We start from the raw sequence: 72,089 nt of genomic DNA on the forward strand, positions 1-72,089 counted from the left end.
CTGCTAAGCGTTCATTGGCTGAGAGAGGCCATCTCCCGTCTCTCTCAGCCAATGAACGGCTCCCTCCATTGTAGTCAATGCTGGGAGCCGCAAGGTTATTAAAGTTTACCCTGCGGTTCCCACCATTGACTACAATGGAGGGAGCCGTTCATTGGCTGAGAGACGGGAGATGACCTCTCTCAGCCAATGAACGCTTAGCAGCGGGGTTTCCATTGTGATACCCCACCGCTAAGCTCTCATTCGGGAAGTACCGTTCTATAGAACGGTACTAAGTTCGTGGATCGCGTTTTCGTTTTTTTTTTTGCCAAGTCCGGGGATGCCTACTTTGGAACGAAGAGGACAGAACCTCGCATAGGAGATGGTGAGTATGTTTTTTTTCACAGGTCCCCTAGGGATACTTTACCGGACAAGTGGACCGATGCTACAGGTTACATAGGTGAGTATGTGTACATGTGTGTGTGTGTATGTATGTTTAATAAACTTATACTGTCACGGTGTGTGTGTCCTGTGTTTTTTTAAACATTTTTTTTACAGGTGAACTACAGGTACTAGTGGGCCCTTAATGCCCTGCATGCTGGTACTTGTGGTTCTCCAAGTACCAGCATGCGGGGCAGGCTAGCTGGGACTTGCAGTTCTACCTGTAAAGACAATGTTTGATATTCTTTATTTACACCACACCACACAATCAACCCGCCACCCACCGCCACCAGGGGTGGCGGGGATAGCCCCGGGCTATCAGCCTGGGCCTGGGGTGCCCTGGAGAGGGTGACCCCTTTATTGGGGGGGTCCCCAGCTCTCCAGGGATCCCCGGCCTGGGCTGACTAGCGGTCAGGGTTGATGCTGCGGCTGGGGGGCCCGGTGAAAGGGCTCCCCTGGCTGTGGCATCAGCCCCCCGCTAGAAAAAGTCCAGTGCTGGTTCTGGAACATACAGGGGAACCCTACTCATTTTTTGTCCCCTATATTTCCAGAACCAGGACCGGATCAGAGCCCAGAGCTGGTTGCGCAGAATACAGGGGACCCCTACGTCGTTTGTCCCCCGTATTTTGGCAACCAGCGCTGGTTCTGACTAGCCCGGTGCTGGTTGTGCTTAAGTACAGGGGACCCCTACGTCGTTTGTCCCCTGTATTTAAGCACACCCAGCACTGGGTTACTAATGCCCGGGGCTGGTTGCTCTTTTTTGGGGGGGTGCACGCCATTTTTTTCTTTTTTTACACAGGTTTTTTTTTTTTTTTTTACCACAGCAGCACAGACGGGTCTCACGGACCTGTCATTGCTCTGTGCCAATCACACAGATGCATGTAGCACGGATCTCCCGGGTTCGTGCTACATGCAAATGGGCACCATAACGCTGATTGGCTTCCTGTCTGCCACTGCAGTGCCACTCCTAGATGGGCCACGTGTTTGTGCCGCCCCCTTGTGTCGCTTAGCATAGTCATCCAGCTTCCTCGGTACAACCTTTTGGCCTAAAAACAATATTGTGAGGTGTGAGGTGTTCAGAATAGAGTGGAAATGAGTGGAAATTAATGTTATTGGGGTTATTAATAGCGTAGGAACAAAAAAAGGCCCATTTATGTGATTTTAGCGTTTTTTTTTATTTTTTAAGAAAAAATCCAGATCCAAAACACAAAACCCAGAACCCAAAACACGGAAGGGTGGTTTTGGCAAAACCAATCCAGATCCAAAACACGAAGAAAGATCCAGATCCAAAACCAAAACACAAAACACGAAAAGTGTCCGGTGCACATTTACAAAACATGATATCCGAGGGGCCTACAATATGAACCATATTTGACAAGGAGACAAAATAAATACAGCTTTGAACACTCGGTACAGCATTACGAGTATCTTTAATGCTTCAGCAGTTTTTTAAAACTTTGTTAATGAAATTTTTCTTGAGATGCAATACAATAACGTGGTGGTGTATCTGAATGATATTCACATATTCTCCAGAGATCTATAGTCCCTGCATAGACAAGTAAAGGAAGTACTTACTCATCTATGCTTATATACAGTAATCTATTTTGTAAACTGGAGAAATGTGTCTTCAAAGTCAGCACCAGATTGTTCTTGAGGTACAGTATATCCTTTCAGGTACTGACCTTCAGATGAATTCTGGGAACTTTAAACCATCCTCCAGTGGCCTCAACCTACCGATCTCAAGACAGCAGTTCCTTGGAATTGCTAACTACAATCGTAAATGTATTCATGGTTATTCCACTGTTGTTTCACCCATTATGTCTCTCATCAAGAAAGGCACTAATCATGTGGACTGGACTGATGACACTAAAGATGCCTTTCAACTGTAAAAACAAGCATTTATTTCTGCTTCCATTCTAAAACAACTTGATATTTCACTTCCCTTCTACCTACAGGTGGAAGTATCCTGCGTGGGATTCAGAGCTGTACTTTCTCAAAGAGCTTCAGATGGCATAGTCTAAACAAATTCATACATGCTCTGACTCACCTAATTACACTCCAAACAGTATTTTAAAATTAGGGGATGTTGGTTCCAAAGTATTGCAATAAATTGTTAAGCATGCCAACTTCATCAAAGTCTTCCCTTCTTCCCCGTCACTACAATGATTACACTGCTCTGCATCTTTTGCCACTAGGAATTACACAGATTTTAAATACAAACTATGTTTTTTTTTTTTGGTTGAAGTCTCCTAGCTCATAAGCTTAAAGAGACAGAATCTGCCCCAACATATCAAATAACTGACAAGAATTGGCTTAAAGTACATGCAATGTCCTCATACACTTATCCTCAATATGACATATGACATGAGATGCCCTGCGCAAATGAGCTACTCCGAGAGGTGTAGCATACTGTCTTTAAGATAGGTACTGACCAAAAATAAATCAGAAAAAATTAAGATCCTGGTGTAATGTAGAGAGAATAAAAATAGACAGCACTGGTGTTTATTGTGCAAGTCAGCAATGGCCCTTTCTCAAGCTGTTACATGAAGAAGAAGCAGCTGGCAGCTTCACAGATAAAATACTGCTAATCCTCCATACTGGTGCTCAGTGTGATGGCTTCATGGGTAAATGCACTGAATAAATTACTTTATGTGTCGTTATCCCGAAGGCTGACATTAAGCATGAGGGACATTAAACCACAAAGGGTTTTGAGTGTTGCCACTTTAATATGGTGCTGGTAGTTGCCCCTTTAAGTTTAGTCTGTCTAGGTAGACAAGGATGGGTTATTGGGATGGGTTAGGGTGTATTTAGTGTGAGGGAGCATATGAAGCTGCCTCTTTGTTCCAGTTTTCAGGACAGAGAAATACACTTTGGCAAATGTTATTCTCACATTTACAGCTTTCCTTACTTCATCTCTTCCTTACTGCTTCTCTGCCCCATCTTTTTCCTTTCCTTCATCTTCATTCACTCCCTGTCCATTCTTTCCTCTTTTTCTTCCTTTTAACCTGCTCTCCTTCCCCCCCCTGTTTGTTAAATCTTTGCTGCGAGCATGTCCTGCCCCCAGTGTTTATGTGCTCCCCCTGCCCGGCTGGCAAGCTTTGTGTGCTGTGGGAGCCTGAGTCTTGTGGCATGCGCAGTCAGGTAGAGCCGTGGCTGAGGCTTTGGCTGGTGACTGCCTTGGATGCAGCCATGTTGGGATAGCCAGTGGTATACTGCCACGCCACGTCATACATTCCTCAGATGTAGCCACCGCCGTCAGGCTCCACAAGACTCCATTGTTAACTTATTTGTTTATGTGCTATGTAAGGCACTGCAGAACACTTGTGGCACCATATAAACAAAAGATAATAATAATTATAATAATAATAATAATAATAATAATAATAATAATATACTGTAGGCCACAGGTGTCAGCCTCTGATACTGACTGTGGTGGTGCAGCGGCAGCTGCTATGGCTGCTGGTCCCACTGCACTATTGGTGTACTTGAGGTGGGAACTGCCTGCTGCTGCCTCTGTGTTGGCAGTGGAAGGGTCCGGTCATGGACGGTCATGCGCCAGCATTCCAGTCCCAAGCAGGGGGTGTGGCTATGCGGCTAGTCGCGGCTGCCATTTTGCATGCCCTAGGCATGGTGTTCAGCCCTCCTGGGCCCAGGTGTATAACTCCACAGTGCCCCATGTTATCAGGGGCTGTAGGGGTGGTTCCCCTAATGATTGTTCCCTCACTCCCCAAGCTGCTGTTGCAACATTACTGGGGGGTGGGCCAGTGTCCCCCTCAGTCCCTGGTGCCCCTGGTTGATGCTGTCTCTGGGGTTGCAGGGGGCATTGACTATAATAGCTGGAATGGGAGTGTTTCCAGGTTTCTCTGGCTCAGACAGGTAAGGCGCTTGCTGGAAGATGCGTGATACCTGCTTGTGTGTTAAAAAAAAAATGACATAGCCCCACCCCCCAAAAAACAACCACCACCAGGCTTTGAAGACCCAGTACTGGTTGTGCTACATACAGGGGACAGATGTAGGGGTCCCCTGTACTTAAGCACAACCAGCACCAGGCTTTTTAGAACCAGTCCTGGTTACCAAAATACGGGGGACAGATGACATAGGCGTCCCCTGTATTCAGCACAACTAGCACTGGGCTCTGAGCTGGACCTGGTTCTGGAAATACAGGGGGATAAGATGTGTAGGGTCCCCCTGTATTTACCAGAACCAGCACCGGACTCTTTCTAGCAGGGGGGAGTGATGCCACAGCCAGGGGAGCCCTTTCACCAAGCCCCCCAGCCAAAGCATCACCCCTGACTGCTAGTCATCCCAGGCTGGGGATCCCTGGGGAGCTGGGGACCCCCCAAATAAAGGGGTCCCCTTCTCCAGGGCACCCCAGGCCCAAGCTGACAACCTGGAGCTATCCCCGGCACCCCTAGACCGGTGGGTGCCGGGTTGATTGTGTAAAGTGTGGTGCAAGTAAAGAGTTAAAATATTGGCTTTTGCTGTGGAACTACAGTTCCCAGCAAGCCTCCCCCACATGCTGGTACTTGGAGAACACAAGTATCAGCATGCGGGGCATTACGGGCCTGCTGGTACCTGTAGTTCCACAGCAAAAGCAATATTAAAAAAACACAGGACATACACACCATAGAAAAGTAAAATTTGATTATAACATACATGCACACACACATGTACTCACACATGCATACACACTATTTCACATACTCACCTAGTATCCTTTAAGCCAATCTGTCCTCTTCTCCAATAGACAATCCAATGGAGTACCTGTAATAAAAATTCCATACCCACCTCCTCCTATGCGTGGATCTGTCCCCGTTAGGCAATCCAGGGTCTTGGCAAAATAAAAAAAATGCAATTACGCGGACCCTCATTCATTAGTAGTGTCCTCTAAAGATACTACTACCCGAATGACAGTTCCGCCCGGGATTTCAGTTCAGAAATCCTGGTGTGGAGCGCTCAATAGCTGAGAGAGGTGAGCCTTCCTCCCGTAATGCCCTGCATGCCTCCCCCAGCATGTGGGGGAGGCTTGCTGGAACTGTAGTTCCACAGCAAAAGCCAATATTTTAACTCTTTACTTGCACCACACTTTACACAATCAACTCGGCACCCACTAGGGGTGCCGGGGATAGCTCCAGGCTGTCAGCCTGGGCCTGGGGTGCCCTGGAGAGAGGGACCCCTTGATTGGGTGGGTCCCCAGCTCCCCATGGATCCCTGGCCTGGGCTGACTAGTGGCCAGGAGTGATGCTTCGGCTGGGGGACCCAGTGAAAGGGCTCCCCTGGCTGTGGCATCACCCCCCCACTAGAAAGAGTCCAGTGCTGGTTCTCGTAAATATGGGGGGACCCTGTGCATTTTCCCCCCTGTATTTCCACAACCAGGGCCAGCTCAGAGCCCAGTGATGGTTGCACGGACTCCTACATCATTTGTCCCCATGTTTTGGCAACCAGGGGTGGTTCTGACTAGCCCAGTGCTGGTTGTGCTTAAGTACAGGGGACCTCTACGTCATTTGTTCCCTGTATTTAAACACAACTAGAACTTGCTGTTAAAAGCCCGGTGCTGGTTGTGTTTTTTTGGGGGGGAATCATTTTTATTTTACACATTCAATTTTTAACATAGATGCGTAGATGCATCTCACTGCTGTGTTTATGCATTTGTGACTTATTGATTTTATTTTCTCAGGTGCTTGCACACTACCAGTGAGCCCTCTGTCCCCCACTGATGCTCTCTTTGCACTGCACTGCTGCTACTGCTCTGCACCACTGCTGCTGCCGCTACCCCACAGTGTTTTTGTGCATATGTAATACATAGATAGATAGATAGACACAGTATATATTTTTCCTTTTTTTTAGGGGGGGCACCAAATTAAAACTTGCCTCCGGGCATCTGGGATGAACTTATGCCACTGTGGGGGAAGGAGACATAGCGGTGTGGATGGGGCACACAGAATGGCATGTAGAGGGGAAGATTAGGCAGTACAGATTGGGGCAAGCTAAAGTGATGCAGACTGGTGGAAAATGGTGCACATGGGGTGAAACAGAGTGGCACAGTTTGGGGGAACAGAGCAACATGAATATGGGGTACAGAGTGGCATGGATGTGGGAAGACAGAGCAGCACAGATGGGTAAAGCCAGATTGGTGTGGAAGAGGAATACAGACTAGCACAATGGGAGAACACACAACAGAAGAGATTGGGTAAGACAGATTGGTGCAAATGGGTGGGAAGACAGAGTGGTATGGGTGGGAGGGGAAAGACAGAGTGGCATGGTTGGGAGGGACAGAGTGGTGCAGATGGAGGAATGCAGAGTGGCAGAGATAAGGGGAAAACAGAGTGACTTGGCTGGGGGCAAGGCAGTGGTGCAGATGGAAGGAAACACAGTGGCACGGATGCAGGAAGACAGGGTGGTGCACATGGGGAAAGACAAATTGGTGTGGATCAGGGCATGCAGACTAGCACAGTTGGGAGAACACACAGCTGTAGGGATTGGGGACGTTATAGCAGCATGGAGGCAAAGATAGTGTACATGTATAGACAGTATGATAGTTTTAGCAATTGGGAATCTGAATGTGTATAATGAATGAGATGGATGTATAGAGTGAGAAGGATATTGGAACTCAGTGAAATTTTTGTGGTGACTGAATGGGAAGATTGTGGGCTCTGAGTGGGATGTGTGTGCCACATAACTGCTCAGACCTCAGTTGCATAGACTGCATGTGTATTCCAATGAGCACACAATTCTGTAAATGAGCAGCTCCACCATTTTGTGAGTGACAGCAATCTCACTCTGTGAGAGTGCTGAATCTGCAGTTAACCACATGGTGTCATGGCATACCATATCTGTATTACGCAAAGAACACGTCCGTTAAGGCTTCAGCCTTACTGATTGTAATTTCATTGCTTTTTGGAGTTTGAGTGGCAGAAATTCAATAGGTTTTGTGAATTTTCACATCATGTCTAAGCACCCTTAATGAGACATGTGTAACTGTAAGGTTTTTTTATCTATGGAATATATGTAGAATGTGGCTTTCCCTATATATTTAGTATGAATTCTGGTTTTCTGTTGGTGCGTGTGAATTTACAGCAGTTTTCTCTCATATATTTCTGTATTTAAGTATGTATAGTGTTAGGATCTGTGTTTGGTGTGTACCCGGGGTGGAAACGGGAACAGACACCGGAACAGATTTAAACTGAAAGGTGGGTTGTTTAATATAAATACTAGTAGACAAGCACAAGAATAATACTGATTAACATCTGTTACTGAAGGAACAATAGTGATGCAACAAATGAATGTCCAGATCAGAACTAAAATAAAGTCTTGAGGTAACTGTGGAGCTGAAGGAAAAGTCCAATAAGTCGGTGGTAATAGCAGGATAGGGAATCCAGGAATACTGTGATAATAGCTGAAAGGGAAATCAGGTAATGCTGAGACAATGGCTGAATAAGGTTATCCAGAAATACTGTAATAGTTGCTGAAAGGGAAAGCAGGTAATGCTGACATGATGGCTACATAGGGTAATCTGGAAATGCTGTGATAAAATGCTGAGAGTTGACTGTGCAGGGTATCTGGAAATGCTGTAATAGTTGCTGAAAACTCAGATGCAGGCTGTAGTAGGTAATTGGGAACAACAGGTTCAGGAAGGAATGGGTAGGTTTGGGAACTTCAGGTTCAGGGAGGAGTGGGTAGGTAGAAGGAGCAGGACTTGATCCACAGCAGGAAGCAAGGCAGGCTAGCATGGTGCAGGTTTGCAGGGAGCCACGGACCAACCAGGAGTTAGGGCAAGCACTGGAGCACAAGACTAAGGTCAGAAGCACAGGAACTCTCTCATAGCTGATGCTGAAATACACGGTTGCACTGGCAACTACAGGGAGCTCCAAACCCCCTTAAGTACCCAGCAACAGAGCGTGAGTGGCTGTAGAGATCACCTGACGCATCAGGATAGGCCCACTATTTCACATGACCTGAGGCAAGATGGCCGCACCCATATACCTGTGATGCTGTGACACTGCTAGACTTACCCTTGCCAGGATGGCCCAATGCTTGCAGACCCCTGCACACACATAATGCCAGTCTCCACGCGCCAGCTCCCTCATTGGAAGGACCACGCCACAGCGCCCCCACTGGCAAGGATAACAACCTCCACACCGCAAAACCCTGGTCGTGATATATAGCCAAGGCCAAAACTAGTATTTTGCCACCCGGGGCAAGGCAGTAATTTGGTGAAACCCCCCCATCATCAATATAGACTCTGTCCTTTCAGAACCACCCCTGGTGTCTCTACATCAGTCTGTGCCCCCCCTTCCATATCACTGCACTACAGGAGCTGTGTTTCTCTCCCTATTTCTCTGCAGCAGAAGCCTGTGTTTATGTTAGCCCCCCCATTCACCACTTACCTGGATCTTCTACTTGCTCCTCCTTAAGGCAGCGACAGCAGCAGACTCCTTACACACTGTTCTTCAGCGTGCATGATGCCATAACATCACACACGCAGCCGCAGATAGGGAATTATTGTACTGGGTGATTCCGGTCCCTCTATGCCTGGACCTTGCTGATTAGTCCAGCAGCACAGGCATGAAATCCTGTTACAATCATCTGACCACACATAAGCTAAAGATGGGCCAGGGGAGCTCCGGCCAAGGGGGGCACTGAGAGAGTGGAGCCTGGGGGTACCCTGGCCCACACTCTGAAGCCTACCCCCAGCACGGCATGCTTCTGATTCCTCACATGTTTCCCGCTTTTTGTCTGTGACCAATTATGTGCCCCCTCAAATTCGGCACCTGGGACACATTTCCCCCTAGCCCGCCCCTCTTTCCTAGTTGTTAGTTGTGGCCCTTGTATAGTTTTATATATTATATAAAAAATGTCAAGTTATAATAACACCCACTCCCACAGCCCAAATTTTTACATTGTTTTGGTTAAATACTCAATTGGTTTACACATCAATTGCTGCCTTTCCCTTGCTGTAGCTATGCTCACATCCCCCACAGCTCAACCCTACTGCCCGCAGACGTTCTTAAACATATTTTTCTAGTAAAATATTACTGATTATTATAGTTCAGGTGTGATGGTGGTGGGTGCTGCTCAGCGGCACGTTCTTACCCCACTCACTCCCCCCCAGAGCCATGGTAACGATCAGGAAACACTACCCACGCCCCTCCCCATTTTTAGTAGTTTACTAGTTTTGACTGATTTTGAATTTTAGCTGTAAGACACACATGCAAGAGAATTCATAGAAAACATTCCTACTGTCTATCTCCGCACAACTATTATGGGAGGTCTGCCTATACAACATTCATGCTTAGTGAGTCTTGGTGTTCATGGTAATACATTTGCAGTGAATTCCTTGCAGTTTGTTTTCATCAAAATTTTAAAGAAGGATGAGTACTTTGATGTAGAATTTCACCAATAAAATCTTATACTGTAGTTCTTCTTTTACATTGTCACTTCCCACTATAAGCCTGATGCTGAGTTGAACATTTTCTATATTTTCGTTCTGCACAAGCTCTGGAACCAAGTGCACATATGTACGGGGCAGTTTACTGTACCAAGTAATTCCAGTAATACCTATTTGTGGCAGGCTACAGTATGTACAATAATTTGGGGTGCTCATTTGTTTATCTGTACTTTGTAATAGAAATGTTTTACAAAATACATACTCTATTTGTAGGTAGGATGCTTGAGACAACAGATAAATAAATTGTACAGTGATGTGGAATATGTTGGAGCTATATAAATGTTATTAATAATAATAAATAATAATAATAATAATAATAATAATAATAATAAAATTACTACTACTACTACTTAATAATAATAATATGGCCCCAAAAATATTTTAATACAAGTATAATACAGGGTATTTAAAAAAAATTCTAGTTAGTGAAATGGCCCTTTAACGGTCACATTACATTTTGCATAATAAATTAATTGTTTTTGTTTGCCATGTATTAATTCAGATAACAGAAAGGCCTCTATTCAACTTTATTGCTTTATGCTCTAATTGCAAACATTTATGTGTGACAACACATCACTGTTACACTAGATGGCACAATATGCCTGCTATAGATATTGAATGGAATAAAGCAAATGGAAAATAGGCAATGAATAAATACATAATTGAAATGGATAAATCATGCATATTAATTATGTAACTGTTGAAGTTCAATAATGCAATGCGTACATTACATCTGATTTGGAAATCATTGCCTACGTATACATTCCCCAGTGTTCAGAAAAGGTTCTATAAATCTTTTTATTACCATTCTGCTGCATGATTGCAAAACAAGATCCAAATAATTATTTTGCCCATTAACTCATTTGAGCACATTAAAATGCAATGAGAATTAGTAGGGTTTGGTTAAATCATTAGAACGGTTTCATTTGTATATGTGGATTTATTACTTGCACTGACAAAAGCAGCAAAATACATTTTAAATATATATTTACTATATTCATCTTCAGTCTAGTCATGTAGAGTTTTTGTAGTTTTGTAACTTATTGTATATTGGTCACTTCATGAAGTTTTCTACAGGAATCACAAGTAGACATGAACTTTTATTCTACTTTTATGATGTGTGCATATAATGTATAAAAGGTAGTGTACCCCAACTATAAATTATAACGGTATCAAAAGTTCAGTGATATAGGAAAGCACAAAGCTAAAGCCAAATGCTTATATATACAGGTTGAGTCTCCCATATCCAAAATGCTTGGGACCAGCGGTATTTTGGAATAATTGCATACCATAATGAAATGTCTTGGGAATGGGACCCAAATCTAAACACAGAATACATTTATGTTCTATATATAGCTTATACACACAACCTACAGGTCATTTTATACAATATTTTTAATAATTTTGTGCATCAAAAAAAGTTTGTGTACATTCATGAAATGCATTTATGTTTCATATACACCTTATACACACAGCCTGAAGGTTATTTTGTACTGTATTTTAATAATTTTGTGCTTTAAACAAAGTTTGTGTACATTGAACCATTAGAAAGGCAAGGTTTCACTTTCTCAGTCATGCTAAAAATATTCCGTATTTCTGAATGTTCCGTATTTCGTAATATTTGGATACCGGAGACTCAACCTGTAGGTCATAAACTTTATGGAAACTCCTAATAAACAGTACAGGTATATGTTAAAGTAAGTACACTCAAGATTTAAGGTCATATCACTCACAAGTCCACATTGATGAGGACTGACATTCGCACTTATATTCACACTGGTTGCCTACGGCTGGGTACACACTAGACAATGTGTAAAAAGCCCGACCTTGGCAGCGACGGAACCCGGCGGGGAAGCTGCTATTGACAATGGGGAATGCGCATCGTCAGTGACATTTTTGATTACACACTAGACAATGTGCCTGATATGTTGCTCCGATCCGCCGGATTGGATGACATATCGTCTAGGGTGTATCCAGCATAACCCTAATTATATCCCTTAATCACAGTTCAATCAGTCAAACGCTTTTCCCCACATTTGTGCTTTGGCATTCAAAAAAAGAAAATACTTTATTGAATGTTTTATTAGTGAGTATTTACTATTCATTATGATTTTCTGAAGTACCAACATATGTTACAGCACTGCATGTTTATTAAGACAGGAAAGTTAGATGACAACTGAATTGTGTTTTTTTGTCTAGTTTTTAATTTGAAATATTCTGCATACTTCCCAATGTTTTTCTTATGGTAACTGGGACAAAAGTAGCAGGCAAAATTGCGTGTGGTCATGCTTCATTAGGGGCATGCTAAACCCTTCACGGTCTGCCCAATAAGCCGCTCCCAACATTCTTCCATACTTATGGAGGAGGGCAGCTAGTACAGTACAGCAGGGGAAAGTGAGGGGGTGTGGTGCAACATAGTTGGGTGGTAGGGGGGGCGTGCTGGCATGATCACGTCATTATGGCCATGACCCACGCTTTGGCGATACTAACGGCATTCATTAATTAATGCATACATTAACTGCATTTTAAAACAGGTGGCAGAGCTACGATGATGCAATTCAGCCCACATCACGTCTAGAGATGTGCGCCGACCCCTGTGTTTTGGTTTTGGATCTGGATCTACCCTGGTTTTGGATCTGGAATGGTTTTGCCAAAGCCTCACCTCCGTGTTTTGTTTTTCAGTTTTGGTTTTGGATCTGAACAGCTAAATCACATAAAATGGGCCTGTTTTTGTTCCTACAGTATTATTAACCTCAATAACATTTATTTCCACTCATTTCAAGTCAATTTTGACCACTTCTCAGGTCACTATATTGTTTTCATCCAGTTTAGGCCCAAAATTTGCACCAAGCTAGCTAGCTGACTAAGCTATGTGGCTGCAGTGGGCGGCACAAAAACTTGGCAGTTCAACTGCCAACATGGCACATCAGGAAACAACTGTTTTTATTATTCAAGAGAGGCCTGAGGGAGTTGGAGTATGTATGTAGTTGATAGCAGGGACAGGAAGGGTTTGGTAGTAAATTTGATTAAATGTTTTTATTCTGAAGTAAATTTATGAGGGAGAAGGGGAGGGAAGAAGGCATTTAAAAAAAATATTTTACTCATTCACATCAGTCCTTGCCCCCGAAGGGAGTGGATTTTCTCATCCCAGAAGGGGACCAAGAAGACTTCTAGTAGTGCTTTCCACATAAAAAAGCATTTCCCAACCTGTACAGGGACATTAAAAAAACATAGTTAGTGGCCTCCAAACTGCCACTTAACCAGCACAGATATGTGGACAAGTGTAAGATCTATGATTTAAGTAAGGGGTAGCCACCCCTGGTCCTTGAGAGCTACCAACAGTGCATGTTTTCCAGGTCTCCTTACAGAATCACAAGTGTAATAAATACTTAGCTGTGCACCAGCTAGGTGGTCTGGAAAACATAAACTCTTAGTAGCTCTCGAGGACTGAGGTTGGCTACCCCATGATTTAAGGAATTAGATTGTGTCTTTCTTGAAAATCCTGTACCTGCTTCTGTGGCTAGGAGTGGATTTTCATCCCAGAAGGGGACCAGGAAGAGTGCTTTCCAAAAACAAATGACTTAAATAATCCTTTGCAAACCTTCTGTAAAGGCATTTCCCAACCTGTACAGGGGTATTAAAAAATAGAGTTAGTTAGTGGCCTTCAAACTGCCGTTGTTGCCACTGTCCACTTAACTACTATATCAGATATGTGAACAAGCGGAACAGAGCATTAAATGCAACATTTCAGATTTAAGGTTTAAGTCTTACGTTGTGACTTTCTTGGGAATTCTTGAGCACCATGCCTGCTTGCTGGGAGTGGATTTTCATCCCAGAAAGGATGAAGACACTGTTTTTCCTTCCCAATGGATACAGATCTGAAGAGAAAGAGATACAAGTAACTGACAGGAAAAAGAGGCAATTTGGGGTAATTTTAGTTTTACTAAAGTTTCTAAAAATGAAGTGTTCATGTTGCCCATAGCAACCAATCAGATTGTAGTTATCATTTCTCTATTGCTTTCTAGAAAATGATAGATAGGATCCGATTGGCTGCTATGGGTAACATGAACATTTTTCATATTTAGAAACTTTAGTAAATAAATATACCCCTTGAGGCCCTTACACAAAAATACTGCCTTTGCTTTACTTGAGCTGCCCACCTTCCAGTGTGTACTCAAAAAGAGTTTTCAGCACAGCCAGGAACCTTGTCAGTGATCAGCCTGAGACTACTTCCCCAAAATGTGGAAAAGATGATGTCCATCAAAATGAAATACAAATTCTACGAGAAAGACCTTTACCGTCATTTACATGCAAAAATTACAGAGGCACCTGTAATGGTGGATTCCAGCGGGGACAAATTAATATTGCATGAAGAAGATGATGTATACATCACCCCAGATTATACCATCACCCAAGCCTATATCGTCATTCCATCCTGTGTTGTGTATAAATTACAGCTGCGCTCCCTGTTTGATTGTGGATTCATTGTCCACTTTAGTGGATGTGAGCTCCATTTTAGACCATATCATCACCACACTCCCTACATATCTTCTGACCTGGGCTACAGGAGAAGCAGCTGCACTCTGGAATACGGTTGCATGGAGTTGCAGCTCTGACTCACTGAAAGTCAGGTAGAGGGGCCATGGGTAGGGAGTAGGAACACTATAATCAGAGAACACAGTTCTAGTTGCTTTATTCCATTTTTTAAACCATATCCTCTATTTTCACCTTTGAAAATGTTTATGCAAACCTCAGCAGAGGCGTTTGTGATGCCATGGCTACACACAAAGAAAAAAAAACACATTGATTGATTAATTATTTTTTTTTGGCACTTGGGAGGGAGAGCACCCAAATGAGGCAGCAGCCTTGACACACACAAAAAGAAAAGATTGATTGATTGTTTGAATTAATTTTTTGGGGCACTTTGGAGAGCACCTGAACGAGGCAGCAGCCTCTTGATAAACGACACAGGCACCACAGCACCCCTGCGCACCAACATTGCTGATAAATGTGGCTAATACCCCTTTCAGACATACAACCCGGGAATTTCCTGCTCAGACCCGGGAATTTCTTCTGTGCAAATTCCCGGGTATTTGGTCGAGACCCCCCTTTCACACTACAGTGTCTACCCGGGAAATTCCCAGGCAGACCCCTTTCAGACAAGAGCAGGGTTTTCCTGCTTACCTGCCTCTTCTCTGCCGTCTGCTCCTCCCAGCCAAAAGCCGGCCAATCGTAATGCAGTTTTTTTTTTTTATTATAATTTTTTTTACATTTATTTTAATTCCCTGGTGGTCCAGCGGGAGTGCGGGCGGCCCGCTGTGGCACAGCCGGCCGGTGCTAGGGGTGGTGAGCAGCAGCGCTGAGCATCCTATAGGATGCTCTGCGCTGTCAGCTCAAACAAAGCAGCAGCGCTGAGCGTCCTATAGGACGCCCTGCGCTGTCAGCTCAAAGCAGCAGCGCTGATCGTCCTATAGGATGCCCTGCGCTGTCAGCTCAAAGCAGCAGCGCTGAGCATCCTATAGGACGCCCTGCGCTGTCAGCTCCATGCAAAAGCTGCTTGGTGCTGCCCGGGAGTAGTAAATTCACGGGTAGCACCATTCAGACAGAAGCAGGGTAATTTCCCGGGACTTAAGTCCCGGGAAAAACCCTGGTCGATTGCAGGCCAAATTCCCGGGATTCTCGAGATGTCTGAAAGGGGTATAACGCGCACACACAAAGATCATTATTTATTTTCTCACTGGTTGTGTAGCTAACACACAATTAGGCACACACAAAAATTTTTTTTTATTTTCTCACTGGTGTTGTGGCTAACATGCACACACAAAAATTGTTTTTATTTTCTCACTGGGGGTGTGGCTAACATGCAATTACACATACACAAAAAAATGTTTTTATTTTCACACTGGTGGTGCACACACAAAAAATAGTTTTTATCTTTTTCACTGGTGGTGTGGCAGGCTAACACGCACACACAAAAAAATTGTTTTCATTTTTATCACACTGGTAGTGTGTGGCAGGCTAACATGCACCCAAAAAAAATAATGTTTTTATTTGAACACTGGTAGTGTGTGGCAGGCTAACACGCACACAAAAAAATAGTTTTTATTTGAACACTGTTGGTGTGGCAGGCTAACACGCACATGCAAAAAAATTTGTTAATTGAACATTGTAGTGTGTGGCAAGCTTACATGCACACACAAAAAATTGTTTTAAATTGAACACTGATGGAGTGGCAGGCTAACACGCACACACAAGAAATTGTTTTAAATTGAACACTGGTGGTGTGGCAGGCTAACAAGCACACACAAAAAAATAGATTTTATTTTTTTCACACTGGGGGTGAAGAGCACCCTTGAGCGAGGCAGCAGCCCATGATAAATGAGGCACAGGCAGCACTGCACCCCTGTGCACCTACGTTGCTGATAAGAGTGGATAACAGGTGCGCACACACACACAGAAACAGAAATAAAAATAACAATACTTTAGTTTTTCACAATGGGGTTTAATAGCACCCCTGATGGCAGAGCACCCCCTAGACAGCACAGCAGCACAGCCAGCCCCTATAGACACCAGCCAGCCCCTATGGAGTGGACAGGATGCCAGCCAGCCCCAGTATATAATTATATATGGATATTATGGACAACAGACAGCCCCTATGGAGTGGACAGGACAACAGCAAGCCAGCCCCCAATATATAACTTACTATATATGGATTGGATATTATGGACAACAGCCAGCCCCTATGGAATGGACAGGACAACAGCAAGCCAGCCCCAGTATATGGACAACAGCCAGCCCCGCCCCCTATGGACATAAGCAGCCAGCCCCTGACACAACAGTAGCCTAGCCAGCCCCTATGCACATATGGACATAATAAGCAGTCAGCCCCTGACACAACAGTAGCCTAGCCAGCCCCTATGCACATATGGACATAATAAGCAGCAAGCCTCTGAAACAACAGTAGCCTAGCCAGCCCCTATGCATATATGGACATAATAAGCAGCCAGCCCCTGACACAACAGTAGCCAGCCACTATGCACAGCACAACAGCACAGCACAGCTCCCTCCCTCTTCAATCTCCAGAGCCAGAATTAAAAATGGTGGCGTGCGCAAGATCTTTTATAGAATCCGAAACCCGCGATAATCTGACAGCGGAATTATGACGTTTTGCAAAGTTTTCAGATCCGAGTCAGGTGGGAAAACCAGAGTCGACTCAGATCTGACTCAGATCCCCTAAGTTCGGGTGGGTTCGTATCTCTGAAATCCAAACCCGCTCTTCTCTAATCACTTCATCAGCTTCCCTGGGCCGTCCACTTGTGCTCGCTAAGTGGGTGGCTGTGGGGGGTGCAGGCAGGTGGTGGATGGCTCATTGATACTTTTCTACTCTTTCAGGTGGCTGGGAACGCTACCCGATTTTTCAGGAGCCTCCCGATTGTTCCGGGAGAGTAGGCAAGTATGCATTCAACCCTTGAAACACCTTTTAATTGCCATGAGCATCTGGTACACCTGCATCTGCTGCACACAGCACCTGCTCACCATGGTGAGGTAGTGATATATCTCCTAACTTCACAAAGGTGCCAACTCATAGGTCGGTGTCCACTACAATTAAGACTGTCTCACTAAACTTGGGAGAGTTGGGAGTTATATAAGGTCAAATTATGTTTTCAACAGTATAGGCCGAATGATTAGTTTGTACTCCAGTTTTCAGATAGTGATTAAAGTCTCATCTGAGCTACTGTAGTATTCCAATCATCACATTCTGTGCATAAACTTCATGTAACCATTCTATTAAATACATCCCTTCACAGTTTGAACACAGTAGTGACTAAAGTTGGCTCTAGTAACAAAAACAAAACCTATTTCAGCCATGCTTGAAGGCACTAAATCCTGCACAGAGTCACATAAGCATTTTGTCCCAAATGAGAAAAATAGGTTTTATAATTATCTTCATTTCTCCAGTGTGGATGATGCCATGTCTGTATAGATAAATGGTTAATTTAACCATATACTAAGATCATACTTGCCGACTCTCCCACAATGGCCAGGAAGCTCCTGAATATCGTGTGGTGCTCCTGGATCCCCCCCCATCCTGTAGGAGAGGTGAAGTCTCCCGGTTTGGCCACCACCCATCCCCCATTTCCCACCATGCACCCCCCCATACTTACCTATCAAAGTGGGTGGTCTAGAGGGGTCCGATGAGTCCAGGGTGGTCCGATGACATGTAAATGTCGATATTGTAAAGCAAGGGGTGGGGCCACGATGCTGCGATCGCACTGCCACGTACCCGTACCATACTCTATTACCACCGACATGCTCCCTGCAGTGCCAACATGGCTGCCCCGTCCCAGAGGGGGCAGCCAGAAAGTCGTCAAGCATGACTAAGATATGATGCATATAGACCAATACATTATAAACTGTAGTAAACCTATCACAAGTATTTTACTTGAAACTAATTATTTTCCATTGTTCCTTGTAGTAGAAAACAAATATGTTCTGCGCTTATTAATATATTGTTCAGCTGCCCAGTCAGATTTGATTGCTTGGATTTTGATAAGACGAGCACTATTAATTCAAAGTATGTGTTTAGGCACTGATACTGACTAAAGGAAAAAAAGATTTAAAAAAATGAGGAAAGGAAATTATGTAGTTAAAACCATATTGTAATGGTTAAGCTCCTTTTTATATTTTATTGTGGAGACCAGGGCATATATAGTTAATAAACAATGATTTTGATCGATTTAAAATAGATGAAAATCAATCAACACCGATGTTGTATTTCTGGGGCTAAATCACACATTTACTAATACTTAAAAAAATTATCAAAAAATGTTTGTTTGTAAATATGTGATTTAGCAGTACATATTTAGTAATATTTCTCAGGTGTTTGAAAGGGAGGGGTTATTTTGTACAAGAAACTGCAAAGGGTTTCCCCCAGCACTGTGAATGATATCAGCAATAAGATTTGAAAAACTACATGGTGGTAGATAATTCAGAGATCTCAGTTGCATATATTTGCAAAGATATGGCTGAGCCTCCAGACCACATCACGGCTTTACTGATTACTGGAGGTCCCTAATACTTATCCAAATCTTTGCAAATATATGCAACTGAGAATTCTGAATTATCTACCAGCATGTAGTTTTTCAAATCTTATTGCTGATATCATTCAGAGTGCTGGGAGAAACCCTTTGCTGTTTCTTAAATATGTGATTTAGACCCAGAAACACATCCATTTAGATCGATTTATATCTATTATTAAATTGACCACATTTGACTGATATTGACCTTTAGTAAATGAATTATGTAGGATTTTTTGCAACTTTTTTCGTCAGTATCAGTGCCTATACACATATTTGAATTTTCGCGTGCTCATCTTTTCCAAAATCCATTCTCCCTTACTATCGCATGTTAACTAACAACCTTAACTGATAATTTGTTGGATGTTCAATTTATGAAACAGAAAATTTAAATGGGGACATTGAAATACATTTTTTCTGCAGGTGGGCATACAAGACATTGACAAACACACAATATTATTTGCCATTGTAGAGTTGGTCTCAAAATAGGTTCCAAAAATAAGGCATGCAAAATGTGTGCATTTCCACAGATATACATAGCTGTTCACAACTTGACATGCATCTGGATGGAATCGATATGTAATGCCAGCGGATGTATTGCCAGCAGACTAAATACCGACGTTGGAAGCCCGAACTATCAGAGTCCCAATTGGGGCTAATGTCTGGCCTTAACCCCACCTTCCCGCACCCCAAACCTAACCCTCCTGGGGGATGCCAAACTCTAACTTCCCCCAGTGGCGCCTAACCCTAATTTTCCCCTTACCCTAGCCTAACCATAACCCTCCCCAGTGGGGCCTAAACCTAATTCCCCCCGGGGATGCCTAAAACTAACCCTCCCCCCCACGGCTAACAGTCCCAGTTTACCTTCGCTCTGGATGCTGGGTGTCTGGACTTCGGTGTCTGTCTAAAGATAGGTGTCGGGATTTAGATGCCTATCTTTAGTACAGAGTCGGGCTTCCAGTGTCAGGATTCCGACGTCTGGCATTCTGGATTCTGGTAAATAATCTGCATCCCATCTGGATCTACATGTGCAGCATTGTGAGAAGTAATCATCATCAGTTTAATATTTGCACCTGCCAAACACAGGTGCAAAAAATAGGGTGTGAATTAGAGATCTACATTATTTAAATAGGCAATCAAAAGATCAATACCAACTGGTAGACAAGCAATAGGTCAACAGGTACAAAAGGTTGACATGAATGATGATGAACAAGTACAAAGGTTGACATGGTCAAAAGGTTGACATTGGAATGGTCAACACATCAAATGGTTGTCATTTTTTGTTTTCTAAGCCTAATCTTCACTATACCCTAATCCTTCCTTGATGACTAATCTAATCCTCCCTCCTGGTGCCTCACCCTAACCATCAGGGTAAGTGCCTAACCCTAACTGTCCCTCCTAGTGCCAAACCCTAATCCTCCAGTAAGTGCCTAACCCTAACCTTCCCTCCTAGTACCTAACCCTAACTGTTGGGGCAAGTACCTAACCCTAACTGTCCCTTCTAGAACCTAACCCTAACCCTTTGGTAAGTGCCTAACCCTTAAAAAAATATAGTGAAGGCTTCTGTATAACTTGGACATTTTAATGCTAGTTGCATTAAAAGGTTAGAGTTTACATAGGAATAAATGACATAGACCCGCATTTCGTAATAGCATTGAACTCACAAGTTCGAAGCCTATTACATATGGCGAGCTATGGGACAAACTCAGACCCTTAAATGTGCAAGTTTTTCCTGGCAGACAAACTCAGCCTAGTATTAGACAGACCTAGTATTCAGCCTAGTTATAGACATAAGACTTTGTGTGTTTTCACCTTTGAATAATTCCCTGTTTATCCTCAACTTCCAGCCTCAAGTTATTGCCCACCGGTTCCAATCCATTTATTTACATATGAGACTACACATAGAATATTACTACCATTAAAATATAAAAAATTAGATTCTTGATAGATTCATGTACATACCCTTATACCTTAATACTCCCTTACCACGGAGCGCTTTTCTCTTTCTTTTTCCTGTAGTTATAGACAAGGCAGCAGTAGGTGGATTTCTGCTTGCCCATCTTAAAAACACTTTAGTTTTAAGGGGCTTGTACCCTTTAGATATCTTAGGATACATATTACTGCAGTCCAATGCTCTCTACCAGGATTGATTGCAAATTGGCTAACACAACGGAATGTATATGTGATGTCTGGACACTGCATACATAAAAGTTCCAATGGCACTTTAATAAGTAACTCCACTCATTATCACTATATATGCCTCTGTTGTTGATCACATACTGTAGCTTTTATTATTTTTTTACTTTTCTTAATTGATGTGCTGACATGTTTGGTGTCCTTCATTCCAAATTTGATGAGCATTTCTTCAATGTACCCTTGTTAGTCTATAGTAACAGTCCCAGCATTCAAATTCAGTCCAGTTGGTCCAGCAGCAAATTGTACACAGTAGATATAGCAATGATCATACATAATCTACTGCATAATCTACAGCATCTTGCAACAGGTGAGAATATCTGCCTGTAGTCAACACCTGATTTCTTGGTGTAACCCCTTGGCAACAAGTGAGGCTTTATAGCAAGTAATACTTCTAATGGTGTTTAGATTCTTGCAGAAGACCCACTTGTTTTGAACTGTTTTGCTGTTATTTGGCCTGTCCACAAGTCCATTTGTCATTGTCATTTAAAGCTGTATTGTCAGTCTATGGCTGTTTTTCATTTTTCCCAGTCGCTGTTTTACTTTGCTTCATGTATATTAGCAAATACCTTGCTGTATCTTTTAGGTGAGTTACCTTTGTTGCTCCTCATAGAGGTCCTTCTCTGTGATTAATTACTTATATATGTATTCTCAATCTGTATCTTTTGCTCTCTTCACAATTTCCAAGCATGATGCATGAGGTGGACTTGGGATCCAGCTAGTGTCTCTTTTCTTTAGGGAAATGGGTATACTTTACACTTGGCTTGTTTCTGGGCCATCCCTCCATTGGTTTTATATTTAACTGCCACTGTAGGTGATCAATTCTTGAGGTACACTGCAGCTAGAACTGCCTCTGCCCAGAATATTTTATTCTGCATTACTTAGCATATTATATGCTCTTTCAACAATTGTTCCGTTTGCCCTCTCACTCATACCATTTTGTTCAGGCAATCATTAGTTAGTTTTATATGTTTTTCTTCTTTAGGACGATAGTTAGATCTTTGTTCTCATATTCTTCACCATTGTCAGTTGTCAGCACTTTTATTTCTAGGCATGTTTAAGTTACATCTAGATTGTTGTATTCTGTAATTTTACTGGTTACTGCACTCTTGACTTTCATGAAGTACATGTGCATCATCCTTTTAGCACTATCTATAAGCTTCATAAAGTAATGGTTACCTATCATTGCCTACTCTTCCATTAGTCCATTCACATCTGTATGGAGTAGTTCCAATGGTGGTTTAGCTCTAGGATGCTGACTTTCAAAAGGAGCAATGTGTTCACTTACCATTCACGAAACTTTCACCTTCTGGTTTTTCTCGGTGGTTCACTGATAACCCATCACCATGCCATTTTGAAGTTTCTGTAAGTTGTGGTACCCTTGGTGACTCAGTCTCCTATGCCACAGCTCCAAGGACTAGTTGAAATCTAAAGATGCCATTGCGAAATCTCCTCACTTGATTGGATGTACAGTTGTTGGCACTGGATTGTTATTACAGTACCTCTCTTATTGTACACAACACACTGCTATTCCTCTGGCATTGGGCTGCAAGCTTGCAACTACCGGAAAGTATACCGATACTGCGGCTACCCCCCCCCCACGCGGCTCACACAGTGATCTGCTGAACTTTGCTATGAAGGCTGCTTTTTGGAAAGACACCTAGGGGGAGGGGGGATCTGTACTGTGTGACATAATGTAAGTAAGGGGAGTGGATTTGCACTATGTGGCATAATGTGTATGGGACATTCTACTGTGGGCATAATGTGTAAGGGTAAATAAAAATAATTACCACGCTGGTGAATAAGGATAAATATAAAAGTATACATTTTATAAAAATAGATCATACAATTCACATAACCAATTGAGTATCAGAACATATAAATACTGAAAAGAAAGAAAAAAAGGACATAATAAATATCAATAAATAAATAATAATAATAATAATAGGGCGGATGAAAAATAGGAATAATGTTAGTAATTGCCCAATATATTAGATACCACTGAATTCGTAGGCAATTAAAGTGCAATATTTGTTATCACTTGACACAGGTTCATGAATGGTATCCTGTGTATAGTAACAATGTGTCGACCATATTGTAGCAATTGTATCCGCATATAGTGTCCAAAACAGCGTGAGGCCCGGCAGGCGCCACAGTGCTTGTAGCAAGAAATTATATAGCTACTAACCAGCGTTGAGGTATCAAGCTGTTGCAGAACCTCCGGTGCAGTGTCTCCCTGTCTGGTTTAAAGGTGAGAAATGCCAGCTGGAGAGACAGAGTTGGGGGAAAGACTGGCAGTGGTTCCAATCATGAGGCTAAGCGCGGCCACGGCTTAGTGGAACTCCCCGCACCAGGACGGAAAAGCAGGCTCTAGGAGTAGCGTGCAGAAGCCGGTAACAGCACAAGTCAGCGTGGTTGGACAATGGGCAGCAACGCGTTTTGTCCCGTTCCTGGGACTTTTTCAAGCTGAATTGGAGTCCCTCTCTTAAATAGGGAACATGATGGATCCAATCAATCCTTGATTTGGAGCCATTAGTGGCAAATTTGTAAATCCTGCATAACATCATGTAAGTTGTCCAATAATTTAAATGGATCTCAAGAAAAAGACTAGACATGCACAGACATCTATATACATGTATAGGGAAAAAATGTATATGAAGATTACATAATAATGTGTAAGGGGCATTACTACTGAGGGCATAATGTGTAAAGGGCATTACTACTGTGTGGTCATAATGTGTACTGGACATTACTTCTGTGGGCATAATGTGTAATTGGCATTAATACTGTGTAGCGTAAGCTGTAAGGGGCATTACTAATGTGTGTTCATATTGTAAGGGGCATTTCTACTGTGTGGCGTAACCTGTAAGGGGCATTACTATTGTGTAGCATAACATGTATAAAGGACACTACTATGTAGTGTAATGTGAATAAGGGGCACTACTGTGTCTCGTAATGTGAATTGGGAGTACTATAGTGTGGCCACACCCTTTACCTTCGAGATCACGCCCCTTTTTGGCAGTACGCCTGTTGATGTTAAAATATCAGAGGGGAGGACTCCAATGCACTTTCTGGCACAGGGCACCAAAATGTTTAGTTACGGCTCTGGTCTGAATGTATCGAGTGGAATGTATCGAGTGCTGAACTGCTCATGAGCCTGTCAGAGTGTGAAAGTGTGTGTACAGCTCCAGAACCTGTGTAATTTAAGAGTGTCTCGGTTTTATTGGATTTTGCAACAGTGTGTGGCCCTGACAAAGTTTAAATCTAGTCAAAAACCTAATCCTGGCCAAACTACACCACCATACCAAACTTGGTGGAGCTAGATACAAAACTCTGGCAGTGCATAAAGGACAAACAAACAGACACATTCACACACACACGTTCTCACCTATTATATAGTTGTATATTTGTGTGTGTGCCACATACAGTACCCTTATTTTGTAGTAGTTTTCCCATTCCATTTCCAGTCAGTCTGTAAAACTTCAGTGCAGTAGAGTACTGTATATTGTTAAAGCTACAATATACAGTGCCGTGCTTGCACTATAAAACACTGGATATATTTGCACAAATAAGGACAAGTTTAATTTAATAAATGGATCTACTTTTTCATGGAATGTTCATTGGAACAGTTATTAAATCCATTCCTCATTTAACACGTTTACACCTGAGTTTTCATAGTGCCATTCAAATGCATACAATTGGGGTTCAACTTTAGTATAGTATACATCTGTGCTTGGATACATACATGTAAGAGAAGAATATATTTTTTGCATTTTCACATTATGCATCTTTATATGAATTGTATACTAGTCGATTTTGAGTTTCCATATACTGAATCTATGGGCCTGATTCAGCAAAGATCACTACTGCTAATAAACATGCAATCGGCCGATTGTTGCGATCTGCACACTTGCAAACTAGCCACTGTGATCAGGACTGCGATCGCAGAGACTATGCAGACCCATTGCAGAGTGTTTGACAGGAAATGCCATTTGTGGGTGGTGACGGGGATGGTTGATGAAAAACACAGGCGTGCCAGTGTGTTTGAAGGCCGTTGCATGGGTGTGCATAAATTATCCACTGCGATGTCATGTGCAGCTTGAGTACTTATAGAGTGCGATGAGGTTAGCAATTCCTGAGTGGGGTCAGAGCTTATGCAAGTGTGCATGAGGCTCTGATTGTACTCGATGTTACCGATGGCTTCGCAGTCTTGCTAAACATTACAGATGTGTGTAAGGTAAAGTGGGCATCCCTGTGTAGTGCTGCGATGGTATCGCAATGGATTAGCATACTATCACAGTTGAACTGCGTTCGTAATAGTTATTGCATTCGCAATTGCGATCCGTAGTGAATCAGGCCCTATGTCTGCTATATATGTTTACCTACGTGGTTTACAATAATAGTATGTGGATGCAATTAGTTACATATTCATAAAGCCTTTGCCTTGGGTGCTATAACAGTGCCCTAAGGCTTTGATGTGGCATGCATGTCTCCATCTTTTTTTCTGGCTGCTTAGGGCATAAAGGAATTAAATTTGAAATCACTGCAGTTATCTTTATTGCTTTTGCGAAATCATCAAAAATAGATCTTCAATACACCATCTTCAATCTTTGCTCCTGATATAATTATTGAAAACATCATTCAACACCACAAATAGCTGTTGAAACCCCAACTGTATAGTGCAAAGTGGACTAGGAAGCAGCAAGTCATGACTTGTAAGTTTTTGAAATGTAGTTTTGTTATATTCCAGGAAAGGACTGGTTGATCATTGGTTATTACTTAGTGTCCCAATTTCTTAACTCTTTTTACCAAAAGGTCTCACCCTTTACAATATATTGGCTTGTTGTTTTTTGTCTTATCAAAATTCTTTTTGAATTTACAAAGAAATGTATGCTGTTTTGTTTGTTTTGCCGTTTTCTTTAACAAAAAAAACCTAATCTTAAAGGCAGGAGCTTTACCAAGAACATTAATAGAGGTGTCCGGACTCCGTTCACCAGTGACCAGCTTTATTCATATGACATTGACACAGTAAACGTCTTAAAGCTTACTGCATTTACACAATTACTAAACTTTCATTCACACGCTCATTTTTTCTTGCCTTTCCATTTTATTTTATTTTCATATTTTGTTTTTACGTAAATAGATCAGATGTTCTACAGAGACATCTTTTACATGTTAAGTTAATAATTAATAAGTCAGTAATGGAATGTGTGAACAAAGTTCTTAATTCATCATAGAAAGGGAGATAGAAACTACACTAATTCCTATGAACCTTTAAGGAGACCTGTACAATTAAATAGACAACTCTGATATCTGGTATCTCCAATCATTTGGAAATGCCTAAAGTACACTTATGACAGAGTACATGTACTCAGTATCTGTTGGTAGGTATCCTGGATATTGCTTACAGATCCCCACATGGCTCAGGGATGAGTAATGATTTCACATTGCACATTGATATATAATCTGAATTTGTATTCAAATAAATGATTTATTTAGGCCAAGTGACATGTTTCATCATATTTTGTCAATGTTGTGTTTTCAGTATGAATTTGCCTTTCATGTCTGATAAGAGTTGTTTGTTGCTGTACAGGAAAGTTTCAACAGATGGAGGGTTTCAGTTGATAACTATGAATAAACTTGACCACTATGCTAAAAAGATTTCTTGAAAGCATTCACTCTTAAAATAGAGTTAAAAGGTGCTTTGACGGGTAGAATTGAGATAAATACATGTTACTGTTGAGCTCATGCCGCAACTGCTAAATTTAAGTGGATTGTAGACAGCATGCAATTCATCCTGGGAACATAATAAACCACTTGAAATGATATGTTTAGAGTAGTAGATGGTCTAGTATTTTTCATTTTCAGTTTTGATGTAAATCTGTGGAAAAACATTCAGCACGTTTCGAGGACTTTCCTTAAAAATAGGCACCATACTGAATTTGTATTCCCCTTAGTGCATGGTTATAATAATAATAATAATAATAATTATTATTATTATTATTATTATTATTATTATACATTTGACCTTGTAAAAATGGTATTGCTGCTGCCCTCCTACTAATATCCCTAGTCAGCCTGCTACATGCAGATGTTTTTTCTAGAACTCTGCCATTTCTATGGAATCAGAAAATCAATTAAATTAAGACCCTTTGAATCAAAATGGTAGGGGTGGGTCTAAGAGGACCAATCACAAACCGCAATAAAATAATTGAGTTTGTGGCTTGTGATTGGTCTTCCCATTCAATCAAACTCCACTCAGCTATCGGCCAGAGCTGTAAGAGGAATGGCCCCTGCACAATCACCTTTAAGTAGATGTAGAGCAGCTGTTTCAACCTTAACAGTATAACAAGAAAATACAATTTAGTTTGCTTATGTATGAGTTTGAAAACAGATTGAAATATTTGAACACTGAGATTATTAATATTCTCCCAATAAACAGTCATTTTTTAAAACTTTGTTATAAACAAATATTAATGGATACATACATTTTGGGGTCTATTTACTAATCAGTGTTAGGAGACAGAGTACAAAGTGATACGAAAGTGATAAGGTGCCAGCCAATCAGCTCCCAACTGTCATTTTTCAAAAACAGGCTGTGAGATGACAGTTGGGAGCTGATTGGCTGGCACCTTATCACTTTCTTATCACTTTTTACTCTGTCTCCTAACACTGGTTAGTAAATAGACGCCTTAGTAACTTATGTTTTCTTGCAAAATTGAGGGGAGTTGCAACATATATAAATTGAGTCCAAAAATGTTGTAAACATGCTTTAATATTATTTAAGATGTGTTGTTTGTGCACTAAAATATATGTTACAGTCATTTATATTTGTTATTTAAATTGCAAAACAGTGGTATTTATTTAGTTATAGAAAACCCTTCTACAGATTACAATTAGTTTTTTTTCTTTAAGGTTTAGTTACAATAACTGAAACAAAGCATTTGTATATTAAAAATTAAAAGTAAGGATTTGGTTTCTGAACAACATAGTTAGCCTACATAAATCATTACAAAACTAATTAAAACCCGAGCGACTGGGAGTCATCCTGAAGTAGTGTTCAGATGGAAACACATGTGAAATATATGAAAATGTGAAGAAAAAAAAAACAGAAGAGAGTCATGTACAATGGCCAGGAGCAAATATGTGTATCTTTTTAATGCCTAGTTCTGTAAAAAGTGCCCCATTTTTGTGTAATAGAATATTTACTGAATGCACTCTGCATGAACTGCAGTTTTCAGGTGGCATTGTAACATGAATGTATATCTGATGTTATAACACCAGCTCATCACTGTAACCTTAACAAAGACATTTTGTTGGCTATTCTTAAATTGAACAGGACAGGAGAGGGAGAACGTGAATGTGCTTTTCTATTGTGTCATATATTTGTATTGTAATCTTTTACTCCAGTTGATTTACACTGTCCACATCGGTAAACATCACACAGTACATGCACATCCGCACTCAGCCTGCTTCTCACAGAATGACAGGATGTCCAAAAAAGAAAGTCTTGTTTTTCTGCTGTAATGTGTAACGCTGCAGCTGTCCATCATCAGTGACATCAATAGTGTTCCTGGGAATTGGCTGGGGCTGCTTTGTTCACTTCTAAGTCTGTAATATCATGTAAAAAAATTCTCTGCTCCTGCAAAAAAGTCTCTGCTCCAATTGCATTGTTTTCACACTTTATACATTTTTGTTTACATTTCAATGGATAAAATTGTTTTGTATCAAAAAGAACAACAGAATTTGAGGATGATATTTGTAAAGGTATAAAAATCATTGCAAGCTTTCAAGTTACCAAGGGTTGATGCAGAAATGAGTGCATGCCTGTTTGCGGAGCATATTTTGCATGTTATTGTACTGCACATGCTTCCGAACTACGCTCAGACAAGAACGTACACTTTCGACTGAGGAGGATTGTCTGGGCTGTAATGTGGCGATCTCACATTAGCAAAGTTCAGTGACAGCATGTCAGTGGGTCTGCTAGTTATGCAGGCTTAGACATAAACATAAATGAGCTTATATACTTACACATAGTATAGGGATCATGCATATATGCACTAATGATTTTAACTGGTAGCAAACCAAGTGTATACAGGGCTGGTGCAAGGTTTCTAGCCATCCTAGGTACAATTTAGCCTATCACTCCATCCAGTCACCTGCATCCAGTCCTCTTTGCTGCCTCCTCCCCGTCCTGTCACCTGTATCCCAGATCCTCTGTGCCATGCCCCCCAATCCCATCATGTGATGCTCTGCTGTGCTGCTTCCTCCCATCCAGTCACCTATGTTCCAGGTCCTCTGTGCCACTTCCTCTCATCATGTTACCTGTGCCCGGCTCTTCTGTACCACTACCCCCATCCCATCACCTGTATCCCAGCTACTCTATGCCACATCCCCGTATCCTGTCACATGTATCCCAGCTCTTCTCTGTCACAGTCCCCTATCCCATCACCTTTACCCCAGCTCCTCTGTAATGTTTCCTCCCATCCCATCACCTGTGCCCCAGCTCCTCTGTGCCATTTTCCCCCATCCCGTCACTTGCATCCCAGCTCCTTGTGCTACATCACCTCATCTCAAATCCTGTATACCAGCTCCCCTGTGTCCTGGCTACTCTGTGCCGCACTTTGGACTTTCAGTGTTCTGTATCTACATGATAAACATCAATACATCTCCATAATGAGCGCCCACAAAGCATTACTACAGCCACCCTACCACAAACATAGCTTTACACCACCTACAAATAAATTGAATATACTGTGAAAAACTAATTTACAAGAAACATATTTACATAATTCCATAATGACATAAGCTGTATGCTTTATAGTGAACCAGTTCATGAAATTCAATATGGCCTTTTGCACATCCATTTTGCTTTGTGCAAACTCACATTTAATGGATAAATTAGATGAGATATCTTTAAGGCCGCACCCAAGGAAAGTTGTTTATCTGCAGAATGGGATAAGAGCTTGTCCATTTATGTATAATTGTGTGCTAGAGAAATTCATGCAACCTAATATAGAAATGCTGAACACAATGATCATCTCATAAAGGAATATACTTCTTTGTTTGATTGCCAAAGGAAATAAACCATAAGAGCAAACTTTGTCTATCTGATAATGTCAGTGGGTGTACAGGGGGCGTATTACCTGAGGACTGTAATGAAAGCTATAAAGCCTTGATAATGAAATCAATCATGGTTATTGCTGCATTAACCCTGGGGGAATATGTGCTCCCAGATAAGGGCTAGATCTGTTTATTTAATTAATTAATAAATGACAAATTCTTAAGTGTACTGGATTGGAATCTATTACTTTATGCAACAATGTAGGTAAAAGGTATTCTTAAACAAGTGGAGGCACTTTGCTGTTTCTTTACACCACCTACCTGTGCACCTGTGGATTTCTTTACTATCTCAACAAGTGAGGAGAGGAGTGGCTGTACCTGCTGTCTGGCCAGCAGCTGGGACATCCTATCTCAAATCTCGGTGAGTATCAGAACTAAATATGTATACTATTTATGCATATTTCTGTGCTCCGAGATGTTATGTGAGGGGAGACAGGTGAACAATGGGTGTAGCTAAAGTTGAACATAGAGATGATTTTATATTGTGTGTGATGTTGTATTTAAAGTAATATTGCTAAAAAATAGAGTTAAGCGTATTTACATACTGTAAAATTTTAGAGTGTGGACTGATCACCCACAGCTCAGATTAGAAGAAGTTATGTATTTAATATTTGTGTAGTGAAGAATATATGAATTATGAATATATGAATTGTGGATTTGTGCCTGTTTTTCGTCAGACAGACGTGTCCCAAGAGGTAATACAGACTAAAAATCAGGATTTAGTGCTGGTATTTGCTTGGAGAAAAACAGGCGATCATAGAAAGCTTATCCTGACGATGTGCTGTTCTATGATGATTAGTGTTAAAATGACAAGAAGTGATAAAATGTGTATTCCAGTGGATGGAAATAAAATAAATAGTAATAAATAAGATAAATGACAATGACATCTCTTTTAAAAATGCAGCATAAAATATGAATTTGTAATGTTAACGTAATTGATATGAGTAATCTAAATTAAATGCAGAGATCAGCCCACGTGAATGCGTAAATCATTTCCTTAAATCCTACACTTTCTTAAATAAATACATGATATATGTTGTTAGGACGGATACAGAAGACTGCAGCTGCTGCTATTCCTTTTATTGTGACTGTAATGTTTAAAAACATTCTGAAAATCCTTAAAAAGGCATTACAGATTAAGAATTTATTGATCAGAAAGATAAAATACATACTACCTGTGTAAATATACTGTCACAGTATCTGCGTCAGTGTGAATTAAAGTTTACATGGTTAAATAGCTTACAAGTCAAGGAAGAAAGAAAAAAAAAAGAAAGCGCAAGAAAAAAAGTGCTTAGAAGTTCAGAATGTTCCCAGACCAAAGACAGAATGTGCAAAAGCAAAATAACTGTAAATGCTTAGAAATTTGTTACATTGTCATTTACATTGTTATTCTTACATGAACCTATAGAGAAAGTTTGGAAACAGCTAATTTTTAGAAATGTGATTTATAACATAAATAGTGTTGATATTACTGACCATAGCCAAATGTTTAATGTTATGTTAGACCAGACTGAATAAGACATGGTTGAACCAGTTGCTGATAAGTGAAGAGATGTATGTTGATGTGGTTTGGTTAATAGCTTTATGTGTGAGTATAAGTATTTTAAATTGAATGCGATAGAAGACCGGCAGCCAATGGAGGGACTGTCAGAGTGTATCAGCAGACACTGAATGTTTGGTGAGAAAGATCAACCTCGCAGCTGCATTCAATATGGATTGTAATGGTGATAGCCTGTTTTTGGTTAGACCAATAAGGAGACTATTGTAATAGTCAATGCGGAAAAAAAAAATGAGTGCATGTATTAGAGTTTTTGCAGTGTCTTGTGTAAGATATGGTCGAATTTTGGCTATGTTTTTTAGATCTATGTAACAGGATTTAGAGACAGATTGAATTAGAGGAACAAAAGACAGTTTAGAGTCAAGGATGACATCTAGGAAGCGAGCTTGTGGGGTGTGGTTGGTTGTCGAGTTTTTAACAGGTAAATTTGAGTATCGTCTGTATAAAGATGATACTGAATTCCAAAAGAGCTGATTAGTTTGCCAAAAGAGGGGGTATAGATTGAGAAAAAGCAGAGGACCTTATACTGAACTTGTGGTACTCCCAGAGATGGAGGTAGCGAAGTGGAGGTAGAATCAGAAAAGCAAACAGTGTAAGAGTGATTAGATAGGTAGGATGAAAATCAAGAAAGAGCTGTGTCTTGAAAACTAGAGATTGTAGTGTTTGTATAAGAAGAGAGTGGTCAACAGTGTCACAGGCAGCAGAGAGATCTAGAAGAGTTAGAAGTGAATAATAGTCTTTAGTTTGGCAGTGATCAGATGATTTACTACCTTAATCAGTGGTGTCTCTGTGGAGTGTTGGGAATGAAAGCCTGACTGAAGTGGGTCCAATAAGTTGTGGGTGTTAAGAAAGTGTGTGAGGCGAGTGTATGGAAAGTCTCTCCAGTAGTTTGAGGGGCAAGGTAGCTGGGAGATAGAACGGTAATTTGAGATAGAGTTAGGGTCAGAATTTTTTTTTTCAAAATAGGAGTGATCGCTGAATGCTTGAACAGTGATGGAAAGATACCAGTAGAGAAAGAGAGATTACAGATTTTAGTTAAGTGTGGAATGAGCACAGAAAACACAGCTTTACTGATTTGTGAGGGTATAGTATCAGGAGGAGAGGTAGTAGAATAGGAGGATGAAGGAGTGTAGATACTTAATCTTAATTAGTGGGGTCAAATGATGAGAATATGTGACTGGGTTCAGGTAGGGAATTACGTAATAGAGTAACAATTTACTATCTAGGTTATGATGAACAATCCTTTTACATAATTGTAAACTTTAAAATGACATGGGGGAGACATCTTGCAGAAAGGAGAAGAGGAAAAAAAAACTCATGACGCTTCAGATAAAACACTTAAGAAAAATAGATTAGGGACAGAAAAATGATCTTATATATTTCCTATATACAGGGCAGGATTGTAAACTTTTATCCAGTAAAATGTAACTGTAATGGTAATTGTTTTACTTGTTTGAATACTGTCAATGTCTGTAACATCTCTCTCTGTAAACCCCTCCCAGATCCAAAGAGCTGCACTGGAAAAAAAAAAGAGTTTTGTTTCAAGTGGGTAAGATGCTTTAACTCTCTCATAGCATGAGATTGTGCTTGTATTCTTGCATCATAGGTTTCAATTGTACCTCAGCCAAGAGTACTGATAAAAGAAGGTTATGAAATACACTTTTTAATAGATATGCAGTATCTACATAGTGTTTTAAAAAGATTGGGGTAATTTTTTAAAAAAATGTCAACAAACAGCATACAATATTTGAAGAATAATCTGCAATTTTTTTGTTCTTACAGAAGACTCAAGTGCTTGACAGTGATCTGCTGTTACATTCTAATTTGTTTTAGACTTTACTAAGAGAAACTAACAATTGTGTTTTTTTGCAGAAGCACGTTAAAAGTTTAATGGGACAAAATCCAATTGTATACTGATAAATTTAAATATATAGGACGTTGTTTTCCAGCAGGTTGAAGACATTTATATCCTTAAAGAGTGGCATTAATTGTTACGTTGAATTGCATCTATTTGTTTTACATACTGTTATTCAGATATTTAAAAATGCTCAACCTAAACAAGTTTCTACGGCCAGATTTTCTTGATGGGAGATAATATTTTAGACTTCTATCAATCTTACAAATTACAGATGTCATATTTTTAATTATGCTACATTGATCTTCTTTATCCTCAACAGGGGGGGGAATATGAAATATATATGGTTGACTGTGAGGAAAAAGGAATACAATGAACATGTGTGCAATAATGAAATATAAAAATATTTTTCAACAAAGGAAACTTCAGATTAGATAATCCTGATTTAGTTCACTTTACTGATGATAGCTGTTACAGACAGATACATAATTTTTTTTTGGTGACAGGATATGCAGTAACTACCACAATCAATGTATTTAACTGAATTTAATGTACAGCATTGATTATAGCAATTGGAAGCATAGGGGTTACCGCATAGCTTCTGGGAACTACAATTTTACATGTACAAATAGTTAAAGAACTGATAGAAGAAATATGTTTACCAAAAATAAGTTGCAGTAATTAAGTGTCATGTACATACTAAACAGACTGATATTATTTCCATGGGTAATATATTAGCTGACAGAATAGTATGAGAGGAAATTTTAAGTACATATGATAAGCCAGTTATAGACATTCAGTTGATGTTTTCTTTACCAGCATTTGTAGAAGGTGTTCATGGGTTAGTACATGTAAGAGCAGACAATATGAATTGCATTGTACAATCATATCGGTATGCCCGAGCCAGAGATAAAGTGAAAATGTGAAAGTTATGTAATTTGGTTGATAAACAATGTAGAGAAAATGGTACCTACTAAAACATTTTCCAAGTACTATTGACAATTGATTTTATTGAGTTAACAAAGAAAAAAAAGATTGAAGTATGTTGATTAAAAAGGATTAAAGTAGGTTCTTGTCAAGGTTTCAGGATGTTTTAAAATATAGTGTTAGCATGTTTTCAGATACCGCGGAGTTTACTTAATTTACAGCTCCGATGCTTAGGAGAAGATGTTGGAGGAATTTGTATGTAAGGTATAGTTTACTTACTGTAAGTGTTATTTAAAGTAACAGGGGAACTCTTGTTACAGGGAAAAGAGAACCTCATTCAGAGTCGGTCGTAACGTCTGCAAGGTCGTACGCATCCGATGTTTTTCTTTCTGCACCTGCGCACGGCTAGCTGTGCGCACGTGCATACGTCCTCTACCGATGCAAAAAACTGTCGGTCGTAGGGCTTCCGAAACGGAAGTGGACTGCTAAAGTTGATTGACAGGAAAGTCCGTTTGTGGGTGTATACGGGGGTGGTGGTCTGCAAACGGAGGCGTTCTTCAGCGTTTCCAACTTTCCAGGCATTTTAGGGGAGTGGATAAATTATCTGCTTCGTACGACCATGAATTGCGGATGCATGACAACGTCACTCTACGAACAGGATGATCGTCTAGGCTAAGGTACTCAAGAAGCGTCCATAAGCCACAACAGTACAATCGTTAATCCGATGTTACTTGTGATGTTTCTAATTGGAACCACACAAACCAAGCAGCTAAGATTGGTGCATTGTAACTATTAACACTGCTAATTACCTTGCAACTGATTTCACTTGCGTGTGCATTAGGGAATTCGTAACACAAATGGTTTTTTGTGCTTTTTAAACTTATTTTGTTCGGACATTTTTTTAAACATCTAGCATTGTGTTTTGCGTAGCAGCCTTTTCAGATACCATACTTTTTAAACCATGTATACATTGATATAGTTAAATATAGATATTTTCTTTTTTTTTTTTTATTGACAATATTTTTATTCAAATGTTAACAGTAACATTGTAAAGCACACATACAAAGTTAATAAAAGAAAATTACAATGTATTACAGGTATTCTTCTTTTCTTGCGACATAGATTTATACACTATAAGTATAATTGAGGAACACCTGTATGTATTTTCCAAGAAGCTATTGTAATGCCCCTGGAGTGCCCTTGTAGTAATGCCCCCTGGAGTGCCCTTGTAGTAATGCCCCCTGGAGTGCCCTTATAGTGATGCCCCCTGGAGTGCCCATATAGTGATGCCCCCTGGAGTGCCCTTATTGTAATGCCCCTGGAGTGCCCTTGTAGTAATGCCCCCTGGAGTGCCCTTGTAGTAATGCCCCCTGTAGTGCCCTTGTAGTAATGCCCCCTGGAGCGCCCTTATAGTGATGCCCCATGGAGTGCCCTTATTGTAATGCCCCTGGAGTGCCCTTATAGTGATGCCCCCTGGAGTGCCCTTATAGTGATGCCCCCTGGAGTGCCCTTATAGTGATGCCCCCTTGAGTGCCCTTATAGTAATGCCCCCTGGAGTGCCCTTATAGTGATGCCCCCTGGAGTGCCCTTATAGCAATGCCCTCTGGAGTGCCCTTATAGCGATGCCCCCTGGAGTGCCCTTATAGCAATGCCCCTTGGAGTGCCCTTATAGCCGCTGACACACAAAAAAAACAACTTACCTTAAACCCGCTCCTGCGTCCTCTGCCCTATGGTCCGCCAGGCTTCTCCTTGGAACCATGGGAGAAATGGTCATGACGTCTCTCCCATAGTGCCTGTGGGGAGAGCCGGAAGCTGGAGTTCAGAGGAGAACTCCAGCCTCCGGCTACCGCACACTCCGCACCGCGCATTTCACAGGCTCCGACCACAGCACAGGCTGAACACAGACTGCTCAGCTCAGTGCACGATGCGGACTGTCTGTGCTAGGGGGGCCAATCCACCACTGCCCCCGGTGGCCATTTTACATTAGATACAGGAAGCAGCCTGTAACACTGCGCGATCAGAGCTGAGCCCCGTTAGCGGCAGCCGGGGTGGGGGAGATGCGGCCGCCGGCCCCTAAAGGCAGCTAAGGGACCGGCCCAGCGTGAACCAGCCCAGCTTCCCGGCGGCCCAATCCGCCCCTGCTGTGAGCCCTTTCTATTACAAGATCAGAGCATACATCTTGAATTTAAAGAATCTCCGGTAAGGTATTCTGCAGGAAATTATATAATGCAGGGCCTTTTAAAGATTCTGGGAGACCAACCACTCTCAGGTTGTTACGCCAGGACCTGTTTTCCAGATCATCAAGTTTAGCCCATATTTGATTATCAGATTTCTGAAACTTAACAGTCACTGACTTTAATGCATTTATATCTTGAAAATTATCTCCGCACCTGTGTTCAATCTGGGACACTCTATGGGCAAGCTGCTGAATCTGCCCTTTTATATCATCCACTGCCTGCTGTAAAACTGCAGACTGTTCCTGAACCTGCTCATTGAGGAGAGGACCAACAGTCTCCTGTATTGCATGTACCACTTCTGCATATGATAAGGACTCACTTGTGCCAGGTGGGTCACGTGCAGGTGGTTAGACAATATCCTTTCTCCTTGTCTCAGTGTTTGCAGAGGGGGAGAGACTGGGCTGATCTGCCGGAGCTCCGGCAGCACGAGTAGTCACGGGGGCCATCTTGGATTGCGTGTGTAGACGACTGCGCTCCTGACGGGATCTCTGCTGTTTGCCGGGCATGAGAGGGAGCAAATATCTCTCCATGCACAGCCGGCCAGGTAAGGAGAGGACTCAGGGGCACCAGGGCAGCAAATGGAAGCCGCTTAGCGGCTGTAACTATTGTAACGGCGGAGCCGATAGCGGAGCTGAGATGGAAGGCAGCTCACTTCATCTCATCCGGAAACGGAAGTCCGACATTTTCTTTTTTAATTTTTTTATTTTTAGGAAATTAGCCTTTCATCACAATTTAACTTACAATTGTTAGGGCAACATTTGCATATAAATAAAAAAAAAAAAACACAATTCTAAAAATAAATTTATAAAAACAAAAATAGAGCTTGAGACATTGGTGACAAGAAATATGGGGACTGGACAAGAGGTGAGCGAGGAGATATCCAGGGCTACTTTCGTCATTTGGGCCGACTCAGAGGAAGAGGTAAGCTAAGGATAGCCGACTGGCGTGAAACATGCCGACAGGCCTGGCCAGAGGTAGATGGGATTTCCTCAGGCCTAGGCATAGGTCTCTTCATACTTGCGGGGGTGGCTGTTGGGCTGCCAGAGGTGGTGGTCCTGGGAGGAAGGGAGTCTCGCTCCATCATGGCAGGTGGGTTTACCTGCTCCTGGGTATTGGCCCAACGGTCTATGGCCCCAGCAATGGTCTCCAGGGCCATCGCTACCCTCACCAGAGTGGTCTCCATCCTCAGAAGAACACATCTGTTCTCCTGAGTTTGGGAGACCAACCTGTTGAGGAGAGGCACTGCTCGGTCCGATGGTTGCCCTGGAGTAGACTCCACAGGGTCCCCACATGGAGTACTTGGATCCTTCCCTGCAGAGTCTCCATCTGTGCTGGACCCAGACCTGACCTCAGGAGCAGGCACTACCTCCTCTGAGTCTGGAAAAAAAAGAAAAAAATCATTTGTATTTTTTGAAACAAAAAAACGCATACACTTTTTAGCGTTATACTTTTTTGAGTCCTAAAAATATTTACATTCTTGCACATGTGGTGCGTTGAAGTCGGCCATGTCAGTGTCCATAGTGGACACGCTGACTATCTCCTCTTCCATCACACATCCCTGACCCAACGTCTGCAACCTCGTCAAGGTCAGCTCCTCAGGGATGGGACCACCACCTGTCCCCGCAGTATGGTCCACCCTACTCCGTAGCTTCCTCTTCAACTGGTACTTGAAATCGGTCCATCTGACAATGTGATTTAGCATTTTTTAAGGGTTAGTATTTAAAATAAGATTTCACTTTTGACTTCAGTACACTCATCATTTTCTTACAGTTTTTTCACGACTTTCATGGTTCTGTGGGTTGTCCCCACAGCATTAACAGCCCTGGATATCTCCTCCCAAATCCTGTCTTTGGCTCCAGCCCCCATATTTCTTGGGGCATGGACAAGGTTATCCATTGTCATGCTCACCAATGTCTCAAGCTCTATCCTTGAAAATGGAGGGTTTCTTGGCCTTGGCCTGCTTGGCCCCGCCTCCTCCTCCTCTAGTGGTGGTATTGGATTCCCAGTACCTACAATATTTGTAAAATTAGCTAAAATAAAAAATGTTTTTTTGGAAATATGAACTGTTCTTGTGTTTTTATCAAAATGTGTTTCACACATACATGCTTCAGTTGGCCTCTGCCCACCATGCTCCTCGCTTGACATTTTCCAAACATGTGAGAGAGCATGAAGAATAGTGCTTGTGAAGACTTTTTTTATAGATGTGAGCGCATCCCTGGATTGGTTACCCGTCCATCCCTATTTGCCTAAGTACAATGCACACCTTTCCTGCATTCTGTAATCACTGCGTGGGTTGGGCTAGATGTGAGAGCATCCCTGGATTGGTTACCCGTGCATCCCTATTTGCCTATGTACAATGCACACCTTTCCTGCATTCTGTAATCACTGCGTGGGTTTGGCTAGATGTGAGTGCATCCCTGGATTGGTTACCCGTGCATCCCTATTTACCTTAGTACAATGCACACCTTTCCTGCATTCCATAATCACTGCATGGGTTGGGCTAGATATGAGCGCATCCCTGGATTGGTTACCCGTGCATCCCTATTTGCCTAAGTACAATGTACACCTTGCCTGCATTATTCAATCATTGTGTTTTTTTGGGCCTTATTTAAGGCAAAGCCAAATGTTCCCTTACTTGTGGGTTTTAGTTGGAGTGATTTGTGGTGCAGGAAAGGATTGCTAGTGTTTATAGTGTTTGGAGTTGTTTGAGTGGTGCTTGTGTGTGTTTTTGGAGTGGTGCTCGTGTGTGTTGTTTGAGTGTTGCTTGTGTGTGTTTTTGGAGTGTTGCTTGTGTGTGTTTTTGGAGTGGTGCTTGTGTGTGTTTTTGGAGTGTTGCTTGTATGTGTTTTTGGAGTGTTGCTTGTGTGTGTTGTTCAAGTGGTGCTTATGTGTGTTTTTGGAGTGTTGCTTGTGTGTGTTGTTTGAGTGGTGCTTGTGTGTGTTGTTTGAGTGGTGCTTGAGTGTGTTTTTGGAGTGGTGCTTGTGTGTGTTGTTTGAGTGGTGCTTGTGTGTGTTGTTTGTGTGTTTTTGTTTTGTTTTTGGGTGTTGTTTTTTTTGGTGTTTATTTATTTTTTCTTTTTGGGTGTTGGTTTTTTTTTGGTGTTTTTTTTCTTTTTTCTTTTTGGGTGTTGTTTTTTTGGTATTTTAAAAGAAAAAAAGGACATTATTCAAACAATTATTGTCATGTTCTATTGTTTTGTTTTAGGTGTTTAACAGTCCAGTTTGTACTTGATTCAGGTTTTATGCTGTTTTGTTTACATTTAATAATGCATTTGTGGTTTTTATTGATAAAACAATAATTATTCTTTCAAATTTTAATATTTCCCAATTTCAAAGTTAAGGATTGTTTTCACAATAATAGTAGTAATAGTGGTGTTGTTTAATTAAAATTTAATTTTCTTTTTCTTCCATAAAATAAAAACCCGTACACAAACAACACCTGTAGGGGTTCCCAAAGATGGCACAGCCCAACCCTGTAAGAATTTGCACCATTATTACTAAGCTAAGTATTTTTTGGAAAATTTTGAAAATTCTTTATCAACAACACTTTTTTTTGTTTATTGTAACTTCACAGAGCGATGTGGGACAGCTAATAGTGGCCATGTTGCCCCCCACCAACCTTCCTCAGCCTCCTCCTGGGTGTAGGCATAGGAGGCATGCAAGGGCCAAGATATATAGAACACGTGTCACCCTTTTTGGAATGCCTGATGATGTGGTTGTAACCACTTATCGCCTGCCTCCAAATATTATCCTAGACACTCTTTCAATAATAAAGAATGATCTAGAAAGTCAGATTCACATTCCAACAGCAATCACACCACTTACACAGTTGTTGGCGGTGTTACATTTCTGCGCCTCAGGTTCCTTCCAAACCACTGTGGGGCTGGTGGGTGGCCTCTCCCAGCCCTCATTTTCACGGATCCTGAGGTGTGTGCTAGATGCATTCTTCAATCATATAGCACATTTTATTAGTATGCCTTTGGATACGGAAGCCCTCGATGTGGTAAAGCAGAAGTTTTTTGAGATTGCATGCATTCCACACGTCATAGGGGTAGTGGATGGCTCTCACATAGCGCTTCAGCCCCCTGCATGCAGGGAACAAATATATAGGAACCGTAAACATTTCCATTCGCTAAATGTAATGGTGCTATGTGATGCCTCCATCCAGATCCTCTCCCTGAATGCCAAATTTCCAGGCTGCAGCCATGATGCATACGTGATCCAGCATTCAGGGACTTGGCCAAAATTAAGCACACTGCAAGCTGGTGACACGTGGTTTATTGGTTAGTATAAATCCAGGATGTAGCTATAGTAATAGTGTAACCATGTTTTCATGGTCAATAATGCTGTGCTTATTGCCACCAGGCAGGTGGTGGAGCGCTGTATCGGCCTTTTAAAGGGCCGGTTCTGGTGTCTCCATCACTCTGGTGGTGCACTCATGTACTTGCCGGATATGGTTTCTTACATTGTGGTCCTGTGTGGGATTTTACACAACATTGCAATAAGGAGTCAAGTACCCATGCAGCCAGAGAATGCCTTGCCAGAGGATGGCCCCCCCAGAGGAAGGTGTTGTGATGCTGTCGGGGGGGGGGCAGACACGGTTCTGTTGTTTCAAGATTTTTTAGGTAATCATTTTTACATTTATTTAGAATTTTACACTTAGAGCAAATGTATTTTAAGGTGTACCTAATTTTTGTTTTATTTTTTCTTCCACAAAAATCACAACACTTTCCAAAACTGCAAAACTAATGGAACCCATTGGCAAAACCCTGTACTGTTTTTGGACAACTAACAAACTTTGCCCGGATATACCACAACATGTTTAGTTAATTTGCCTTTTATTTTATTAATTTGTCTGTTAAAAAAAAAATATTATGTTTGTTTTTGGCTATTGTTGTTTATGTCTGACTAAGCAAGATATTTTAATTTTGAAAACCCTGAGGACATTTTTTATGTGTGATTCTGTGATGAAATGCTTTTTATGATTAAAAGCATGTTGGCAACATGTTTGTTATTTAATAAATGTTTTTCCCCAAAAAAAAGGTTTGGTGTAAATGTTTTTGGAAAGCCATTTTGAGGTGGATAATGTAGGGCAACCCCAATCCCCCCAAAAAAACATTACAGCAAATGTTCTTAAGGTTTACATAAACATTTTTGAATTAGTTACACTATGGAAAGGCACCCAGCTTTGTTCACAAAATATTTGAAATGCAGAATTACACCATTTATTTTTTTTTAAAAAAGAGGACAAATGTTTTTCAAACAAAAACTTTACTCAAATAAGCACAATTTTAAAATGTACAAAGAGGAAAAAAAAACTAGAAACACTCAAGCCTCCCCACAATACGCTGTAGACAGCAGTAGGCCTCCAACAAATGTCCACTTGTTCGCGTGAGCTCCTCACGAATTTCCACCATGATGTTGGTTAGATCTGTGGACAGAAAAATGTATTTGTAGGTTAAAAACATTTAAAAAATGTCCAACATTTGAACATTAAACATTATTCAATGTCCCAAAAAGTTGGAAAACACAATGATGTTAGGGTGTGTTCGAATGATTCCTCCGCACAACATTATTAATATTTAGAAACTTTTATGGTGTAAAAACAATTGGAAACCCTAACTATGTGGCATAACCCAAAATCCCCTAGGATGTTTAAAAACAACTGGGAGGTATATTCTTAAGTCATGATGGCCATATCCTTAAAACACACTGCACGTATTCACTTCTTGAATGTTCTTGATAATCCAAAAATACAATGTGTTTGTTTACTATGGCAAACATCACTTTTCCTAATGAAGTTACATCTTAGTACATTTTAAACACAGTGTACACAACATTAACAAGGTTAGTCTGGTTCCTATCACCTTCCCAAGTTCTGTGACATATTTTATTTAAATCTAAAATACTAATCCAAATGTAATCAATTTTTACACCAAATAAAAAGCATTTTGGAAACCCCAAAAGGCATACATTTTTGGGCTCCCCCCCAAAAAAAGGTCCCAGGCACAAAACATAAGCACTAAATATTGAATAACAGCATTACTGTGCAATGATTATGACACCCTTACTGTAAAAAAGAAAACAAACACACAGCCCAAAAAAAACATGGATAACAATAACACTCCAAAAAAAATAAAAAAAATAAATAAGATTAAAAAACACATACAATCAGAGTGTTGCAACAAACCACCCGATGGAGATGGTGCGGGAGATGGTGCTGGAGATGGGGAGTAAGTTGGAGTTGGGGGAATGGTGGGAGGGGAAATGGAGTGGCATAAATCAAAGGGAGGGGATATTTGTGTTGTGGACTCGGGCACGGGAGTGGAGATTTGGGATGAGTGGGCAGGGGAGGGAGGCATAATAGGGGAGTTTTGGAAGAGAGGGTTACTGGGGGAGTATGGTGGTGGGGAGGGAGGGCTGGGTTGAGTGGATGGGGAAGGTGAGGGGGAGGGCTGCAAGTTGGGACCTGCATTGCCTCCAAATCTACAGGCCCCTCTCTGTCTCTGCTGTGTTTCTAAAATTTAAAGATATTAAATAAATCTAAGTTTAATTTTCACTTTTGGCTACACAATACAAGTACACTTTACACATTCAGGACAATAGAGACAACATACAGGAGGGTTTGTTTACATTTAATAAAAGAATTGGAAAAGGAACAAACATTTTTAAAAGTCCACTAATTATAACATTTATACAAACGCATACTTACGTCTGCGTAATCGCGCCCGCAAATTTCGCAAAAGGACTGGCGACCAGTGGCGCAAATCCGACCACTGCCTCTCTAGTTGCTCTATATTGTGCCTATATCCTGCACTGCGAAGGGCTTGCCTCACTTCCGCATAGGCCGCCCGCTTTATGCGGTTGGAAATTGGAGGATGGGCATTCGTAATCCGCCTGTCCATAATATTAATGAGAATCATCAATTCCCGATGGGTAAAGGCCTCGGCTCTCATGATGGCAATGGCCGATTTTACAGAAAACATGAAATATACATGGGGTAAAAGAAAGATGATTGGCTAAAATATTTACTCAGTTTCCTAAAAAAAAAACACTATTGGCCAATCCTTTAATCATGTGACCCGAAAAATAAGGTCAGATTTAATTGGATAAAACACGCAGTGTGCAATTGCAAACATAAGAGTGCAAATGATCCTAACGCAAAATGCACATACATTTTTAAAGTTAAAACACTTAGCAACAGTACATTTACAGATACTAAACATTACTTTTTTGGAAAATTTTAAAAAAACGAGAACGGAGAAAACACACACAAAAAAATGAATAAAAAGAACAGCAAGAGTTAAACACTCTTAATTAGATAATTGACAACAAGTTAATAACAAGCTGATCGATAGTCCATGTAAACATGACATGTGACCATCAATACAACACATACGGCCGCAAACATCAGAACATAATTAGCATACAGCGACTGACAGCACCTGACTACGACTGTCTCGTTCGTTCGATCAGATCAGTCGCTAGCTAGAGGAGGTGCAGTGCTAACGAATGGGCGTCACTTTGTTTACAATCGACCAGCCGTACGATCGGATTTTGCGGTCGTAGCCCATACGACCGTGCGGCCGCTACGACCGACTCTGAATGAGGTCCAGAGTTTTTCAAATAAGTGAAATGATGGGAATACAATCAAAGTTACATGTGTCATATAAGATTTAATGGTGTTATATAAAAAATAGATTAGTTAATCTTACAAAAGAGACAGGAATGGCATTGTCTGAAGGCCTACATTTGGTGCTTCATAGTATTAGAATCACACCTGAGCCTTATCTCAATCTCTCTCCTTATTAACTGTTTTTGGACTACAATCAAGATGTGTTATTAATCCAAAAGACCGATTTGAAATTACAACATGATTTGACTGTTCGATATTTTATACAATTGTCTAAGCAGAAGACTTTCGGGGAAGCTCAATTGGATATTCAACCAACACCAGCATTTGGTCCAGCAGATGAAATACAGTCTAGAAACTATGATGGTATGATGAGAAGTTTTGTTACATTCTGGTTCCCTTACAGATCAATGGAATGGTCCTTGGCATGGCAAAGTAATGCTGACAACAGATACAGTTATAAAGGTTGCTGAGAAGGACACCTGGATCCATGGCTCACATTGAAAAAGGTCAGAGAAAGATCCGAGCTTAAAGGGGACTAAAGTCTCAGACTCCAGTGCTGATATAGAGACTGAGCTATAAAGACTGAGATATAAGACTAAGTTGCATATATGGGAATTCTTCAATCAAGATGGAGACGATTGCTTACAATAGACTATGATATAGACTGATGATAAAGAAAAACTTTTAATTTTTCTTAGCTGCTTGATGGAAACAATCCCAACATTGAAATTATTATTTTTTTGAGACTTATATTTTTGAGAGAGGACGAGTGAGGGTTCATGGATCTGGTAGTGTGAACCCCATCATCCAGTAGTGTGGATGATGGGGTTTATTCTAATAGGTCCTTTCCTTCCTTTTTTCTAAGCAGGGAAAATGATCGGTATCAGACAGCTGATTTATCATCTATTGAAAAGTACATTTGCATTTACTGTACTAAACCACCAAAAAACAGGTTTATACTATGGTGTATGGATATTACTCAAAAGATTATCCAAATCTACAAACTTATTCATTGATGGGTAAAGAATCATCTCATAAAGGAATCTACTTCTTTTTTTGATTGCCAAAGGAAAGAGACCATTAGAGCAAACTTTGTCTATCTGATAATGTCAGTGGGTGTACAGGGGGCGTATTACCTGAGGACTGTAATGAAAGCTATAAAGCCTTGATAATGAAATCAATCGTGGTTATTGCTGCATTAACTCTGGGGGAATATGTGCTCCCAGATAAGGGCTAGATCTATTTATTTAATTAATAAATTACAAATTCTTAAGTATACTGGATTGGAATCTATTACTTTATGCAACAATGCAGGTAAAAGGTATTCTTAATAATATACAACAATAGTACACAACCCCATAATGGTACTAAACCACCACCACCCCACATAATATAGCTGCACATCCCCAGATTATATTAATACACACCCAGATAATATTAATATGCACCCCAACTCCCAGAAAACACTAAAAAACACTCACAGATATTTATCTCTGCATGAAGGGAGAATAGGCACACAGACAGTCAGGAACTGAGCAGGAGGAAGGAGCAGGGTCTCGGTGAAGAGGGGGTGGGAGAAGGGACTTATAGACATCAGCACATTGGTGGCGGATCCTGGAGGACGAAACAGCCACTATGCAGAGAGGGAAAGGGGTGGACATCTGGCAATACTGCTGTTGGCTGCACTGCACCAGATATGTCAGACTGTGACATGTCTGCAATCTTGACCAGACAGCAGCTGGTAAATGTGAGTGTGGTGGCTGTGGCTTATGCAAACCATGTCATCACTAGTATTAAGTAAAATAAGGTTATCTCTTTTAGAGACATCCTTATTATTGTGCTGGGAGCCTCACTGTCACCTCCTCAGGTGCCAGCACCCTAAGTCAGCTGCCTAATGGTAGTGCCAGCCCAAATAAGGGGCTAGTGCTCCACATGATGCATACAACTATAATTTTGGGTGAATATCCACATTTTTCCCTTTCTCATACTGTAGTTTGGGAGCAAAATAACTTCAGTCTAATTGGCTTCCAGTAAAGGTAAAATTGTATGGCACACTGTTAGCAAATAGCACAGGGGACAATGCCAATGAACTTCATAAAATGGAAAAAGTCAAATATACTACAGTATATGAAACCCATAAACAACTAGGGGCCTGATTCAGCAAGGATCGCAATTGCATATGCATCGCAACACTCCACTGCAATTGTGACTGCGATCGCAGTGACTATGCAGACCCATCACAGTGTGATTGACAGGAAGATGCCATACGCAGCTTGTGTACTCACTGCGTGCGACGAGGTTAGCAATTCTTGAGTAAGGTCAGAGCCTGTACAGGTGTGCATGAGGCTATGATTGTACTTGATGTTACCGATGGTTTTGCAGTCTTGCTAAGGAATATGGATGTGTGTAAGGTAAGGTGGCCGTCCTTATGTTGTGATGTGATGGCATAGCGATCACAGAGGATTAGCATATCTTCGCAGTGAGACCTTGAGCGTAATCACTATTGCAATTGCAGTTGCGAACTATACTGAATCAGGTTCTAGGTGCTGATTGATGTTCAAGGGCACAGGTGCAAAGATTTGAACATAAAAATGCAACTTGAAATACTTTTGGCATCAAATAGATACATATTTTGCATTGAAAACAACGTTTGAAAAATTTCTTATTATTACAATAGAAAAAAAAATCTAGCAAGTAATAAATCAGATTATCATATGATATATATCATATCCTTTGTAATATTACACATTTCATAAATACATATACTGAATTTTTCTTTTAATAATTTGTTTAGGTCAAAATTTATAGAGGAAAAGTGCCCTTATTACTCTTATTTTTAAGGAAAGTAGCTTAGTAGAAGAGTAATATCAATTTTTAAACAGTCCTGATTTAGCAATTTCGCTATATGACCCCACTGGTATTACTCCTGTTGAAGATAGGGAAGTTGTTTTAATTTTTGACATGGAAAAAAGCTTGTGGTGAATTATCTGCTGAGAGCAAATAGATGAGCTGTCTGGATGTCACTTTTCTGTCTGCTACAGTATCTACTATTTTATTCCATGCTACACAGTTTTTTTTTAATGCAACTCCATCTACTGTGCAAGTGGCTATTCAGTTTATTTTCACACCTTAAACCAGAAACCTAGCAGTGATAATAGTGTATAAAAAACTACAGCACTTATTGAAAGAAGTCTATCTATCTATCTATCTATCTATCTATCTATCTATCTATCTATCTATCTATCTATCTATCTATCTATCTATCTATCTATCATCTATCAGCCTTGGTTTCCAGACAACCTGGGAGAGGTTGGCAGAGTGTGTGTCAGTCTCTCACTTCCCGTGGAATAGGTCAGAGGCCTGTTGAGAGACCCTGTTACTTCTTAAAAATTTAAGTACAGAGCTAACGTTCAGGCTGTGTTTTTGGTGGCTTGGACCTTAGGTTTTTCCCCTGGTTAGTGAGGGAAATCCACTTGGACCTTAGGTTTTTCCTCTGGTTAGTGAGGGAAATTCATTAGGTTAGTTAGAGCCAGACAGGCTTGTACTTATGTTATTGATTTTGTTTGTTTTGCACTCATAGATAAAACTATCAAGGCACTAGACTCAGGGGCATATCTATAATGGGTGCAGGGTGTGTGGGGAACACGGGCGCTTGGATCCAGGGAGGCCCCGCACCGCACACTCTGCACTCATAATCTTACTTATATCTCCGAAGTCCCATGTCGGCGCAGGTGTTTGTCACTGGAAAATGGCCATGACGGCCATTTTCCCATCGTTTGCGCATGTGCAGTACAGGGAAAATAGCCGCCGCGGCCATTTTCCTTGTGACCTGTGTATACACTATAGACTCTGGGCACACTCTAGTGCCCAGAGTCTATAACTCCGGTTCTAGCCATGCACAGCTCAGTGCACTGCAGGCCACCGGGCGGAGAGGAGGGGACCCATGTCGGCACAGGGGCCCCTCCTCTCTCGAAAGGCCCCGACTAGACTGGTATGCTGAATGGCTTCTGTTTGCAACGTACCATTGTCTACCCCGGGAGACGGCACTCCTTAACCCGATCTTATGACAGTATGTATGTATATAAATGTATATTTATGTAGGTATATAGTTTTAGTACATAATATATATATATATTAGGTGAATAGTTGGTCACTCCATTCAGCAGGTATATCAATTTAGGGTACCAGAGCAGTCAACAATATGTGGTACAAAGATGAATGGCACTCCAATGTAGAGTTGTAGAAAAACAATAAGCATTGATAAAAGGCAGAGCTATGCCCGAAACATTGTTGATATCTTTGCCAGTGCATTAAACCATATAAACACATTGTTTTTTTTTCCTGCAAAAATTAGAGTGCCATGCATCTTTATACTATATACAGGGGCGTAGGGAGGGCGGCTCCAGTGGAGCGCAAGCTCCAGGCGCTGCAGATGTCCAGAAGCACTGCACGTTGTGTTGTACCCGGCAGCTGTCTTAGCTGACAGCCTGCCGGGTGCCAGCATTGAACTGTGAGCGCTGGCCTCTGAAGTGATTGGAGGCTAAGGAAGCCTCCAATTGCTTCAGAGGCCAGTGTTCCCAGTGATGCAGTGCGCGGGTGAATTCATGACATCACCCACGCACTAGTTAGACCCAGTCATGGCGCCAGCGGCAATGACAGCATGGCCGATGGCCGCGATGGGTCAAGTAAGTACTGGGGGGAGGGGTTAGAACACAAGGGGGGCAGAACTACAGGGGCACTACAGGGGGCACTGCATATGGGCACCACTACAGGGGGCACTGCATATGGGCACCACAACAAGGGGCATTGCATATGGGTACCAGTACAGGCGGAACTGCATATGGGCACTACTACAGGGGGCACAGTATGGGGGCAGAACTACAGGAGCACTACTTTAAGGGGCACAACTACTGGGGCACTGCATTTGGGCATCACAACAGGGGGCATTGCATATGGGCACTACTACAGGGGGCTATGCATATGGGCACCACTATAGGGGCCACTGCATATGGGCACCACAACAGGGGGCATTACATATGGGCACCACTACAGGGGGAACTGCATATGGGCACTACTACAGGGGAAACAGTATGGGGGCACTACTTTAAGGGGCACAACTACAGGGGGCACTGCATATGGGCACCACAACAGGGGGCATTGCATGTGGGCATCACTACAAGGGGCATTGCATATGGGCACTACTACATATGGGCACCACTACAGCCCCTAATCTTTATTTTCAGTTCTCTTTACTTAAATCCCATATGGACCTGCCTCCTCCCTGGAACACTTGAGGGGGGTGCCATAACATGCACATGCTTCGGGTGCTCTGGCTACATGCTACTCCTCTGACTATATATATATATATATATATATATATTATATATGTGTCAGGAATGTGACCACTAGGTCCCGATGCAAAGCCCGGTCAGCTGTGTTACGTACCTCCGGTCTCTGGTTCACAGGCGCTGAGCGCAGGTCTCTTCATCTGAGATCTCCTATTCTGTGCTGACTGATGTTTCTCGTGCAGTGATGCGTCATCCTCCAATACTATCAGCGGGGATCTGGTTCATGGGCATGGCCCTCTTGCTTCAGTCATATGATTCAGGATCCAGTCAGATTAGGTAATCAGGTCAGCTGGGAATCAGGCACCCATCAGCGATAGGCACTGCCTATATAAACTCTTCATGGATGCTCATTCAGTACCTGTGTAATATCTCTTCAAGTCTAAGTATTTGGCCCCTGTTACTCTCAAGTAATTGGACTTCCTACATTACTCCATGCATTATCCTTTGTCTAAAGATGCTACTTAATGTACTGTCCCAGAGCACCAAAGATGCTACTTCATGTACTGTCCCGGAGCACCAAAGACACACACCTGTGTTCTCTATCAACATCCAGAAACGCATCTCGGTGTAATGCACCAGTAGTTACAACGCACCTTTGCATACTCAAGATCATACACTCACCTCAAGCCAGTGTTACCACACAGTCTATCTGGATACACCTCAATATCAATGACCAAGGATCTAACTGAGGATAATTCAGTGTCATCTGACTAGTGTTCTGCTTGTTGTTGTGTTTCGTGCATCAGTACCAGTCATCCTACTCCAATTAGAGTACTACCTTTTAGTATAGTGCCTCAGGATTTATATGCTAAAGTCATTCATTCATTCTGGACATTTTTGGCATAAGCCATCCCTACATTCTGGACTATAGTTCTGCTTCTACTACTCATTATTTCAATCAGCTCTGTGTTACTCAATAAAACCTCATATACTTTATCAGCAAGTTTGGCTATAATTTTATTCTTCTATGAGGAAGAGCTATCTGAAACCCCCTCAGTTTCTGCTACCAGTGTCCCCGCCAGCAGAGCCTGGTCCATCACAGGAGGCCAACTTCCCTAAAGTCTTGAAAGTTTGTACAGGTCTAATGAATCACAAACAGGATCAGGCTTCTGGGGCTCAAGCCTTGCATAACCTTGTGACTCGACTAGAGACACAGGAGAGTTGTCTTTTGCTCCCTACTGCTTTGTCCTCCCACTGGCTGGTGTGCCCTTATGCTACTCAGAGACTTAGAGGTGCTCAGATAAACAACAGCCTGTATTGTCCTACACCTGCCCTGGGAGCTGTATATCTCTGCCTCCCCTGCTCTTTAAATGCTTGTTCTCCACATCCTGCTCCTTGGTTGCTAGTGTGACCTCATCTTCCTGAATTGTACTGCTTTGTTACTTAACACTGTGGGACATTGGAGCTCATTCAGACCCGCTTGCAAGATGCGATCGCTCGCTGGCATAGAGGGGCCAGATATTTAAATTAAGTGCTCGCACTGCGGCGCGTATGGATGCCCACTATGTTCAGCGAGCTACAGAAAAGTGCGCTTGCAAGTGTCTAAAGACGCCCCCTTGACACTCGCAACACACGTCATCTCTGGCAAATTAAGGATTAATCGGGACCATCATGAGCCATCGGAGCTACTCGCAGCCCTTGGGGTTGCCTTAACCTGCCGCAAGCACAGTGATCAGTGCTTGCTGAATTACATGTTGATGATGTGTACAATGACACTACTTTGCTAATTATGCACGCCCTTTTATATGGCGTTTTGGCGGCCTGACACACCTGGGTTTGCACATCCACTCCCCTGTTCACAAGCACCTTCCCCTGTTACCTCCCATAAACGCCACTATCTGTCACTCAAAGTAGCGACCTGATAGTAGCTTATGTGCAATCAAAATCAGATCGCAGCGAATGGCTTGCGCACACGCACTGCGAATTATATGCATGTGCAGATGGCCAAAAATTGGTCAGAACGAGCAATCGCGCCTTAGCGAGTGGGTCTGAATTAGGTCCATTGTGCACACCATCATCTGGCCATCTTTCCGCCATGGGAAAAACGGGCCAAGCTGTGTCTGCAGCCGGTTGAATGGATAAATTTGTCCGCAGGTCTTCTGTGGCCTCCCCTGGAGGGTACTAAATTCAGCCACTCACAGAATGAAATGGCGGAAGATGCCCATCTGTCCCTGAGGCTGGTGCTTCAAGTGATTTCTGTGTCTGAAAAGAAGGTCACTGACAAAATAGGGGAGGTTCAGATTGATCTCTCACTGAGCTGTAATGACCTTCAGAAGATGAGGGAGAGGGTCGGAGAGTCTGAGCACAGGATTTCTGATGTAGAAGATGCTGTTGTCCCATGCAAAGTGATGGCCACTGTAAAGGAGCAGATGGCTCTCCACAAGCACAAGTTGTCTGATTTGTAGGGCTTTCTCCATTGCAACAACCTCCATTTTGTGGGGCTCCCTGAGAGGGCAGAGGACTCTTGTCCTGAAAAATTCCTTGAGACCTGGCTGTCGACAACTTTCGGCAAGGATGCCTTTTCTGCACATTTTGCTGTTGAACTTGTGCGTCATATTCCAACACAAGCTCCTCCACCTAGTGCTCCTGCTCGCATGTTCATTGCCAAGCTTCTCCACTATAGGGATAGAGATGCTGTCCTGCATCTGGTGGGAGTTCAGGGTCCATTGTAGTTTGAGAACCACACTGTGTATGTCTTCCCAGACTTTGCCCTGGATTTTCAAAAGTCTTGTTCCAAGTTTTTAAGCGGAGGCTACAGGACATGCAGTTGCCATATTCTATGCTATTCCCAGCTCCGCTATGAGTTGTTTGCAAATGGTGGGAATCACTTCTTCAAATTTCATATGGAGGCTGCCCCCTGGCTTGGAGACATCCTGCTACAGGTCCTCCTGGAGACCCATGATGATTTTTTGCATTGTGAGTTTGATTTATTTTTTTTCATGGTTTCTAGGTAACTATAAAGTTTAGTATTCCTGGGGTCTCTTGTATGTGGGTCTGTATGTCTGTGGGACTTTTATATTGGAGAGACTCTGCTACATATAGCCTTTTGTGCAAAGCCTCCACCCCTTACCACCATATTTAGTAGTGGGGTGTGTGTGGGATTGGTAAAGTAATAGTTCTTTTTTATTTTTTTTGTTTGGGGTATAGGTATACTACATTTGGGTTAGGTATACAGGGTGGGTTACATTTCTGTTATTTTCAACAATATGCAGTGTGCCTGGCGGCCCCTCCCCTTTCTTCTTGAAACCTTCTTGGCCCCCTCTGTCCAGGTTTTTTCCCCTGATTTTCTGTTATGTCTGTAAGTAATTCTGTGGTCGGGGTTTTGCTCTTGCTTGCCTGAAATGTCCGTGGCATGGGTGACAAGGTAAAATGTGATTTGGTATTATCACAGGTTCACAAATATATTGTTGTTTAGTGGAGACTCATATTTATGGGAGTAAAGTCCTTGCTGTAAAAAAGCGATGGGTGGGTTGGGCCTACCACTCGACTCATACTTCTCATTCTCGAGGTTCTGTACTGTTTAAGAAAACACCTAAATTTTAAATTAGAGTCAGCTCAGACGGATCCATATGGGAGGCATGGCTTTGTGTCCATACTTATTAATGCCTGTCCTCTTATAATACTTGCTGTTTATGTTCCCCCTCCTTTCAATAATGCGGTACTTAAAAAGGTGGCTGCCTTAATGGCCCCATACATTTGTTTGGGCAATTTTAACAATATTTTTGATCAATCCCTAGACTTCTGGCGTGCGTCCTCTGATCCTGTTTCACATGGGCTGACCGCCTTTGCTAAAGTGTTGCTGAAATGGGGTTGGTAGATGCATGGCACCATAGATATGCTAAACAAAATAATTTTCACGCCAATCTAATATCCACCATTCCCTTTCCCGTATAGATTTGGTTCTTTTATCCCACTCTCTGCTCCTGTTGGTTGCACATGCTGAATATCTCACTCAAGGAATTTCAGATCATTCCCGGGTGACTGTGATGGTGGGCCTCTTGGGTGAATGTGGTGTCAGTTATTGGAAATTAAATCTATTTTGGATTACCAAAATGGGAGCGGGATCTGAACTGATGGCTGTTTGGGAGGGGTTTTTTGGGGATAATTGTCCTACCTCTGTCACCTGTTTAGTTTGGGATGCCTTTAAAGCTTTCCTTAGAGGAAGCTTCATTTTGCATGTTGCATGGATTAAGACACATAGACAATATTAAGACAATAGGAAACATGAGAGTGAGCTGGAGCTTCGTTTTTCATGACCTGCAGTGTCTTTAGGGGTCTATTTACTAAGCAGTGCTAGGAGACAGAGTGAAAAGTGATTTGGTGCCAGCCAGTCCACTCCTAACTGCCATCTCACAGGCTGTGTTTCAATAATGACAGTTGGGATTGGCTGGCACCTTATCACTTTTCACTCTGTCTCCTAACACTACTTAGTAAATAGACCCCTCTGTCTCCTTAAGGTCGGACGTCCAACATTATGCATTCCTTATTGTGCAAAAAGACTGGTCAGATTATTTATTTGAAAAGTCAAAGCGTAGACTCTGTTCTCTAGGCATGCCCTGTTCTCTCAGCCGGATATGACTGGTAGTTATCTGGCATGTTTGAGCCATGAAAAGTAGCTGACAGGACAATTCCTGCTATTACTGACTCGTTTGGTAACACACACATTGAAGGTAAACTGATTGCTAGTACTTTTGAGGTGTTTTTTCAACCGCTTTATGCCTCCCGCATAATATATTCGCAAACGCAATTATGCACCTATTTGGATGGGGTGGATCTAGCAACACTTTCAGAAGAGGCGCAGAGATTTCTGGACTCCCCTTTTACTGTAGAGGAGTTGGATTTTGCTATCTCCTCTTTTCCCAATAATAAAGCCCCCAGGGTAGATGGTAGCCCTCTTGAAACATATAAGACCTATAAACAGTTCTTTATACCATGTTTGCGAAAAACATATTCTTAATTGTTAGAGGCAGGCTCTCTACCATCTTCCATGCCTGAGGCTTTTGTAGTCATCATCCTCAAGTCTGGGAAGGATCCACTTCAGGTGGATTCATATCGCCCTGTCTCGCTTCTGAACACAGATATAAAAATTCTAGTCATTAGCTATTTGTTTGAATACTGTAATTACTCAGGTGGTCCGACCTGACCAAACTGGTTTTATGCCTGGTATGTCCACTGTTCAGAATTTGCAGTGGCTGTTTCTACATCTGCAAACTGCGCATTCTGCTGAGCCAGGAGCCATGGTGGTGTCCCTGGATGCTGCTAAGGCCTTTGACTCGGTGGAGTGGCCCTACTTATGGGAAGTGCTTCATAGGTTTGGGTTTGGAGCTACCTTTTGCGCTGGATTCAACTACTATATTCCTCATCGATTGCTCGTGTCACAGTTAATGGGTTCACTTCTCAGTCATTTCCATTGGGTTGTAGTACCAGGCAGGGGTGTCCTCTGTCACCTCTGCTATTTGTTTTTGCTATTAAACCCTTAGCTTGTTACATACGGGCGCACTCAGGTATTCATGGTCTTCACATGAGTTATACGGTGGACACCATTGCCTTATACGCAGATGATATGCTTCTGTTTCTGGCTGATGCAGATACTTCTTTGCATAATTTGCTATGCATGGTGAATATATTTGGATTTTAGTCTGGCATTATGATTATTTGATAGAAAAAATCCACTATTTTGTCGCTTAGGGACTTGCATGCAATCTGTCAAACTCCAGCTCAATCTCTCCAAAGGACTGATTGTTTCAAATACTTGGGTGTCTGGGTATTGCGCATACCTCATGACTACAGTATGTCTATTTGAATCTCGCACCCATCACTGAGACATTTAAAAGGAAAATACACATATGTAAGAAATTACCCCTTCGTTTGACGAGCAGGATAAACTTGTTTAAAATGATTATGCAACCCAAATATTTTTATATACTTCAACATTCCCCCATATATATCCCGAAGCATGTGTTCCAGGTTATTAATGCCCTGCTCTACTCCTTCATTTGGGATATATACCAGTGCTGCATGTGCTTAAATACAGGGGACAAATGACGTAGGGATCCCCTGTACTTAAGCACAACCAGCACATGGCTACTCAGAACCAGCCCTGGTTGCCAAAATACAGGGGACAAATGATGTAGGGGTCCCACGTACATTGTGCAACCAGCACTGGGCTCTGATCCGGTCCTGGTTCTATAAATACAGGGGAAAAATGAGTAGGGTGCCCCTGTATTTTCCAGAACCAGTACCTGACTTTTTCTAGCGGGGGGCTAATGCCACATCCAGGGGAGCCCTTTCACCGGGCCAACCAGCCACAGCATCAACCCTGACCGCCAACCCACCAGGGCTTTGGCATCTTTGCCTAGTGAGCGGCAACCTGTGTCAGCTCTTTTTCTTGGCCGCTGCCCAATATGAATTCTGGTGTCTTCGCCTGGCGGGTACCAACCCGCCAGGGGCTTCAAAGTCTTTGCCTGGGGGTTGGCAGCCAATTAGCTCTTTTGCACGACTGCCACCTCCAGTCCCCATGGCTTCAGTTGTCCTCTTCACCTAGTTGGCAGCAGCCTGTGTCAACTCTTTTGCGTGGCTGCCGCCCACTAGGACTTCCGGCATCTTCTTTCTTCAGGAGCTCTTCTCTGCTCCCTCCCGGCTATCGGACTGCCATGCTGCTTCCTCATGCTGGCTTGTACAAGCCAGCCAAAGGGATGGGTGATGACATCACGATCCATGATTGGCTTGCTGCGGCCATATTTGAATTTCAAAAATGGTGCCTCAGTGCCATTTTTGAAATGAGCGCTGCTGCCGTACTCGGCAGAATGTCTGGCAGTCACTGGGTCCGCCACCTGCACAGACGGCGTGTCCCAGCGCTGCCTCTGCCAGGTCCCAGGGCTGCCACTGATGATGTCGCAAGCCGTGATTGGCTTGCGGCTGCCATATTTACATTTCAAAAATGGCACTGAGGCACCATTTTTGAAATGGGCTCCACTGCCAAACTCTGCAAAATGGCAGGCATGGACTGGATCCTCTTGTATCCATGCCCGCCGCCAACATCCCACATTGCCGCTGGTTCCGCTGATGCCGCTGGGTCCCGCTGACACCCGCACCACCGGCACCTTCAACACAGCCACAGCTGACACCCGTGCTGCAGCCGCTGATGCCCCCACCACTGCCGCCGCTGATGGCCGCACCGCCGCCGTGTCCCCGTCACTGCTACCGCCCGCTGCCATTGCGGTGTTCCAGCACTGCTATTGCCCACAAACGATGGCCATCTTTGTGCACCCAAGTGAAGCCACAATGAATAAACCTGTAATAAAGGTGCACACCACGCTTCGATACTAGACAATCTTTTTATATGTGTATTCTGCTGCTTGGAAGTAAGAGGGTACACTTCACCTTACACTCATCAAACAGATACCAATACACACAAAATAACTTCCAGCGCTATACAACATAAAACATATTCAACAATATTTCAAAATAATTTAAAAGTTTTATTTTTATAAATATAGGTCAAGCATAAAGTTCATATGTATATATAAATTGTGCAGAATACTCGTGGTCCTAATACCGGTATACAACAAATAAGACAAAACAATAACATATAACATATATAAAGTGGCAAGGTCCTTAAAGTTTTGTGTGCCACCTAATAAACAGACCCTACATCTACCACATTCCCTGTAAAGGACACTGACTATATACAGGAAGGTAAATTAGTTTACTTTAATTTGATACACTGGATCAGATTCCAGGACCAATGAGGTAGAGATTCATAATGTCTCCCTCTTTACAAATAAAGAAAATCTAAGAAGGTTATTGTATTTTATATGATTTATACGATTTATTGAACAGAACTTTGGCACTGATTTTTTACAGGTAATCATTTAGATTACCTGCTTATTAGGTGGCACACAAAACTTTAAGCACCTTGCCACTTTAGATTTGTTATATGTTATTGTTTTGTCTTATTTGTTGTATACCGGTATTAGGACCACGAGTATACTGCACAATTTATATATACATATGAACTTTATGCTTGATCTATGTTTATAAAAATAAAACTTTTAAATTATTTTGAAATATTGTTGAAAATGTTTTATGTTGTATAGCGCTGGAAGTTATTTTGTGTGTAATGAATAAACCTGCTTGAGGCTCCTACCAAGGCTACGCAACTAGTTGAAATTTCCTATCTCTTCAATGGCGTATTCTTGAGGTAATAGTTTAAAAACTGTAACTTTCTCATTTACCTGAACCACAAAAGCACGTACCCTGGAACAATAGCTACCTCATAAAACAAACAGACAAGTGGTCCTAACTGAGAATGTCAGAAAAAACTGACAGTTAGATCTTTAGATTACTCCCAAATGCCCATTTTTAATGTTTTTGCCCTCAAATTTGCTTGCAGCACCGAGTGACAGTGCTACCCACCCATGCCAAATTTCAGCTCCGTATCACCAACAGCTTTTGCGATGTAGTCCCTTAAACACCATGCCCCTTCCCCTCCAGAATTCACTATGGGAGTATTGCATATTTTTAGATGCAGTCTTAATATAAGGGCACGACTGTGCCCTTATAATATATATATGTGTGTGTGTGTATGTGTGTGTATAGTGCTGCATAACCGTACATATGTTATGTTCTTGTATATGCTGTTTCTTTGTATTTTTCTTTATTGAAAAACCAATAAAATACACCTGATTAAAATTAAAAAGCTGACTTTTCATATCACACCCATTTCATAGTACACTATCTGTGCTGGAGTCTTGGGATAGTGAGAAGACTGCTCAGGAATACCATATAATGACACGGGTTACTGTGAGCAACTATTAGACATACAATCTGAGGGTCTGGGTGACAACACCCAAGCTGAATAGATAATAGAATCCATGGTTAGGACTGGCAGCAAACAAAGATGTACAGTACAGTAGTTATTGAAGACAATAGATTTCAGTTTTAAGATTTCTACAATGACAAGTTCATGTTTTGTATCTCCATCTTCCAGTCTCTCCTTTTTTTATCCATGCTACTGTATAACACGGCTAACTCCTTAGACATGCCAGTCACCAATGAATGCTTTATGATTGATGACTGGTTGCCAGACTGGATGAGTATAGTATAGTTAAGTATAGTTGAGTATAGTATTGCAAGTTGATCCCCAGTATCAGAAGCCCATTATATCAGTAGTAAGCAATGAGCAACCACAATATAGATATACAGTATATCGTATGAATAATAATGTGTGGTACTCACAAGAAGAAGGGCTGCAGTGTATCTAGAGATCAGTCGATATGAGCCAAGCACACACACAGTGAGATGCCAACAGAGAGCAGACAATGCAAGTTCAAATACAATCCGAGGTCTACTACACTGACAGGTTTGAAATTCAGTGTTAAACAACAGATGAGTCCACACAAAGATTCCACAAATTAGCACAGCATAAGTCCAGAAAATAGAGCTCAGTCAGTACACAGAGAATGCGTTGGTTTAGTACAGCAGACAGAGTGCTAGTCAAATTGAAGGCCAAGAGTCGGCGCAAGCAAGACTCACACAGTTCCAAGTCATGGAAGATAATCACCTAACACTGAGCTCCAGGTGAGTTTCAAATTTATGATATTAGGGGGTGTGGCTTCAAATTTGGTTTTGTGCATGTGCACACTGGAGACCATAATGCCAGGAAGTTAGAGATGAGCGGGTTCAGATTTCAGAGATCCGAGTCCACCCAAATTTAGCAGATCCGAGTCGATCCAAGCAGGCTTGATTTTTCCCGCCTGACTCGGATTTCAAACCGAGGCAAAACTATAGAGTCTGAAATCTCGCGGTTCGCAAGCTTTCGTCTCTATGATCAATGTAGACAGACGCCATTTCACTCCGGCTGTGGAGACTGAACAGGGAGGGTGAGTAGTGTAGGGCTGGGAGAGGTGCTGGTGCTGTCTGCTGTGTCCTGGGCTGGTGCTCATCCATTCTGGCTGGGCTTGTGCTGTCACTGTGCTGTATGCTGTGTCCATCTGGGCTGTTGCTAATCCATCTGGGCTGTCTGTGCAGTCTGCTGTGTCCTGGGCTGGTGCTGCTGATCCATTCTGCGCTGCTGCTTTGCTGTCTGCTGTGTCCATCTGGGCTGGTGCTGTGTCCCTCTGGGCCCAAGTTCTGAACTAAAAAAAAAAAATTATATATAGTAAAAAAAAATCAATCAAAGTCTTTTTATACTTTTCTGTGTGTGTGTGCGTGAATGTTAGGCTTAACCGCAGTACCGCACAGCCAGCAATGCAAGTTGCAACCTAGTGCTGCCTGACTCCAGACATGATTAATCTGTGCTCTGGGCCCAAGTTCTGGAGCTCAAAAAAATAAATATATATTGTCTCTTTTTTTGTCAAATTTTTTTGTGTGCATGTCAGCCACACCTGGCTGTCACTGTCATTGGTGTAGGTGCGCAGGGGTGCTGTGCTCCTGTCTGTCGAGGGGTTGCTGCCCAAAATAATAAATAACATTTTTTATTGTGTGTGTGTCAGCCACACCTGGCTGTCACTGTCATCGGCGTAGGTGCACAGGGGTGCTGTGCTGCTGTCTGTCAAGGGGCTGCTGCCCAAAATAATAAATAAACAATTTTTATTGTGTGTGTGTCAGCCACACCTGGCTGTCACTGTCAACGGCGTAGCTGCTGTCAAAACCGGATAATTGGCGAAGACAGAATCTGTTTGCAATCAGACGCACAATGCAATTCAGTGCTGTTTTCCCCGCATACATACATTTTAAAGCAATGGTCCCGTAACGCAAAAAGGATAATTTAAACGCAATGTTAGTATATAAAGAAATGAATGTTTTCTGTAACTATGGCTTAGTAAATGACAATTGAACTGTGTTTGAAACCGTTCTGATCTACCTTATTTCCACAGCATTCCGGTGACATCAATATGAGGATCAGAACATGCGGCTATGAAATATGAATGTTAGAGAGAATATCTATTTGAAATGTTGTTTTCCATAGCAGCTTAGATTTGCATGTTGGGGGATACAAAAGGAGGTTGGAGACCTTTTGTATCCATTTGGAATTGTCCAATAAATGCCCTGTAACAGATTTCTTCAAAGGACTGGTTATTCCAGTCTAAACAATAGAGCTAGCTAGCTGGGAGTAGAATCTAATTCAGGTAACCAAAAGGATACTCCCTTTCTGATGACCTCACAGGTAAAAGGGGGCGGGAACATAGCATGCACACACTTGGAGAAACAGACTGGGACACACTTGCAAATTTTAGAAGGAAGAGAGAGGTACACTCCCTGACCAGACAACGGAAAATGGATCTCAGTTCCCCTGGGTTGTTGTAGCTAAGTATAAAATGTGCAATATTTAGCCTATTTGGGTGTCTGTAGCTATGTGTTGTTAATCTGTTATTAGCTTAGCATGGTGTGTGGTTTGTAGTTTTCTAAGGATATTCATGGGTCTGTGTTGGCATGCAGTGGATGATGTGTTGTCTGGTCTGTGCTTTTCATCTGCACTGTAGGGTACAGTGGTCTGTTGTCACCATGCAGGAAAGGGATTGATTGTGGAATTGTTGTGATATTTGTGAATGATTGATGCTGGTTGATTGAGATCCTGCGATGTGTTCTGTGTTTGGGCCCTGCCATGGTTTCTGTGTTTGGGCCCTGCCATGTGTTCTGTGTTTGGGCCCTGCCATGTGTTCTGTGTTTGGGCCCTGCCATGTGTTCTGTGTTTGGGCCTTGCCGTGTGCTTGAACGGTATCTCTGCTTGGGAGAGATGGGCTTTGTGTGTGCTGTATACTCATGAATGTGATCATAGGGTGGTGTCACGTGTTGTATCGTGGAGGTTGAATTGATGGCAGCTTTGAATGGTCGTGGGTGGTTGCCGTGTGGTGTTGTGTGAGTCAGATGGGTATGTTGTCTGTGGTTTGTTGGAGATGGCTTGCCTCCATGTGGGGTGAACAAGGGAAATTGTGATTCTGCCCAGTTGTGGTGTTGTGTGGGTCAGATAGGTATATTGTCTTTGTTGTGGTTGTGGTCATTGATGGATGATTTGCGGAGTTGCAGCTTGGTGCAGGATGGAGTTTGCCTAGGGATCATGAGGCTTGCAAACAAAGGAAAAACATGTGCTTCGGCCCTTTCCCCTCCCCACGGTCTAGTGACTACTGGATGAGATCTGTTGTAGGTTCAGAGACCATGCGGTTTGGACAATAGGGCAGGAAGCATTCCCAACCCCCCTCACGCACAAACACGCACACCATCACCAGCCATCTTGAACATGTGCTCACAGCAGACATTGATATATCTCTCATTGTATTTTAATATGTCTCTTTTTCTCTCTCTCTCTCTCTCTCTCTCTTTCTCATATTGCTCATTGTATTTTGATCTTTAATAACCGTTTCATGTATTTTAACTGTACCTTATGACCTAATGTTTGTACAATTTATTTGTGCTCATTAATAGATCATAGCGTTGTAACATCTGTACTTTTAACCTGAATAATAATCTTTAGCGCTTCGGACCGCTATTCAACTGTCTCAGTATTTCATTAATGGTATAATCAACATAGCGACATCTTGTGGTTTTAGAAGGTACAGGCAGGTTTTGTCTTAGAGGTTCTAGGCAGGTGAATCTTAGAGGTTTACAGGCAGGTTTTGTCTTAGAGGTTCTAGGCAGGTGAATCTTAGAGGTTTATAGGCAAGAATGTATTAAAAGGTATTTACAAATTTTACACTGCTCAGGGGTGCTGTGCTCCTGTCTGTCGAGGGGCTGCTGCCCAAAATAATAAATAAACAATTTTTATTGTGTGCGTGTCAGCCACACCTGGCTGTCACTGTCATCGGCGTAGGTGTGTAGGGGAGCTGTGCTCCTGTCTGTCAAGGGGCTGCATGAATATTGCAATGAAAACCTTTTTTTTAAGTTATTAGGTTACAAAAAGTTCCTTTTTTAATCTTAAACATAGCAGAAATGTTATCCTAACAGCTTATAAAGTTATATGCGCTAAAAAACTAAAGTCTATATTTATTTGCAAACCTATATAGAGTAGACATTCTAAATTCTAAAACTGTTCTATTCAAATACGTAAACAAAAGTCAGGAAAGGTCTCAGAGAACATGAAAAAAGATGCTCTAGGTGCTGAACTTCAAGGGATTTCTCCATCATGTTCTGCAGTGTGGAAAAGTTTCATTCTCATGTTTTCTATAAAACAGTTCAAAGATACAGCCTTCAAAGTGTCTGGCTATATCACCCACCTTTGCCAATAATTACCAAAGAATATTACCAGCAAAGGATTCATCTATTCGGAATCTGTCTTGGAATTCATGTATCGTATTTGGCCTGAATGCACTAAGACATCCAGTGATTCTGTCACTGTGTTCTGTAGCCGACTTTATTTGTACCTGAATCACAAACTGAAATATGGAATAGTAAGCTAAGCACAGACAACATGGAGGCCTTTGTTATTCCACTGCCTGCATGCCAACCAATACCTCCCAGACTACACCCACTGGGGGGACCAGGTCTTGATAATGACCATCCCCATCTGTTGCTAGACCTTTTTCTTCCAAACCATCCATCCTTGACTTCCTATCCAAAAACGGTGAGCAGGGCACAGAAAGAGGAGCTAGATGTCCCCGATGAATTTTTTTACATTTATAATAGATGATGTGGAGAGATAAGAGCTTCAGATGTTGGAACAGGGGCTCCCACCTATTTGGCTTCCCTCCAGAGAACAGAGCTCTGTTCCTCAGGAAGTGTCTATGCCTGAGCTGATAGGTAGGTAGTCTCTGTCTGTTGGTAAACACCCTTCAGGAGATGGCAACCCAAAATAAGAACAACTATTATTAATAATGTGTCCACTGATAACCAGCCTGATCCCTTAACAGCAGCATACTCCTGATGGCCAACTCATAACATGACACCCAGTTTGCAGCCTCCTCTTCCTTATGACACTAATCCAGTCACCATGGTTAAGCAATCAGCCATGTGTGGTCCACCCAATTTTTGGCCTTCTACATTTCTAACATATTCACATATCTAAGAAGTGGACAGTGGGAAAATGGCAATTTGAATGCCACTAACTAACTCTTTATGTCCCTGTACAGTTTTGGAAATTCTGTTATGGAACAGAAGGTTTGGAAAGGATTATTTAAGTCAATTGCTTATTTATTTTTGGAAAGCGGCTTCCTGGTCCCCTTCTGGGATGAAAAAAATCCACTCCCAGCAAGCAGGCATGGTGCTTAAGAAAGAATTCCCAAGAAAGACACAACGTAAGACTTAAACCTTAAGTCTGAAATGTTGCATTTGCTGCTCTGTTCCGCTTGTTCACATATCTCATATGGTTAAGTGGACAATGGGAACGACGGCAGTTTGGAGGCCACTAACTAACTATGTTTTTTTTATGTCCCTATACAGGTTGGGAAATGTCTTTATAGAAGATTTGCAAAGCATTATGTAAGTCAATTGTTTATATTTTTTTTTGGAATGCACTCTTCCTGGTCCCCTTCTGGGATGAGAAATTCAACTCCCAGCAGCAGCAGCCATGCTCAAGGATTCTTCTGTGGCAAGACTGATGTAAATGTACTGTATCACATTTTTTTGTAAATGCCTCTTCCCCTCCCCTACTCCCTCATAAATTTTCTTTTGATTCAAAAAACTAAATTAAATTACTACCAATCAACCCTTCCTGTCCCTGCCCTAACTTCAACTACATACATACTCCAACTCCCTCAGGCCTCTCTTGAATAATAAAAGTATTTCCTGATGTGCCATGTTTGAAGTTGAACTGCCATGTGTTTGTGCCACCCATTGCTGCAGCTTAGCTTAGTCATCCAGCTATCTTGGTGCAAATTTTGGGCCAAAACAAGATGAACAAATCAATATTGTGAGCTGTGAGGTGGTCAAAATTGACTGGAAATGAGTGGAAATAATTGTTATTGAGGTTATTAATACTGTAGGAACAAAAAAAACCAATTTTATGTGATTTTATCTGTTTTTTTTATTTTTTAAGAAAAAATCCAGATCCAAAACCAAAACATGATAGCAAAACACGGAGGTGAGGCTTTGGCAAAGCCAATCCAGATCCAAAATCAGGGGAGATCCAGATCCAAAACCAAAACCAAACCATGGGGGTCAGCGCACATCTCTACAGGAAGTGCATCTCCATCTCCTGCCCTGTGCACGGGTGCTTAATGCAGTAACCCATAACGTCTGGCTAACATCATAAAATACCTGTTATGAACTTAAAATTAACTGTGACCAGATGACCTGACTTTGCTAGAAGGCCACAGATTTGTGTTAAAGAGCTTACTTTGCCACTCCTATGGTATAAGGATTCCCTCTCACCACCAGAAACTACCTATTTTTGACTCTTCCCACTGCATCATGGCTGGGTAACTCACTGCCACCACTAGGCTCCTACACTGACAACTAGAACCTTTTGTTCCACATAGGCTCCTACACAGCATCTGAAACCACTTATGATTACAGGCAGAGGGTTTGAGCATGGTGACACTGGAACCAATCACATAAAAGCTGGTGCACAGAAAGGCACTTTGGTTGCAGGTCGCAAGCATATTGTAGTAAGTAGATATTTATTTTAGCTCCAAATGTCTTTAAAAAGACAATGACCTCACTGAAGGTGCTTGGGAATATCACACCATAATAGGGGAGAGAGGAATGGGAAATCTGCACAAGATGAATGAAACACAATTTGAGCCAATTAAACACTTTCAGAAATGGGGCTTTATTTGGTAAGTTTCAATATATTACCTTTCCCATAAGCAGGGGCGGGCTGGGCCGGTGCACTATTGAATGATATGGGCCGGCAGCATTATTTGGAGATGTGTCCCGCTGGGGATACACATCTTGGATCAGCGCTGGCTTGACTGTGTATCAGGCCCAATGCCAGAGCGCATGCAGCAGCACTGCCATTTATAGTTGTCACCGGCCTTGAACCAATCGCGGACCGGTGGCCAACAAAAGAGGAATCAGTGATGGCCCTTTAAGTTTGGCACCGGCTGCTAGCCAATCGGCTTGATTGGTTCACGGACATCGCAAAGTTTAAACTGCTGCCGCATCAGCACTTCTGCCCTCATGCCTTGGCACTGGGACCTGATACTCTGTCCCAGCGCAGATGAAAGATGTGTATGAGTGTGCTTGCTTTGTGCCGAGCCGCCGTGGAAAGCCTACTGTTTGCCATGGGATGGGGAGGAGGAGAAGAAGTGCCACTGCTTGGTTCCCAAGCCACCTGTGGAGAGCCCACTGCCATCCAGGGGATGGAGAGAAAGAGATTAAGCCGCTTTCTGTCAGCGCAGATGGACTGAGAGGTATTGGGAGTGATGTGAACACTGTGAGGTGCAGGGGGTGAGAGAGGGACATAGACAGTCAGAGATGGGGGTAGGAGAGGGACAGGCAGTGAGAGGTGTAGGAGGTATGAGAGGGACGTAGGCCGTGAGATGTGCTGGGGGTAGGAGAGGGATGTAGGCAGGAAAAGGTGCAGAGGGTAGAAGAGGGACCTAGGCAGTGAGAGTGCAGGGGGTAGGAGAGGGATGTAGGAAGTGACAGTGAAGGGGGTAGGAGAGGGATGTAGGCAGTGAGAGTGCAGGGAGTAGGAGAGGGACATAGGCAGTGAGTGCAGGGGGTAGGAGAGAGACGTAGGCAGTGAGTGCAGGGGGTAGAAGAGAGACGTAGGCAGTGAGGGGTGCATGGGCTAGGAGAAGGACGTAGGCAGTGAGAGGAATAGGGGGTATGAGATGGATGTAGGCAGTGAGAGGTGCAAGGTGTAGGAGAGGGATGTAGGCAGTGAGGGGAGCAGGGGGTAGAGGAGGGACCTAGGCAGTGAGAGTGCAGGGGGTAGGAGAGGGACCTAGGCAGTGAGTGTGCAGGGAGTAGGAGAGGGACATAGGCAGCGAGTGTAGGGGGTAGGAGAGGGACATAGGCAGTGAGGGGTGCATGGGCTAGGAGAGGGACGTAGGCAGTGAGCGGTACAGGGGGTAGGAGAGGGACATAGGAAGTGAGAGTGCAGGGGATGGAGAGCGATGTAGGCAGTGAGGAGCAAGGGGTAGAAGAGGGACCTAGGCAGTGAGAGTGCAGGGGGTAGGAGAGGGAGCTAGGCAGTGAGTGTGCAGGGGGTAGTAGATGGACCTAGACAGTGAGAGTGCAAGGAGTAAGAGAGGAACCTAGGCAGTGAGTGTGCAGGGAGTAGGAGAGGGATGTAGGCAGTGAGAGTACAGGGGGTAGGAGAGGGATGTAGGCAGTGAGAGTGCAGGGGGTAGGAGAGGGACCTAGGCAGTGAGAGTGCAGGGGGTAGGAGAGGGACCTATGCAGTGAGTGTGCAGGGAGTAGGAGAGGGACATAGGCAGTGAGTGCAGGGGGTAGGAAAGAGACGTAGGCAGTGAGAGGTGCATGGGCTAGGAGAGGGACATAGGCAGTGAGAGTGCAGGGGGTAGGAGAAGGATGTATGCAGTGAGAGGAGCAGTGTATAGAAGAGAGACCTAGGCAGTGACAGTGCAAGGGTTAGGAGAGGAACCTACACAGTGGGTGTGCAGGGAGTAGGAGAGGGATGCAGGCAGTGAGTGTAGAGGATAGGAGAGGGACATAGGCAGTGAGAGGTGCATGGGCTAGGAGAGGGACGTAGGTAGTAGGAGTGCAGGGGGTAGGAGAGGAATGTAGGTAGTGAGAGTGCAGGGGGTAGGAGAGAAATGTAGGCAGTGAGTGCAGGGGGTTGAGATGGAAGCAGAGGCTAATTCCTATTATCAAAATCCCTAAAGTTGGGGGGTCAACTGACATTTTCCATACCCCCACTTTAAAATTCAGATACAGTAGCACTGCCTCCAGGCACTGAGAGTAGTAGGCTGCTCATGGGCCAGTGCCGTGTGCTTGTCCCCCCATGATAAATTTGCCAGCCAGCCCCTGCCCATAAGAGGTTATCTAATAAATTTAAAAGACTCTTGTAAGTGGATATACATTATGGGTAGCTAATTTAAAAAGAAAATGCAAGTGCACACTCTGGGCCTGATTCAGAGCCGGACGCTATTTGCGCTCGCTCATTCAGAAAAAGGGCCCGGATATTTAAATAGAGCACTCGCTCTTTGCGGTCTGTTAACGCCTTTATGTCTGAACGAGCGAAAGAAACATGCGCTCGCTATTTTTTAAAAAACGCCCCCTGGCCGCTCGCATCCTACGTCATCTCCACTATTTATTAGATTAATCGAGTACATCGAAAGGCGTATGAACTGCTCGCAGTGCTTGTGGTTGGATTTTCCTACCGCAATCATGCAAGCAGTTCAGGCTAAAAGACAACCAAGTGACATGGTCGATGACGCTGCTTTGTTAATTATGCACACCCTTAAAACGCCCGTTTTGACCGTTTGGCACGCCTGCGTTCGGATCTCCACTCCCCGTTTTCAAGCACCTTCCCCTGTTACCACCCACAAACGCCTCACTCTGTCACTCAAATTAGCAGGCATTCGCTATTTTGCGAGCACACAATTTCCGACCGCAATGACTGGTTTGCGCATGCGTATTACATACGCATGCGCAGTTGTGCGAACATCGCTCGGAGCGAACGAGCGGCCGCTTACGAGCGGCTCTGAATCAGGCCCTCTAAGCACTAAGAATACTTACAGTATAAAGCAACCATTTTAAATACGGTTATTAGTACATGTTTGGCCAAAATTGTACCTTGACATGGTAGCAAATATGTACTAATGGCCTGATTCAGCAGAGGACGCATTTTTGTTTACGCAGTTTCCCGATGTTAGTGAATCTGCGCATCTGCTACATCTGTACTGCATATGTGCAGTATGGGTCTGCAAGGTTGCTCGCAGTTCAGCAGCAGCCGTTCAGTAATTGACAGTCTGCTGTCATTTCGTGGCAGGGAGGGGGCGGCAATGACCCATGTTTCTCAAAAGGGAGTCGTATTGCCGCCGTTGTGGGCAAGTGATCAGGCCAGGATCTCCAACAGCTGATGGAGATTTCCTGGCCTCTTTTCAGCATCTGGAACTGGCCGGCCGATGGTTTCGCAGATGATCCGATGTTGCGACTCAGATCAGTCATGCATGCAGGAGGTGTGACGCCTCCTGCAGCATTACCATATTAGAGCTATGGCAGCTGCCATGGCTTAAAGTGGTCCTGGAGAGGTGGTGGAACTCATCTCTCCCGCCGCCTACTCCCCCCGCCACGCTAGTCTGATGGGCCAAAACAAGTGTGAAATTACTCTCACTCTCGTAAAGTGAATGGCTGGGGGCCACCTAGGGCATGACAGTGTGAAATACATTTTAGATGCTTTTTTAGCACTCCTGCCATCAGCTGAGACTACAATGTTATAACACTTAAAAAGAAAAAGAAAAAAGATCTATATCATCAGTGTTATTTTTCTGCCATGCCTCTGAGTTTTTTTTTATGAGGTCCCCACAAAGTAGTCTATGTCACTTGGATGCCCAATGTTTTTTTGCAATCCCTATGTATTGCCTTCGCTTGAGTCTTTCCTTACCTATATGCTGCTTTCTCTGACGAAATTAAGCCTCCCTAAGCAGACAGTGAGTGGCTCTCTGTCTGTGGGACTTCTGTGCAGGGACTTGGTGGAGGTGGAACTAGTTCCACCTACCATTAGAGGTGACGGAACTCAGGGCCTGGTTCAGAGCTGGACGCTATTTGCGCTCGCTCGTTCAGAAAAAGGGGCCGGCTATTTAAATTGAGCGCTCGCTCTTTGCAATCTGTTGACGCCTCTATGTCTGAGCGAGCGAATGAAACATGCGCTCGCTATTTTGTAAAGACGCCCCCTGGCCGCTCGCATCATACATCATCTCCGCTATTTATTAGATTAATCGAGTACATCGAAAGGCGTCTGAACTGCTCGCAGTGCTTGTGGTTGGATTTTCCTACCGCAATCATGCGAACAGTTCAGGCTAAGAAACAACCAAGTGACGTGGTCGATGACGCTGCTTTGTTAATTATGCACACCCTTAAAACGCCCGTTTTGACCGTTTGGCACGCCTGCGATCGGATCTCCACTCCTCGTTTTCAAGCACCTTCCCCTGTTACCACCCACAAACGCCTCATCCTGTCACTCAAATTAGCAGGCACTCGCACTGACTGGTTGGCGCATGCACATTACGACCCATACGCATGTGCAGATGTGCGAACATCGCTCGGAGCGAACGAGCGGCCGCTTACGAGCGGCTCTGAATCAGGCCCTCAGTTCCACCCCGTTCCTGCACAAATTTACCCCTGGTGCCAGCTGCTACCATGTAATCAGCTGCGATAGCAAATGCATCCTCTGCTGAATCAGGCTCTGGAGTATTAAAACCCCATGTTAATTGTTAGTGCTTAGAGTGTGCACCTGCATTTTCTTTTTTCTGCCTGACACTACAACTCTCAGTAAGGTTGTACCTCTTAATATGTTTAAAAGTAGGGTGTGCAGTCCAGTCCATCCTTTTTTCCTGTATGTAGGTAGCTAATTATATAAACTATCAAATTTTTTTCTAAATTGTTATTATACCTGTCTTCCATTTATTTATCCTGAAAATTTCAATTTGGGACTTTGGTTCTTACACAAATAATATTGACATATTATTTATCTCTAATTGTTAATAACTGCTTACTTCAAGACATTGGTTCAGCTGTGCCAAACTTTCCAGTTTATTCCCCAGTATATAATAAAGGTGAAAGTCTAAAGGGCCTATTCATCATCGGGCCGTATGGCCCCCAATGATTAACTAATCAGCTCACTGCAAGGTATACTTAAGTATCCAACTCGAAGTGGGGGAAACTTTACACTGGAGAAATTCATCAATGCTCCGATGCGCGGACAGCTGCACCGAAAAGCAGCTGTCCCTGCAGTTAGTAGCGCAGAGCTACTAGCTCTGTTGCTTATCTCTCCCCTGTCAGTGCGGTTATGCATGCGTGACCCAAGGCCACACATGCGCAAAGCCCCTGGAGAGGTAGTGAGAAGGTGGCAGAGGGATCAGCTTGGATCACTTTTCACGTCTTCGGAACTCCTTCCCATAGTGAGGAGCGGGGATTCGAGAACAAGCGCCATCTAAAGATGTCACTTGTTCTCGCAAGCAAACGTGTTTGCTGAATATCAGGTGGTCCATTTGGGACCCCTGATGATGAATAGCCTGGCAACCTAAATATACATAAAACTAGCGTTTCCGCATGGTTACCGGGCCATTTATCATTTGACAAATAGGCCCCTAAATTTGAGAATGTTCTTTGCACTGATTATGTTCTAAATACTGGTCAACATTATATAGATAGCTTCTCATTTTCTGAATACTCATTTGGGTAATAATAATTATTCTTCCGGTGTAGGAGGAATTTGAGATCATAATTTACTTTTAGCTGTCAGTAAGACTCGTCTCTCAACAGTTACACATATTATAATTTTAATTCAATTTTCTTATTTTTCATCACCTATGTAATATTATTATGTTATTTCTCAGTTTTAGGGGCCTTTTCCTCATCACTTAATTTTTACAAAAGCAGGTGAAAATGAAAATCTTCATCTGCAATTGTAGAAATTACAATATGTTATCGGGCAATTCATCAAGGAGGTAAAACAGTGATATCTCCTGCTTACCTTCCTCTTGCGGAATAGCCCGCAGTCACAATATTTTCAGAGCTTGACTATGGGAAGGAGTCCCAGGTTGCGAAGAGGGATCCGAAACCTCCGTCCCTGTCCGATTCCTTCCAGAGGATGTCGGGGCTCTTGTGCATATGCGTGACCTGTAGGGTCGTGCATGGTCACTAGTGTGAAAAGATTCACTGCTCCGAAAGGAGCTGTGAAACACTTTGGGAAGACAGCTGATTTTCAGATCAGCTATCTCCGCGCCAGAGCAATGATGAGTTGCTCCGGTGCTCGCATCGAGTTAGAGTGTTAATTACCCAGATAATTAACATCATGAAAAGACCCCTTAGTCATTACCAAAAAAAGGTTATATTTTAAATGTTCATGGCAGTTAATGTGTGCCCCATAATTAGAATCATTGGGCCTCATTCAGACCCACTCGCAAGTGGCTGTCCGCTCGCAAGTGGGTCGATGGTGTGCACTGCGCATGCGCACGACGGAGGGAGCTCCGTCGTGCGCATGCGCCAAACGCGACGAGCGAAGGACTTTCCTTCGCTCGTTGTGTCTGATCAAAGGGGGCGTGCTGTCGATGTTGTAGGGAACGCCTACCATCTGAAGCCAGCCCCACTGACATCACTAGTGATGTCAGTGGGAGTGATTTTGGCTCTGATAGAGCCAAAATCACTCCAGGGGGGCTTGTGGTCGAAAACCCCGACCACAGGCTTCTGGTCGCAC

This window comes from Taudactylus pleione, unplaced genomic scaffold (assembly GCF_031769625.1).
Source record: "Taudactylus pleione unplaced genomic scaffold, aTauple2 ptg000083l, whole genome shotgun sequence".
In the NCBI taxonomy this organism is placed as follows: domain Eukaryota; kingdom Metazoa; phylum Chordata; class Amphibia; order Anura; family Myobatrachidae; genus Taudactylus; species Taudactylus pleione.